This window comes from Hemiscyllium ocellatum, chromosome 12 (assembly GCF_020745735.1).
Source record: "Hemiscyllium ocellatum isolate sHemOce1 chromosome 12, sHemOce1.pat.X.cur, whole genome shotgun sequence".
In the NCBI taxonomy this organism is placed as follows: Eukaryota; Metazoa; Chordata; class Chondrichthyes; order Orectolobiformes; family Hemiscylliidae; genus Hemiscyllium; species Hemiscyllium ocellatum.
The window spans coordinates 101276862-101337809 of record NC_083412.1 but is presented as its reverse complement, the minus strand read 5'-3'; the positions used below and the strand labels follow the sequence as shown (position 1 = coordinate 101337809).

General features: G+C 51.0%; 2 protein-coding genes across 2 annotated transcripts; both read left to right on the top strand.

Moving 5' to 3' along the window:
- Positions 1 to 11036: 11036 nt before the first annotated feature.
- Positions 11037 to 35673, top strand: pwp2h (PWP2 small subunit processome component). Its single transcript, XM_060833240.1, has 21 exons — positions 11037 to 11141; positions 13166 to 13278; positions 14930 to 15024; positions 15219 to 15318; positions 15449 to 15592; positions 15992 to 16127; positions 16361 to 16569; positions 17012 to 17155; positions 17439 to 17509; positions 21068 to 21204; positions 21919 to 22067; positions 23263 to 23410; positions 24589 to 24739; positions 26401 to 26581; positions 26840 to 26987; positions 27927 to 28035; positions 30532 to 30597; positions 31554 to 31772; positions 32704 to 32854; positions 33893 to 33967; positions 34957 to 35673. Exons 1-21 carry the CDS (start codon positions 11124 to 11126, stop codon positions 35099 to 35101), a joined length of 2709 nt encoding a protein of 902 aa, XP_060689223.1. The 5' UTR covers positions 11037 to 11123; the 3' UTR covers positions 35102 to 35673.
- An 8340-nt stretch (positions 35674 to 44013) lies between these two features.
- On the top strand, positions 44014 to 57654 carry gatd3 (glutamine amidotransferase class 1 domain containing 3). Its single transcript, XM_060833873.1, has 7 exons — positions 44014 to 44114; positions 47145 to 47197; positions 50083 to 50193; positions 52156 to 52275; positions 56378 to 56470; positions 56774 to 56930; positions 57166 to 57654. The coding sequence occupies exons 1-7, from the start codon at positions 44034 to 44036 to the stop codon at positions 57292 to 57294; spliced, it is 744 nt and encodes a 247-aa protein (XP_060689856.1). The 5' UTR covers positions 44014 to 44033; the 3' UTR covers positions 57295 to 57654.
- Positions 57655 to 60948: the final 3294 nt, after the last annotated feature.

Sequence of the window (60948 nt, the reverse complement as noted above, 5' to 3'; positions counted from 1 at the left end):
CCAAGTCCCAGGTACCAACCCAAGCTGCACGTTCACCCACCTTATTCCGGATGTTCCTGGCATTGAGGTAGACACACTTCACTTGCGACCTTGAAACCTCATTTCTGACCTCACTACTCTCAACCTCCTGGACACTGGAACTACAATCCAGTTCCCATCCCCCTGCTGAATTATTTTAAATCATCCTGAAGAGGATTAGCAAATTTCCCCCAAGATGTTGGTACCTCTCTGGTTCAGGTGTAGACCACCCTGTTTGTAGAGGTCTCACCTACCCCAGAATGAGCCCCAATTATCCAGGTATCTGAAACCCTCCTTCCTGCACCTCCCTGTAGCCATGTGTTGAACTTCTCTCTCTCCCTATTCCTTGGAGGGTCGGTGTGGACTTGTCAGGCCGAAGGGCCTGTTTCCATACTGTAGGAATTCTAAAGCAAAGTCCAGGAGAATCGCAGGCAACGATACATACTTACTTTGAATAGATGGTCAGTGAAAAGATGTCGCCTATCCCAACAGCCGCAGATCCACCTGTACCCACGGTCACTACCACAAATGTTAGATCAGCCTTCTTGAGAGTGAACCCATGGAAAGCAACTGTCCCAACCTTACACTCAGATCCTGTGTGGACCGGCTGGTGTGAGTATTTGCAAACATATTTAACCTCTCCTTACTACAAACTGAAGTCCCAACCTGCTTCAACAACACCACCATAATCCCAGTGCCAAAGAAACATCGTGCAACATGCTCTGATCTCCATAATTGTGAAGTGCTGTGAGAGGTTAGTCATGGCCACCATCAATCCAGCCGACCAAATTGTCTACATCCTTTGTAGGTTGCCTACCAGACAACGGGTCCACAGTCAACATTATCTCCCTGGCCACACTCTCACAGCAAACATCAGCTCGCTCGCCTACACACATCCCTGGAACATCTAGATATCAAGGATAGCTATGTCTGGCTCCTACTTATTGACTACACCTCCACCTTCAACACCATAACAAAGCCCTCTCTAAACTCAGACCGAGGTCTCAGCTTCCCCTCTGTAATTAGTTCCTCAACTTCCTGACCCATTGATCCCAGTCAGAAGGAATAGGCTACAACCCGTCCTCCACCATAATCCTCAACACTGGTGCGTTGCAAGCCTGTGTACTCAGCCCCCTACTGTATTCCTTAAACACTCACGATTGTGTAGCCAAATTCCACCCCAACTCCATTTATAAGTTTGCTGACGACATCACTGTTGCTGCTTGGATCTCAAACAACAAGAAGACAGGAAGGACATTGGGTGTTCAGTGGCATGGTATAAAGACAATAGTCTCTCCAACATCAGCAAAATTAAGGAACTGGTCATCGACTTCAGGAAGCGGAGTGGAGGGCACAACCCCATCTGCATCATTGGTGCTAAGATGGAGATGGCTGAGAGCATCAGGTTCCTGGGAGTGATGATCACCAACAATCTGTCTGGTCTACCTATACTCAACACAATGGTCAAAAAAACACAACAACATCTCTACTTCTTCAGGATAAGGAAATTTCAGCATTTTGACAAGGAGTCTGACTAATTTTTACAGATGCACCATACAAAGCCTCCTACCTGCATCCATCACAGTGTGATTTGGCAACTACCCTTCCCAAGACTGCAAGAAACGGCAGAGAGACGTGAACACAGCCCAGTACATCCCACAAACCAGTCTTCCATCCACTGACTGCAATTTTACTTCCCACTGCCTCTGGAAAGTAACCAACATCATCCAAGACCCTCCCCCATCCCGGTTATGCTCACTTCCAACCTCTCCTATCAGGCAGAAAATATAAATGTTTGTTTACACATACAAACAGATTCAGGAACAGCTTCCCCGCTGTTATCAGATTTTTAAATGGACCTGTCAAATGTTAATTCTGATCACTCTGTAACACTGCACTCTGTTCTGTTACTGTGCTGTACTTTATTTGGAACGATCTGCCTGTATAGCACAGAAAACAACACTTCTCACTATATCTCAGTACACGTGACAACAACAAATCAATCTCATCGCTGACATACAATGTGATGATGATGAGTGGAAAGCCAGAGGTGTGGGAAGCTTTTAAAAACCAGCAGAGGATATTTTAAAAAGCAATAAGGGGGGAGAAGAAATATGAGGGTAAACTAGTGAGTAATATAAAAGAAAGTTGCAAGAGCTTTCTCGGGTATGTAAAAGGTAAGAGTGGACGTTGGACTGCTTGAAAATGAGGCTGGATGTGTAGTAATGGGGAACAAATAAATGGCAGAGGAACTGAGCCGGTACTTTACATCAGTTTTAACAGTGGAAGACATCAGCAGCATGGCAGAACTTCAAGGTAGTCAGGGGCCAGAGGTGAGTGTCATGTCCGTCAAGAAGGAGAAGATCCTGGGCAAAGTGAAAACTCTGAAGGTGGATAAATCACCCAGAACAGATGGACTATACCCCAGAGTTCGGAAGGAGATACCTGAGCAGCTTGTACACGCATTGCTGATGATCCTTCAGGGATCACTGGAGTCAGGGAAGGTCCCAGAGGACTGGACGATGGCTCATGTAATAACCCTGTTTAAGAAAGGGAAGGAGACAGAAGACAGGAAACTACAGGTTGGTTAGGCTGACCTCGGTCATTGGTAAGATTTTAGAGACTATTATTAAAGATGAGATTGCGGAGTAGGTGAACTACACGGTAAAATAGGGCTGAGTCAGCACAGCTTCATCAAGGGGAGGTCACACCTGACAAATCTGATGGATTCTTTGAGGAGGTGATGAGCAGGTTAGACAAAGGGGATCCAATCAACGTGATCTGTTTGGATTTCCAGAAGGTCTTTGACAAGGTGCTGCACAGGAGCCTGCTCAATAAGACAAGAGCCCACGGTGTTAGGGGCAAGGTCCTGGCCTGGATCGAGGATTGGCTGGCTGGCAGAAGGCAGAGAGTGGGGTTACATAGTAATGATCGGGACGAAGGAACTGAGAGCTTTGTTGGTAAGTTTGCGATGACACAATGACAGGTGGAGGGACAGGCAGTGTTGAGGAAGTGGGAGACTGCAGAAGGACGTGGACAGGCTGGGAGAGCGGGCAAAGGAGTGGCAGATGGAATACAATGTGGGAAATGGGAGGTTATGCAGCTTGGTGGGAAGATTAGAGGCTTGGACTAATTTCTAAATGAGAAAAGGCTTCAGAAATCTGAAGCACTAAAGAACTTGGGATTTTCTTAAGATTAGCATGCAGGTTCAGTTGGCAGTTATGAGGCAAATGCAATGTTAGCGTTCATTTCAAGAGGGTGAGAGTACAAGAGCAGAGATGTAACACTGAGGCTGCATAACGCTCTGGTCAGACTGTATTTGGAATGTTGAGTTTTGGGCCCAGTTTCTCAGGAAGGATGTACTGGCCTTGCAGGGGTGGGGGGGTGGGGGGCTGGGGGGGCAAGAGGAAATTTACAAGAATGTGAAACTTGAAAGGGTTCACAAAAGATCAATGTTGTCCCTATAGCAGGGAGACCAGAATTGAATGCAGTATTTCAAAAGTGGCCTAACCAATGTCCTGCACAGTTACAACCTGACCTCCCAACTCCTCTACTCAATGCACTGACCAGTAAAGGCAAGCGTACCGAACACCACCTTCACTATCCCATCTACCGAAGACTCTACTTTTGGAAATGTTTAAGGTAAGATGTGTTTGTGTCACCCCCTGTTCTACCGATGCTCTGTTACAGTCTGCAGTGGAAGATGACCTGTTATAAAATGACAACACCTTGATGCGTTCAATCCTCGTGATAAATGTGAACAGAGTGGTTATAATGCTGATCCAGTAACAATTCAGGCCTCCCCCATACTCTCAGTCAGTACATTCCAGACCCTAACCCATCACTGCACAAAGACACTTTTCCTCATTATGAAATTGGGAAGATCTGGTGGGTTCGGCAGAAATGTAATTCTCAACATCAAAAGCAAACCTTCTGCTCCTCCATCGATGTGTTGAACATTGAGCGGAGAGTCTCACTGGTGAGTGACGAGGGACCTATGGCCATCTCCTGCAGATGTGAATATCTCTGAGTTATTGGGGCAGTGGATAAAGGTGGAGAAGCAATCCAGCCCCTTTCCCCGACACGGGCCACCAAAGGAATGAAGGACACACCAACATCTCCTCCTCATGATGATGAAGATGTGGGAGGTGAGACCACAGACAGAAAAAGTGATCAACCCCAAAGGGGGAGATGCATAACCTCCCACCTCTCCCCCCACTCCCCAGGTATCCCAGGGGGCGTGTGGTGAAACCCAACCCCCAGTCATTAGGAACCAAGAGGGTACCCACCTCACCACAGCTCTGGCCCACTGGGAGCAGAACGTGACAACAACTCCGTCTGATGCAGAAAGAGACGTTCATGGCTTTGACCTCACCCCAATGTCACTAGATCAGGTCAATGCCCCCAGGGAGGAATGAGAAAACTCCCTCAGGCCCAATCGAGGGGTAAAACCTCCCCCCTCTCCTCCAGCTGACGGGGCAGGTGCTGGCCCAGTGATTACACCATGGGTAAACTGATATTTGGATTCTTACCGATCTTTAATGCTGGCAATTTCCAAAACCAATTTGTATGTGCCTCGTGTTAAAGTCACTCGGCGATGTGTTTCCCCACTGGCTTACCTGACCAACGTTTAAGCAGATCTCCTGTTTCTGCAGGAGCGAGGGTTCCTGCACCTCAGCAGCTACAGGAGATGAAAAATGTGTTGCTGGAAAAGCGCAGCACGTCAGGCAGCATCCAAGGAGCAGGAGAATCGACGTTTCGGGGCATAAGCCCTTCTTCAGGAATCTCGAAACGTCAAATTTCCTGTTCCTTGGATGCTGCCTGACCTGCTGCGCTTTTCCAGCAACACATTTTCAGCTCGGATCTCCAGCATCTGCAGACCTCACTTTCTCCTAGCTACAGGAGATGGTCAAACGATGGACCCATGGGCTTTTCATTTGGTTGGGGGGAATTGATAGCCATTCCTCCAGCCTGGGGATTCTGCTGTGAGGAGGCAACTTCACCATCTCCGAGGTTATGGAGGTAGTGGGGAGGTACCACCTTGGAGTGGACATTATGTACAGAAACCCTCACCGGACACAAATTAATGTGTACGCACCAGTGGGAAAGAGAGAGCAGCTGGTGACTCTGCAGCAGCTCCCACTGTCCACCCTGGGGTCACTCTGCAGCAGCTCCCACTGTCCAGCCTGGGGTCACTCTGCAGCAGCTCCCACTGTCCGGCCTGGGGTCACTCTGCACCAGCTCCCACTGTCCGGCCTCGGGGTCACTCTGCACCAGCTCCCACTGTCCGGGTTGGGGTCACTCTGCAGCAGCTCCACTGTCCAGCCTCGGGGTCACTCTGCATCAGCTCCCACTGTCTGGGTTGGGGTCACTCTGCAGCAGCTCCCACTGTCCAGCCTCGGGGTCACTCTGCAGCAGCTCCCACTGTCCAGCCTCAGGGTCACTCTGCAGCAGCTCCCACTGTCCAGCCTGGGGTCACTCTGCAGCAGCTCCCACTGTCCAGCCTCAGGGTCACTCTGCAGCAGCTCCCACTGTCCAGCCTCAGGGTCACTCTGCAGCAGCTCCCACTGTCCAGCCTGGGGTCACTCTGCAGCAGCTCCCACTGTCCAGCCTGGGGTCACTCTGGTCAGAGACTTCGACTGCTTCCTCAATGCAGATGGATGTATGGAGGGGCTCCACGTCCAGATTCATGAGAGAAACGGTTAAGGTCACCAAGCCTCATGACACCTTCAGCCCCTCTGCTGACGGAGTGCAGCGCAGAGCCGGACAGGCCGACCCACTCAAGGATAGGTTTCCTGTTTGTCTTCCAAGTGTTCTCTGTCAGATCCACTGACGGCCAGCTGGTAATCCTCTCTGACCACTGCCTCCTGCTGGCCATCTCCCACTTACAGGTTGACCAGTGGGCTGGCAAGGGATTGTGGAAGCTGAACAATAAACCTATGACCCCAGAAAACACTGAGGAACTCAAAAGGGATGACACAGGTGGGAGAACTGTGAAACACATGGTGAGTCTCCATCACATTGGTGGGAAACGTCAAGAAGTTCTTTATCCTCAAAGGTGTTGAGATAGTGAGAGAGAGAGAGTGAGAGCGAGAGAGACAGAGAGCGAGAGAGAGAGAGAGAGAGGACAAGAGAGAGAGACAGAGAGAGAGAGAGACAGAGAGAGAGACACACACACACAGAGAGAGAGACAGAGACAGAGAGAGAGATGGGGGAAACTGTCCAATCTCCACTAAAGCAAACAAACCCGATTCCACCTTCAGACGATGGGGGTTGATGTCACAGGGGGTAGACATCCAGCAAGTTTTGCTCCTTCCCTCAGTGACCTCCAAGATAATCTCCCAGTCCAGGGTCTGCCTGGTGGAGAGGGGTGAGAGACGCTCACGTTCCTTCTTCCAGAAGCCACAGGCAGAGCTCTCTGAGAACCAACAAAGAGAATGACTGAGTAACATCAATCTCAGTCTGATATCCTGAGGATGGCAGACTGTATGAGATGAAGCCCGCAGAGAGCATGGCCTCCCAGTTGATTCTGTTCTCTATCATCGAGGTCTCAGATGACAACACACAGAAAAGGCTGGACTAGCTGTTAGCTCTGGATGAGCTGAGCAAGGCCCCCAGAGTCCTTTGGGATGAATAAAATTCATGGAAGTGATGGTCTTCCATGCCAGGTTGTGTTCTGCTCTCTGGGACTTGATTGGCCAGGACCTGCTGGAGGTGTATGACAGGATTTTCTCGCTTTTTTTGTTTATATATAAACAGATGAGATTTCATCTGAGGTGGGGAGCAGAGGGATACAGGTGCTTAGGAATTGGGCGATAGGTTTAGACAGTGGATTTGGATTGGCTCAGGTTTGGAGGGCCTGTCCCACCTGCCAATCTCCCTTCCCACCTATCCACTCCACTGTCCCCTCTGACCTATCACCTCCATCCCCACCACCATTCACCTATTGTACTCTTTTCTACCTTCTCCCCAGCCCCACCCCCCCATTTATGTCTCTACACCCTGGAGGCTTTCCGTCTGTATTCCTGATGAAGGGCTTTTGCCCGCAACGTCGGTTTTTCCTGCTCCTCGGATGCTACCTGACCTGCTGTCCTTTTCCAGCACCACTCTGATCTAAACTCTCGTTTTCAGCATCTGCAGTCCTCATTTTTGCCTTGAAGGACTGAAGGGCCTGTTCCTGGGTGTAAATTTTCTTTGTTCTTTGCTCAGGCCAAAGTGGTCATGTTTGAGAAGTGACCTGTATAATGAAAGGGAAGTGGTCAGCTCTCTAGCTGGGCAGTTCATTCCCGCCCCAGTTAGTAGTTCAGTTGTGTGGAAACAGGCTCTCCATCTCTCTCTGCCCTTCTAACTTCAACCTGTAAGCATCTGTTCTATCTTTTCACTTTTTTTAAGAAGGTTTGCTTATTGAGACTGTTGCATATAGTCGGAACAGGATAATTAAGTCTAGTTTGGATAGAGTGAGTTCTGTAGGGGTTCTTTATTCTGTTCTTTGTATTTCATTGTGTAATTTTGTGAATAAATTTCTGTCTATTTTAAAACCTAGCTGGCTTACTCTGGGTAATTTTCAGTGTACATTTACCAAAACAAATTGCAAAGTTATGGTCTGGATTGCCTGCTCCAGAATGTGTTGAGTGGTCTGTACGATAAGAGCCATGTTCGAAGTTTCCTATAAAAGGGACCTGAAGGCCCAGGGTCAGAGTGAAGAAACAATCTTTTAGAACTGAGATGAGGAATATCTTCAGCCAATGAGGAGTGAGTCTGTGGGACTCATTGCCACAGTGGGCTGCAGAGGCCATGTCATTGAGTGTATTTAGGACAGAAATAGATTGCTTGTTAATTATTAAAGGATTAAGGGCTATGGGGAGAAGGCAGGAAAATGGAATTGAGAAACATATTAAATTCCCTACAGTGTGGAAACCAACCCTTTGAAGAGTAACCCACCCAGACCCAATTCCCTCTGACTAATGCACCTAACACTATGGGACAATTTAGCATGGCCAATTCACCTGACCTGCACATCTTTGGACTGTGGGAGGAAACCGGAGCACCCGGAGGAAACCCACGCAGACACAGGGAGAATGTGCAAACTCCACACAGTCAGTCACCTGAGGTTGGGATGGAACTCGGGTCTCTGGTGCTGGGTCTCTAACCACTGAGCCACTGTGCCACCCATGTAGCCACAATCAATTGGTGGAGCAAACTCAATGGGCCAAATGACCTAAAAAACAATGTTGGAGAGCCTGTTAGATCTGAAGGCTGATACATCCCCAAGACCTGATGGTCTACATCCCAGGGTACTGAAGGAGGTGGCTCTAGAAATCGTGGATGCATTTGTGATCGTTTTCCAATGTTCTATAGATTCAGGATCAGTTCCTGCATATTGGAGGGTTGCTAATGTTGTCCCACTTTTTAAGAAAGGAGGGAGAGAGAAAGCAGGGAATTATAAACCAGTTAGTCTGACCTCAGTGGTGGGAAAGATGCTGGAATCTATTATAAAGGATGAAATTACAACACATCCGGATAGTAGTAACAGGATAGGACAGAGTCAGCATGGATTTATGAAGGGGAAATCATGCTTGACTCATCTTCTGGAATTTTTTCAGGATGTAACTCTGAAGATGGACGAGGGAGATCCAGTAGATGTAGTGTACCTGGACTTTCAGAAAGCTTTTGATAAAGTCCCACATAGGAGGTTAGTGAGCAAAATTAGGGCGCATGGTATTGGGGGCAAAGTACTAGATTGGATTGAAAGTTGGTTGGCTGATAGGAAACAAAGGGTAGTGATAAACGGCTCCATTTCGGAATGGCAGGCAGTGACCAGTGGGGTACCGCAGGGATCAGTACTGGGACCGCAGCTTTTTACAATATATGTTAATGATATAGAAGATGGTATTAGTAATAACATTAGCAAATTTGCTGATGATACAAAGCTGGGTGGCAGGGTGAAATGTGAGGAGGATGTTAGGAGATTACAGGGTGACCTGGACAGGTTAGGTGAGTGGGCAGATGCATGGCAGATGCAGTTTAATGTGGATAAATGTATGGTTATCCACTTTGGTGGCAAGAACAGGAAGGCAGATTACTACCTAAAGGGAGTCAAGTTAGGTAAAGGGGCAGTACAACAAGATCTAGGTGTTCTTGTACACCAGTCAAGGAAGGTAAGCAGTTGAAAATGTGTTGCTGGTTAAAGCACAGCAGGTTAGGCAGCATCCAAGGAACAGGAAATTCGATGTTTCGGGCATAAGCCCTTTATCAGGAATGAGGAATCCATTTAATGAAGGTAAGCATGCAGGTACAGCAGGTAGTGAAGAAGGCTAATAGCATGCTGGCCTTCATAACAAGAGGGATTGAGTATAGAAGCAAAGAGATTCTTCTGCAGCTGTACAGGGCCCTGGTGAGACCACACCTGGAGTATTGTGTGCAGTTCTGGTCTCCAAATTTGAGGAAAGACATTTTGGCTATTGAGGGAGTGCAGCGTAGGTTCACGAGGTCAATTCCTGGAATGGAGGGATTACCTTATGCTGACAGACTGGAGCGACTGGGCTTGTATCCCGCTGTGGGTCATTGTTAGGCTTATCCTTTCCTTACCATTATCTACTCCCTCCATCGGTGCCTGCCCTCTCATACAGATCGTTAAGACCCTTTTAATTGGGGTTTGTTCCTGTAAAAGTGGGAAACAGATGTTTATACCTATTGTTTGTACAGGCGTATCTAGTTTAACTGCCTCCCCTCACAGCATCTTAGCTAGTCCCCTGTAATATCTACCATTGTTGTGCAGTCCCGTTTCTTTCTTGCATACATTTTTAGCTAATACAAAAACACAATTATGCATTTCCTCCACATAGTTTCTTGTTGACTCAGCTCTTGGCTGAGACAATTACACACTGGTGTGAGTTCATTTATTTTGTATAAGTAATTATAATTACACAAGTAACACTACTTTACCTATATCCCACAACGACATCTTTCCGATAGGAAGGAGACCAGAATTGCATGCAATAGTCCAACAGTGGCCTAACCAATGTCCTGGTAAAAAATGAGGTCTGCAGATGCTGGAGATCACAGTTGAAAATGTGTTGCTGGTTAAAGCACAGCAGGTCAGGCAGCATCCAAGGAACAGGAAATTCAACGTTTCGGGCATAAGCTCTTCATCACCAATGTCCTGTACAGCCACAACATGACCTCCCAACTCCTGTACTCAATACTCTGACCAATAAAGGAAAGCATACCAAACACCTTCTTCACTATCCTATCTACCTGTGACTCCACTTTCAAGGAGCTATGAACCTGCACTCCAAGGTCTCTTTGTTCAGCTACACTCCCCAGGACCTTACCATGAAGTGTATAAGTCCTGCTAAGATTTGTCTTTCTAAAGTGCACCATGACTTGTGTAACATTAATACATTGTTAAGTGTGCATTGTCAGCTTTTCTTTTTGACACCAAAACAGGAAACACTGGGAAATCTCAGCAGGTCGGGCGGCATCTGACGTTTCGGGTCTAACTGACCCTTTGTCAAAGCTGTGATGGGGGTCAGTTAGACCCGAAACGTCAGATGCCGCCCGACCTGCTGAGATTTCCCAGTGTTTCCTGTTTTGTTTCATGTTCCAGGGTCGGCAGTAAGTTGTTTTTATAGTTTGTGTTAGATTCCTGTCTGACTGGTCAGGGAGGTCAGGCCATGGGGTCAGAGGTCAACCCCTGTGGTATTCAGGGGTTCTGGTTAATGGGGTAGCAGAGTGAATGGGCTGACTGGCCTGAGGGTCACTGGCCTCAAAACCCAACATTAACCTGCCACAGGTTCATGGTTTATTTTACAAATGTATTTTCACAGCGGGGCGGAAATGAACGGGGGCCGAAGGAAGTGCGTCACAGCGGGGCGGAAATGAATGCGGGGCGAAGGAAGTGCGTCACAGCGGGGCAGAAAACGAACAGGGGCAGAAAGAAGTGTGTTACAGCGGGGCGGAAATGAGCGGGACCGAAGGAAGTGCGTCACAGTGGGGCAGAAATGAACGGGACCGAAGGAAGTGCGTCACAGCGGGGCGGAAGTGCACCCGAGGCGACAAGTTCTGCGTGAAGCGGCCACGAGGGAACATCGAGAGAAAAAAAAATGAAATTTAATTTCAGGGTAAGACCCGGGGTCAGGGGTCAGGGGGAGGGGTGGGGAGAGAGTGTGTCTCTGTCTCTGTGTCTGTCTCTCAGGGTGGGGGTGGGGAGTGTGTGTCTGTCTCTGTGGGGGGTGGGGAGTGTGTGTCTGTCTCTCTGGGTGGGGGTGGGGGTGTGTGTGTCTGTCTCTCTGGGTGGGGAGTGTGTGTGTCTCTGTGGGGGGTGGGGAGTGTGTGTGTCTCTGTGGGGGGTGGGGAGTGTGTGTGTGTCTCTGTGGGGGGTGGGGAGTGTGTGTGTGTCTCTGTGGGGGGTGGGGAGTGTGTGTCTGTCTCTCTGGGTGTGGGGGGTGTGTGTCTGTCTCTGGGGGTGGGGGGTGTGTGTGTCTGTCTCTGTGGGGGGTGGGGGGTGTGTGTGTCTGTCTCTGTGGGGGGGTGTGTGTCTGTCTCTGTGGGGGGTGTGTGTCTGTCTCTCTGGGTGGGGAGTGTGTGTCTGTCTCTCTGGGTGTGGGGTGTGTGTCTGTCTCTCTGGGTGTGGGGGGTGTGTGTCTGTCTCTGGGGGTGGGGGGGGTGTGTGTCTGTCTCTGGGGGTGGGGGGGGTGTGTGTCTGTCTCTGTGGGGGGTGGGGGGGTGTGTGTGTCTGTCTCTCTGGGTGGGGAGTGTGTGTCTGTCTCTGTGGGGGGTGTGTGTCTGTCTCTCTGGGTGGGGAGTGTGTGTCTGTCTCTGTGGGGGTGGGGAGGGGTGTACATTCTCCCCGGTGTCAGTGTGGGTTCCCTCTGGATGTTGAGGTCGGGTGGGGGAGGGGGCAATGCAGGGTCACAGGGAGTTTTTGGGGGGAGGGGGTGATTTACAGAGGGTCAGTGTGGACTCGATGGGCTGAATGGCCTGTTTGCACTCTGCAGGAATGCTCTGATTTCCCTCTAGTGGTCACCCTGTCTGTGGGAGGGGGTTTGGGTGAGGGGGTAGGTTCACAGGAGGTGGCCAATCGGCCTGTCATTCCTGTGCTGGTTCGTTGCAGGAGAGACCATCCCCATGTCCCTGGAGGTTCCTTAAGTCTCCATTTGATCAATTACCTCAACCACATCAAACTGGAGCAGGCCGTTCAGCCCCTCAGAGCTGCTGCACCATTCAATAAGATTGTGGCTGATCTGATTGTTCATTAATTTGCTTATTTCTCTCTTAAATATTCAGAGACTCTGCTTCCATTATCTGTTCAGGAACAGACTCCCAATCCTCTCAGTGAAAATGTTTCCTTGTTTTAAACTAGTGACCTATTATTTTTTAGTTGGTCAACTGTAGTTTTAAATTCAAGATGAGTGTGGTGCTGGAAAAGCACAGCAGGTCAGGCAGCATCCGAGGAGCAGGAGAATCAACATTTCAGGCAAAGGCCCTTATCATTCATTCCTGATTCTCCTGCTCCTCGGATGCTGCCTGGTCTGCTGTGCTTTTTCCACACTATCTAATCTTGACTCTAATCTCCAGCACCTACAGTTTCACCTAGTTTTAAATTCACCCACGAGAGGGGACATCCTTTCCGCACCTTCCTGGTCTCTGTGGTGTCAGAGGGACGTCCTTGAGAGGGTGTAGAGGAAATTCACAGAATGATTTAGGGACGAGGGGTTGGGATGGAGAGCTGGTCTACTTGGATGAATGGAGATTGAGGGAAGGTTTGATCGAGATAGACATGGTTCTAACTTGTTATGGATAAGGTGTACAATAAAAAAATTGATTCCCTGAGCTGACAGTACAGGGACTGGGTAAAAACAATGACTGCAGATGCTGGAAACCAGATTCTGGATCAGTGGTGCTGGAAGAACACAACAGTTCAGGAAGCATTCAACGAGCAGCGAAATCGACGTTTCGGGCAAAAGCCCTTCATCAGGAATGGCAGATTGGGAGGAGGTGTGGCTGGGGTAGGGACGTGAAGAGAGAGATATTTATAGAGTGAATGGTAATGGCCTGGAGCTGCTTTATCCCTGCTGTTTCTCCTGGAGGTGTGCAGGGACCCTCCACAGCTCTCTGACTGACCTTTGTGTTTTACTCCCATCAGTTCTCGAACCTACTGGGGACAGTTTATCGCCATGGAAACCTTAGCTTTTCGCCAGATGGAAACTCTGTCATCAGTCCAGTTGGAAATCGCATCACGGTCTTTGATCTGAAGAAGTGAGTTTGGGGAATTGGAGGGCAGTGCACAGGTGACTGGGAGATCCTGCTCAGTCAGCCAATGGAGTTGTATTTCTCTAGCACCTTCACACAACCTATAGGATGTGACAAAGACCTTTCTAACCAGACATGTACTTTGTGAAGTTGAAACATTGCTGTAATGAAGGGGAGGTGACCCAGTAAACTCCCACAAGCTGCAGTGTGTTAGTGCCCCAGGTAACCATAACTGAATCCCAGGTGGAAAACATGACCCAGGATTCAGTACTTAATGGAAAAGAACCTTTTTATTATGAGTAATTAGACTCTAGCTAAATGTATAAAGGTATAAACAGTCATCATGCAACATTCCAAACTGAAACTGTAGTTCCGTTAGAAACTCCCCTTACACGGACCCTCAGATAGATGGACAAAAGGATGATGGACAGAGCAAGGGAGTTCAGTGGTTTCTGAGGTGAGTCTTGTGCTGGTCAGAACGCTGCTTCCCTGCCATCCTGCTCCAGTATCCGGGGACCGAGACTTAAGGGAAGGGGCTGGGAAGAAAAGCCCTAACACCCCAGGGGCTGATGGGAATCTGGGAGTCACTGCCTGGAGTGGCGGGCGAGGCAGAAACCCTCATTGTTGAAGAAGTATTTAGATCTAAGGCATATACGACTGAGTGCTGGGGAATGGGGCGAGAATCGTTAGGTGGTTGTATTTGACTAGTGCTGATGTACTGGACCGAAGGTCCTTTTTCTGTGATACAAATTTCTGTGCCTGGAATGACTTATATGATTTTTATTAAGTACAGAAACCTAGTCCATGCTCTCACAACCTGGGTCTGTGAATCAGGGAAGTTGAGGCATCTTTGTGTATTATTTCAGAATCTTTAACTTTTATGAAATTTCTGTGAATGGTGGGCTTTGATTTCCAGTGAAGGGTAACAGATTGGTTTGTGGAGTAGTGACCAATTATCAAACCAAAACTCCATTTGTACACAGCTCCCCAGCTCCAGTTCGTCTGCAGACCACACTTCACAAACTTGCTTGAACAAGCAGCTATGTAAACAATGCTTGCAATGATGCCGGGTTACTGTCTACCTGCAGCAATTTTTAAAAAATCATCCTTTCTCAATTAGTAAACATTAAAATTAGAAGGACACATTAAAAGCAGCCAGGGTGCCACAGACCAGATAAGGAAGGACCTTGATAATTTGGTCTTCAGCAAACTCAAAGTATTCATCGTTCTATTTTTATGGCTATTAGCAAAGCCAACAGAGAGAGTACCCATAATCTCTCAGTGCTGACCCTCTGACAGTACGGCACTCCCTCAGTACTGACCCTCTGACGGTGCGGCACTCCCTCAGTACTGACCCTCTGACGGTGCGGCACTCCCTCAGTACTGACCCTCTGACGGTACGGCACTCCCTCAGTACTGACCCTCTGACAGTGCAGCACTCCCTCAGTACTGACCCTCTGACAGTGCAGCACTCCCTCAGTACTGAGAAAGTATTTTTGTGCAGTGCCGTAGCCTTGGCTGTGTGTGTGGTGGTGGTGTCTCAGTGCATGTTGAGTGTGGATGTGTGTCTGACAGTGGGGAGGGCTCCATCAGGGTGGGCCTGGTGTTGTGTGTGTTTGATGTGAACCTCCTGTGACCCTGCCCTGGTTTCTTGCAGTAACAAGGCCGAGACGTTGCCTTTTGCTGCTCAGCGGAACATTGTTTGTGTTGGGCAGTCTCCCGATGGTCACCTCGCCATCCTTATCGATGAAGGTAAGAGGATTGTGTACCCTCACACCCTCTTGTAATCCTGTCCACTCCCCATCCTGATTCCCCCCCCCCCCATTTCCCTGACACATACTCTCTGTCCCCATTGCCATTCCCCAGCCTCCCCATCCCCTCCTCCCTGGGCCTGTGTATGATGTGCACTGTAATGCCAGTGGCTGGCTGTCTCTGTGTGTTTGCAGATGGGGATGCGTTGTTGGTCAGTCTGATCAGTAAAGCGGTGCTGCATCGATTTCACTTCCATGCCCGGGTGCACAGTATCAGCTTCTCGCCTGACGGCAGGTAATGGCCAATAATCCCCACGGGCCTCCATTTGATCACAGCTTGGCACGCTGGGTCTGACCCATCCCCCCCCCCCCCCCCCGTCCCTGTGGTCCTGTGTGTAACCTGGTCTCTCGGTCTTTGTTCACAGGAAGTTTGTTGTGAGTAAGAATAATGTTGTTCTGATGTATCACGCTCCTGGCAAGAGCAGACAGTTTAACCCCTTCGTGCTGGACAAGACGTACTTCGGACCCTACGATGAGACAACGTGCTTCGACTGGACTGATGACTCAAAGTAAGAGGAAGCTTCATTGATATAGCACCTTTCACCTCCTTGACAGCAGGTAGTAGAGACTGGGTCATCGCCATGGCTGCGAACTAGTTCCTCCTGGTCCTGTAAAACCCTCTTGTCAATCTGATCACGTAATCACTGTCCACTGGGACACATGTCTCAGCAACGGCCTGGGGGTGTACGCCGAGGAGGATGTGCTGCTGGTGTTTGTGTTCCTGTGAGCAGCGTGTGTGGTGAGGGAGGGTGGGGGTGGGGCACGCGGTGGGAGAGAGCGGGGGAATGGGGAGGGGGAGGGGTGTGCGGTGAGGGGGTGGGGAGTGTGGTGTGGGGGAGGGGCGCGTGGTGGGGGAGGGAGTGATCTCCCTGGGCCCTGATTGACGGTCTGGGCAATGTGTGCTGCAGGTGTTTTGCGGTGGGGAGTGTGGACAGCAGTACCTGGGTATTTGGAGCCGAACGCTGGGTCAATCTCATTTACTACTCACTCGGGGGACACAAAGACACCATCGTTTCCTGCTTTTTTGAAGAGAAGAGTTTGGACGTGAGTAACTCCTGATTGCATTCACCTTACTCCTGCCCCATCCCAGCGGGGTTTGCATTTCCCCCTCCATTGCAAGAGATATTCACTGGCACCCTTTGGGCAGCCCAGCCTGACCCCTGACCCCACACCCCACAGTAGGGTGATGGTGTGAAGGTGCCCCTGACTGCCTGCTGGGTGGTGTATGGGTTTGCTGCAGTTGCTTTCAGTTTGAATGGAGGTATGTTTTGCTGCAGATCTACACGCTGAGTCGAGACGCTACCCTGTGTGTGTGGCAGTGTGATACAGAGCCTGAGGGTCTGCAACGCCAGTTCCCAAAGAGCAAGGACAAAACACAGACTGACCACAGTCAAGAACTCGAAGGGGAGAGTGCAGATATCATTCAGGGAAAAGGAGAATCCGAGCAAGAGAGGATTGGGAAAGTGAAATATTCTCTTGTTGGGAAGTAAGAAATGTTCCGGATACACACGGGTTTGTCATTGACATTCTGACAATGTGTCTGTCATTTGTTTCTGTTGCTCTACATTTGTCTGTGGCAGTCCTAATCCCTCCCTCTCTTCATTCCACCTTTTTGCGTGCTCTCTCTCTCTCATGCACACACACTCCCTCCTCACTGTCTACCTCTCTTTTGTTGTCTGTCTCTCTGCACCCTCTCTCTGTCACTCTCACTGTTTATATTCCCCCTCTTGCTGCCCCCTCTCTCTTTTTCATTGCCTGTCTCTCTCTCTCTTTCTTTTCTCTCACTCGCTGCCCTGTCCCTCTGTCACTGCCCCCCCCCACCTCCAAACGTCTCTCACTGTCCCCCTCTCCTGTCACTGAATGTCCATTCTCTACCCCCCGCTCCCCAATTTAAGACTCGGTATTTTCCAACCCTTTTTGTTTTGAAGGCATTATTTCAATAAAGAGAAGGATTTCAATGACCTGACAGCTGCTGCTTACCACAAGAAAACCCACCTCCTGGTCACGGGGTTTGCTTCGGGAATATTTCACCTCCATGAGCTGCCAGAGTTTAACCTCATCCACTCGCTCAGGTAAACTCCCAGGGTTTCAGGGGATTGCAGTGAGAGGGCAGTAAACTGGGAGGCATTGATTCTTCCAGTCAGTAACTGTGGGTGGGTTAGGGTGGTCTTCAAGGGTCTGGGGGAGAGTGTCAACAGCGTGGGAAAGTACTGAGGGGTTGGTCACTGTCAGGGAGCTGACCATCACTGCTTTATTCCCCCTCACGGGCCTGGGGACTGACATGGTGAGGAATCTGGGGTGGGAGGCAGTGACATTTCTGTGCCTGTTCCAGTTCCTAATTCTTGTTGTTTCCAGTATTTCAGACCAAAGGATCAAGTCCATTTCTGTGAATGTGTCTGGGGACTGGATTGCATTTGGATGTCCAGGTGAGGAAGTGTTTGTGAGGGTTTTGCAGAGACAGAGGGTAATGTGTGGGTTTGCTGATTGTCCCCAGCCGAGGAGAGGCTGCAGGAAGGCAAATGTGAGAAGATTCACTTTAGTGTCACATGGAAAAGTGAATAGTTTCTAACGGTAGAACCTGATGCTGAAAGGGATTTAACTGTCGTACACCGAAACCCAGCTCACTGGAACACCTTCCAATCAGGACACCAAACGGTCTTTATTAGAAGAGCTTTACAGGGATTTGGTGAAATTACATCTTGGGGCAGCACAGTGGTTAGCACTGCTGTCTCACAGCGCCTGAGACCCGGGTTCAATTCCTGCCTCAGGCGACTGACTGTGTGGAGTTTGCACATTCTCCCTGTGTCTGCGTGGGTTTCCTCCGGGTGCTCTGGTTTCCTCCCACAGTCCAAAGGTGTGCAGGTCAGGTGAATTGGCCATGTTAAATTGCCTGTAGTGTTAGATAAGGGGCAAATGTAGGGGTATGGGTGGGTTGCGCTTCGGCGGGTCGGTGTGGACTTGTTGGGCCGAAGGGCCTGTTTCCACACTGAGTAATCTAATTTCATCTTGAATATTATGCCCAATTGCCCCAGACTGAGGGTAGTGTTCACATTGGAGGGTGAAAGTTTTATCGTTTTCTGCATTCTTTCTTCATTTAAATAATATTCAGCTGCTCTATACTTCCTCATGTTTTGCCACATTATCTTCCAGCTGACAAACCCTTGTGTTATCACAGCGACATGCCGTCCCACTGGTCTTTGTGCCGTGGAAATGGTGTGTTCACTTTAGTTATCCTGATGACTATTGTATATTGTGAATAATTGTGGCCCCAGCACAGATCCCTGTTGCACTCCCATTAGTTACAGCTTTCCGTTTTGCAAAAGCCCCGTTAACCCAGCTCTCTGTCTTCTAGTAGTTAGCCAACCCTCTGTCCATGCTAACATCCTCCCTCCTATAGCATGGGCCTTTTTTTAATTGAAGCACTGTTGACGTTTTATTTTTCTTTGTAAGGTTTGCAACAGTATTGAATTCATAAATATGATTAAATGTTAATAAGTGAAACAAAAAGCCATGTTTTATTGGAAAAATTAATTGCAAATGTAACTGCCATTAAGGCAGTTGGTTACATTAAATACTATCTCCTCTGTAAGGAAACTAATTAGTCAGTGCATTTTTCTACAATTGTAAATTAAAGATCAAGCCTTTTTGAAAAGGTCATGTTTTAATTCATGCCACACATTGCCTTCTGCTCACCTTCTCCTCTTATATAAAATGATTACAGTTTTCCAATCCTATGGGACTTTTCCAGAATCTTAAACCATCGATAAATCCCCAGGAACTTAGCGAGTTTTGAGAAAATTTGTAGCTCAAGTTGAGGTTCTGGATATAGGTTTGCTTGTTGAGTTGGAAGGTTCATTTTCAGATGTTTCGTCACCAGACTAGGTAACCTTTTCAGTGAGCCTCCGAATGATGCACTGGTGGCGTGGCCATCTTTCTATTTGTGTTTGGGTTTCCCTTGGTTGGTGCTGTCATTTCCTGTGGTGACATCCCAGTCAACTGGGACAACACATCCATCCTAGAACAAGCCAAACCGACTCATGCACGAGAATTCCTAGCAGCATGGCATTCCAATCGGAATTCTTATCAACAAAAATATTGACTTGGATTACATTTACCACCCCCTGAGAAATAAAACAGGAAAAGACATCAGAGGAAATTATGTCAACACAGGAAATGACATCACTAACCCTAGGAAACTCGAACATATAAATAGCAAGCGGGCTACACCACCTGTGCTTCATTCAGAGGCTCATTGAAGATGTTACCTAGTAAGGTGAAAAAACATCTGAAAGTGAACCTTCCAGCTCAGTGAACTAACCTACATCCAGAACCTCAACCCTGAGCTACAAATCTCCTCAAAACTCACTAATAAAAAATACTCCCAGTGCATCCACTATCTCTGATGCTGCTTCCTTTAATAACCGAGGGTATATCCCATCGACCTGGGGGGTGTATCCCATTAGTTTCTGTCAGCACTTTTTAATCTCAGCTTAGTTATATTTATTTCCTTTCTTTTGCCTTGTTGATTATATGGCCCAACCTAGTTCCCTGTTCCCCGGCCTGGTTCCCCACTCCAGACCCTATTCCCAGCCCAGTTCCCCACTCCAGACCCTATTCCCAGGCCTGGTTCCTCACTCCAGACCTTGTTCCTAGACCCGGTTCCCTACTCCTGACCCTATTCCCAGGCCCAGTTCCCCACTCCACATCCTGTTCCCAGCCCGGTTCCCCATGCCCGGTTCCCCACTCCTGACCCTATTCCCAGGCCCAGTTCCCCACTCCACATCCTGTTCCCAGCCCGGTTCCCCATGCCCGGTTCCCCACTCCTGACCCTATTCCCAGGCCCAGTTCCCCACTCCACATCCTGTTCCCAGCCCGGTTCCCCACTAGGCCCGGTTCCCCACTCCAGGCCCGGTTCCCCACTCCAGACCCTATTCCCAGGCCCGGTTCCCAGCCAGTTGTCACGATGACCCTGATCCACCCCAGAACCCCCCTGCCCATTGCTGTGTGGGTGAGCTTTCATGCTCCCTCTAGAATCCAGTCCCTCTCTGGACCTGTTTCTGCTTCCAACCTGATTTGCCTTTCTCTGCTTCTGAACACACTTTCTTTCGGTTTTAATTGACATCCGGATCAGACAACATTATGGAGCTTGGTCTTTGTGACCGACAGAATTTGCTCAGGATCTTGGCTGAGGTTTGGATAAGACACACTGGTCACCCTCGACAGGGACTTGGAATCTGTTGCTAGGAACTGAAGTTAATGGCCTGAGTGGTGCTGGAAAAGCACAGCAGGTCAGGCTGAGATTCCCCTGCTCCTCGGATGCTGCTGACCGGCTGTGTTATTCCAGCACCATACTCCCGGCAGTGAGCTCCAGTATCTATAGTCCTCACTTTCTCCTGAAAGTAATAGCTTCAGTCTTCCTAGTTTATAATTGAAGAACATTTCTGCTTACCCAGTGTCAGATAAATAGCCTGGCGAGTGGAGGTGGCGCTGAGTTAGGGCTGGCTGCTGTGGGATTGTCTGACTGTGCACTGAGAATGGGACTGGATGGGAGCAGTCGCAGCCAGTTTGCCGATGGTGACGGTGGGCTGGGGGAGGATGGTGTGGTCGCTGTGTCAAAGGCTATCGATATTTTGAGGAAGATAGAGAGTGATCCTTTGCCCTGTCACACTCGCAGGATGTTGTTGGTGACTTTGCTCAGATTTGCTTCAGAACTGGGGCGAGGGTGGAATCCTGATTGGAGGAACTCCAGCAGAAAGTTCTGGGGAAAATGGGAATTACTTTGGGAAGCAACAAGGTGGTGAAAAGTAAAGGATTTAGGGGAAAGGTGAGGATGTGGGATTCAGGGGTGTTAGAGAGGAGTGGTTGGGTGCTGCTGGAAACCTGCTGATGGTTGGGATTGATGATCGAGGGCGTTTGCTGTCGTTGGTCTCTGTTGGATTGAAAGGATAAGGCCACATTTGTTTGTTTGTTTGTGTGTGTTTCAGGTCTGGGGCAGCTCTTGGTTTGGGAGTGGCAGAGTGAGTCTTACGTGTTCAAGCAGCAAGGTCACTTCAACAGCATGGTCACACTGTCATACTCTCCAGACGCTCAGTACATCGTCACGGGGGGAGATGACGGCAAGGTGAGCCCTCCTCCACTCCCCCAGCCTCCTCTCAGAAAGGACTGCACTTAATTCAGAACGTCGGCCTGGGATCACTTTACTGAGTGACTGTTTATCCATGCGCACACTGAAAGCTAATGCAATTTAAAGTAAATTATTAAAATGCTGGGGTTATGAGTGGTCAGCCCATTGTGTTCACACCTGTCAGCAATGGTCTGCCTACATTACACCCATTTCCAGCTTTTGGCCAGAGTTCTGAAGGTTATAGTAATGCAAGTGAATATCTAAATATTGTTTAAATGTTACGAGACTTTGATTGAATCACCCTTTCAGGCAGTGACTCTGCTTGGAGCTAGCAACATCCTCCTCAGCTCTCCCCTTACCCTTCTCCTGTCCCCTGGTTACTGACCCCTCTGCTTATGAAAACAATACCTTCCTATCCACCTTCTCTATGCCCCTCAGAAAAATGTACACCTCCATCAGGACCCCTCTCAACCTTGATGCGCCACGGTGGGGAGGCGGGTGGAGGGGGTGGGGGTGGGGTGGGGGTGGAGTTGGCGGGGGGTGCGGGGGTGGGGGGGGGTGATGGAGAGTGAGGTCCATGCTCTGTCTGTTACTGTTGGCCTGTAGTTATTGATCCCTCCTCTTTGTTAGTTTGTCCGTGTGTTAAATGTCGGTGTGGGAACGGTTCATTGTGAGTGACCTTTGACCTCTGGCCTACCCCCCCCCCCCCAGGTGAAAGTTTGGAACACGAGCAGTGGTTTCTGTATTGTGACCTTCACCGAACACACAAGCGCTGTCACTGCAGTGACCTTTAACTCCACTGGTTTCGTGGTGCTGAGTGCATCTCTGGATGGGACAGTGCGAGCGTTTGACCTTCACAGGTGAGTTCCTTGATGGCAGCAGGTAATGTTCCCCCTGCGCGTGTACACAGCAACGCAGGCTGGGGAATACATCCGAAGGAAAAACAGAAACTCAGCAGGACTGGCAGCATCCGTGGAGAGAAGGGCAGGGTTAGCATTTCAGATCCAGTAACCCATCTTCAGAACTGATGGTGGCTTGGTATTATGCTGAGGAAGGGATGAGGGAGGAGTCAATGATGGGTGGAGATGGAACCCAGAGAGAGAGAGAGAGAGAGAGAACCAGTTTGTCAGAGGTAAAGGTCAGTCTGGGGGAGTGAATAGCTGCTCATGGGGACCGTCAGTGACTGACAGCGGGTTGTCTGTGAAAGCAGCCCATGTGAAGACAGGGCGCAGTGTGCGGGGGTTGGGGTAACAACGTGGGAGAAGGTGCTCAAACTTTAAAATTGTTAAACTCGACACTGAATCCTGAATCCTGTTTGTCTGAACTCTGGCCAAAAGCTGGAAATGGGTGTAATGTAGGCAGACCATTGCTGACAGGTGTGAACACAATGGGCTGACCACTCATAACCCCAGCATTTTAATAATTTACTTTAAATTGCATTAGCTTTCAGTGTGCGCATGGATAAACAGTCACTCAGTAAAGTGATCCCATGCCGACGTTCTGAATTAAGTGCAGTCCTTTCTGAGAGGAGGCTGGGGGAGTGGAGGAGGGCTCACCTTGCCGTCATCTCCCCCCGTGACGATGTACTGAGCGTCTGGAGAGGTGGTGTCCTTCCGGCCTGTGCAGAGCTTTGCTGGAGCTCCACAGCAATCCTGAGGCAGAGATGTTGGCCAGGGAACAGGGGAAGGTGTTAAAGTGCAGGCAGCTGGGAGCTTGGTGATTTTTGTGGACAGCACGTGGGTGTCGCACAGTCTGTGTTTTGTCTGAAATAATACTGGTCATTGCGTGCTGTTGGGGCTGTTTGGAAAGGGGCTGCTATCTTTGGGGGTGGATTTGGAATTGGGGTTGGTGTGTTTGTGGGTGGTTGGGGTTGGTGCGTTTGTGGATATTTGGGATTGGGGGTTGGTGCGTTTGTGGGTATTTGGGATTGGGGGTTGGTGCGTTTGTGGGTATTTGGGATTGGGGGCTGTTAGGGATGGTCTGGTTGATGATGTAGCTGGTGGGACAGTTCGGGGTAGTGTTGCTGAATGAACACTTCCCTTTGTGTTTCCACAGGTATCGAAACTTCCGAACGTTCACATCACCACGACCCACTCAGTTCACCTGTCTGGCTGTGGATATGAGTGGGGAGATTGTGTGCGCTGGCTCACAGGATTCCTTTGAAATATTTGTCTGGTCAATGCAAACTGGCCGTTTACTAGAGGTGAGTTTGCGATTGATTGTTCAACACAAGATCCATGATGTTCTGCTGTCTGTACAGAGAGAAGGCTGGAACAGGTCACTGAGTTTGATCATCAGATGCAATAATATATTGAAGGACAGATGGATGGGCCGAATGGCCTATTGTTCCTGCTGCTCCTGAATGAATTCCGTCTCTTTAGATTAGATTAGATTACTTACAGTGTGGAAACAGGCCCTTCGGCCCAACAAGTACACACTGACCCTCTGAAGAGCAACCCACCCAGACCCATTCCCCTACATTTACCCCTTCACCCAACACTAGAGGCAATGTAGTGTGGCCAATTCACCTAACCTGCACACTTTTGGACTGTGGGAGGAATCCCACGCAGACACGGAGAGAATGTGCAAACTCCACACAGACAGTTGCCCGAGGTGGGAATTGAACCCGGGTCTCCGGCGCTGTGAGGTAGCAGTGCTAACCACTCGCAGGGCCTGACCTATCTCACCCAGACACACAGCAGCTGCAGCCTCTGTCATCTGTCGTCAGTCCTCAGTCTGCCAGTCTCCCCCAACACCACCCTGACCCTTCCAGCAGGATCTAGAAGGAGAGGAGCAGTGAGGGATTTCCAAGTCAGGATGGAGAGTGGCTGCTACTAAGCATCGGTGGTGGAGACAGGGCGGGAGGGAAAATTGGAACTGGCACAGAGAATGTGCTGGAGAAACTCAGCAGGTCTCACAGCATCTATGGAGAGAAAGCAGAGTTAACTTTTCAAAACCAGAATGACTTCTTCAGATGTACAGTGGAGGCCAGGGTTGAGCAGCCTTGTATACCCACTCCCACCACTGCTGACACACAGTCGCAGATGCACCAAGGATCCTCAGGCAGCACCTTCCAAACCCACAACCACTTCCATCTAGAAGGACAAGGGCAGCAGATACATGGGAACACCACCCCCTGCAAGTTCCCCTCCGAGCCCCTCACCATCCTGACTTGGAAATATATCGCTGTTCCTTCAGTGTCTCCCTCCCTGGATGTTTCGGTAAGGAGTGGGAATGTAGGGGTGATGTTGGACACAGAGGGGAGAATGGGGATGGAGGTGTTGCGTGTTTGAGTGCTGTAGCTAGGTGCTGGGTCAGACAGGTCCCCTGTGTTAGTCACTTGGTAAACAGCTTCTTACTGTTTAAACCTTGCCTCCACAGGTGCTGGCAGGGCATGAGGGTCCAGTCAGTAATCTGAGCTTCAGCCCATCACGCACACTCCTGGCTAGTGCGTCATGGGACAAGACGGTGAAATTATGGGATATGTTCGACAGCTGGAGCACCAAAGAGACTTTTGTCCTGAATTCAGATGGTGAGGCAACAATTGTTGTTGTAGCTATTGTGCAGTTTACTCATGGATGGAGAGATAGCTGTCAATATACCAGCCTAACAGGTGTCTGAGACACGAGCCAGTGTACAGATATCTCCCTGAGAGAGGAGGGGGGGATGACTGAGAGGTACCAGTCAGCTTATAGATACCTCCCTGAGTGAGAGGTGGACAGTGTGTCCAAAGAGAGATGTCAGGCCGGGTACTGGCCTCTCTGAGAGGCGGTTGTAAGTGTGAAGTGGGAATATCGCTGACCTATGATTGACAACTCCAGCCTCCAGTGTGTTCTCAGGACAAAAAGGTTGATGGCAGAACAATGAATATAGTTTATTTGGATTTTAGTAAAGCCTTTGACAAGGTTCTGCATGATAGACCAGTTAGGAAGTTTAGGTCCAATGGGATTCAGGGTGAGTTTACCAATTGGCTATAAGATTGGCTCAATGGCCGGAGACAGGGTGATGGTGGAGGGTTGCTTTTCGGACTGAAGGCCTGTGACCAGCGGGCTTCCCCAGGGATCGGTTCCCCTTTTGTTTATCATTTAAGTAAATTATTTCGATGAGAATATAGAAGCCGTGGTTAGTAGGTTTGCAATTGACCGCAAAATCGGTGGCACAGTAGACGGTGAAGAAGGTTATCTAAGATTACCAAAGGATCTTGATCAAATGGGTCAATGGGCTGACAAAATGGCAGATGGGAGCTCCATCTGGAAAAACAAGCAAGGGCTGGGCTTACAGAGTTAACGGGAAGGGCTTCAGTTGTGTAGTACAACAGAGACCTCGGGATGTACATACATAATTCTTTCATGTTTGTGTCACATATAGACAGGTTGACATACTTCCCTTCACTGCTCAGGCCTTTGAGTGCCGGAGTTGGGATGTCATGTTGAGGCTGTAAAAGACATTCCTTCTGGAATACTGTGTCTGGTTCTGGTCGCTCAGTTACAGGAAGGACACCATCAAACTGGAGAGGGCTCAGAAGAGATTTCCCAGCATGCTGCTGGGTTTGGGGGGTTTGAGTTAAAGAGAAAGGCTGGGGACTCTTCTCACTGCAGTGTTGGAGGTTGAGGGGTGCCCTGGTAGAGGTTTATAAAATAATGAGGGGTACAGGTAGAGTTGACGGTAGTTGTCTTTTCCCTGTCCCCTGCCTGTCTGACCGGGCGCCGCCGGTCCCCTGCCTGTCTGACCGGGCGCCGCCGGTCCCCTGCCTGTCTGACCGGGCGCCGCCGGTCCCCTGCCTGTCTGACCGGGCGCCGCCGGTCCCCTGCCTGTCTGACCGGGCGCCGCCGGTCCCCTGCCTGTCTGACCGGGCGCCGCCGGTCCCCTGCCTGTCTGACCGGGCGCCGCCGGTCCCCTGCCTGTCTGACCGGGCGCCGCCGGTCCCCTGCCTGTCTGACCGGGCGCCGCCGGTCCCCTGCCTGTCTGACCGGGCGCCGCCGGTCCCCTGCCTGTCTGACCGGGCGCCGCCGGTCCCCTGCCTGTCTGAGCGGGCGCCGCCGGTCCCCTGCCTGTCTGAGCGGGCGCCGCCTGTCCCCTGCCTGTCTGAGCGGGCGCCGCCTGTCCCCTGCCTGTCTGAGCGGGCGCCGCCTGTCCCCTGCCTGTCTGAGCGGGCGCTGCCTGTTACCTGCCTGTCTGATTGATCTGTTGTAGTGCTGGACGTTGCGTTCCGCCCGGATGGACAGGAGCTGGCTGCTGTCACACTCGATGGTCAGATCACCTTCTGGGATCATCAGAACGCGGTGCAGACCGGCTCCATCGAGGGACGGCACGATCTACAGATGGGCCGCAAGGAGCAGGACAAGATCACAGCCAAGCAAGCAGCCAAGGGCCGGTGAGTGCTGGGGGTGCGGTCCCGGCTCCCTGCTGGGGGTGCGGTCCCGGCTCCCTGCTGGGGGTGCGGTCCCGGCTCCCTGCTGGGGGTGCGGTCCCGGCTCCCTGCTGGGGGTGCGGTCCCGGCTCCCTGCTGGGGGTGCGGGCCGGGCTCCCTGCTGGGGGTGCGGGCCGGGCTCCCTGCTGGGGGTGGAGGTAGGGGCTGAGGGGGTTGCCACTCGGGGGCCGCTGTCTGTTGATATTCTCGCTGTGCTCTCAGGTCCTTCTCCACGATGTGTTATTCAGCTGATGGCCTGTCGGTTCTGGCTGGTGGACATTCCAAGTTTGTCTGCATTTACAACGTGAAAGAGCAGCTCCTGGTGAAGAAGTTTGAGATTTCGTGTAACCTCTCTCTGGATGCAATGGAGGTAAGTATCCTGGGAAACAGCAACATCATCTCTACTTACCATCGTCTAACCCTCCATTAATAGCATTTGAAATGTCATAATGTTCATTCTGTACTGTCCGATCTAACCCTCCTTCCTGGACAGTCCCACTCACACTGACTCTCACTGAGGGATAGTCCCACACACACTGATCCCCCACTGCGATACGGTCCCACACACACACTGACCCTCACTGGGGGACAGTCCCACACACACACACACACACACTGACCCTCACTGGGGGACAGTCCCACGCAAACACAAACTCTCACTGAGGGACAGTCCCCCACACACACTGACCCTCACTGGGGGACAGTCCCACGCAAACACAGACTCTCACTGAGGGACAGTCCCCCACACACACTGACCCTCACTGGGGGACAGTCCCACGCAAACACAGACTCTCACTGAGGGACAGTCCCACACACACACACTGACCTTCACTGGGGGTACAGTCCCCCACACACTGAACCTCACTAGGGGTACAGTCCCCCACACACTGACCCTCACTGGGGGACAGTCCCACACACACACTGACCTTCACTGGGGGACAATCCCACACACACACTGACCCTCACTGGGGGACAGTCCCACACTCACTGACCCTCACTGGGGGACAGTCCCACACTCACTGACCCTTACTGGGGGACAGTCCCACACTCACTGACCCTTACTGGGGGACAGTCCCACACTCACTGACCCTCACTGGGGGACAGTCCCACACACACACTGACCCTCACTGGGGGACAGTCCCACACACACACTGACCCTCACTGGGGGACAGTCCCACACTCACTGACCCTCACTGGGGGACAGTGGCATTAATGTGGTTCTCCAACAGTTGCGGTAGGAGAGTTTGGGCTGTATGGCCTTTTCAGATTGACTGTTTGGTGTATTAACAAATTGATGGTTGTGTTCCAGGAGTTCCTGGATCGCAGGAAGATGACGGAGTTTGGAAGCATGGCATTGATTGACGACGGTGCTGGTGATGAGGATGGAGTGGCTATCAGCTTGCCAGGAGTTAAGAAGGGTAAAGTGTTTGGGAATACAGCTGTAGTGAGGCCCCAGTGTGATATGGTGCAGGTGGAGTTTGGAAATGACAGGAAGGGTGTTGGTGTTTATATCGTTTCCACCCCCCCCCAAAGTGATGAATTAATTAGTTGACTGCATATTGTGATTGGTGAGTGTTTTTCAATGTTATCCTCTCAATATGGGCAATAGTTTCAGCAATGCTGAGCAGATATATTTTGCATTAAAATCCTAGTTGAGGGTCCCCTTGTGGTGCGGCAGTAGTGTCCTTAGCCCTAGACCAGGAGGCCTGGGCTGGAGTCTCACCTGCTTCAGATGTGTGTAATAACATTTCTGAACAGGTTGATTAGAAAAAACAGGTTAAAAGTAAAATCCTGGCTGAACTCCTTAACCACATGGCATAACTACAGCCACCAGCTGTGCTGTTTCTAGACATGAAATTGAATGAGACCAATTACCATCATTTGTTCCGGCTCATTGCTCCTTGCTGGATGTGAGACACATTCAAACACAGGGACCTGTTCTCTGTGTTCAAGCCTTCCCCTATTGGTGAACCTCTTGGGAATCTGAGACTATAGTTTCCCATTTCTTTTTCCATGGCAACACTGTAACCAATCAGCACCCTTTTGCCATGTGTCGTAAACAGTTGTGATTGTGTGGAATTTGGCATTCTTGCATTAGTCCTGATGACTACGGTAACGTTCACAGGAATTGGAAACAGTTCAGAGGCAGTTCACTTGACTAAGTCCGGGCAGGGGGAGGAGGAGGGGGAGGGGGAGGAGGTATTTTAGGTAGAAAGTTTAGTTAATCTGAACCTGGACCCATTAGACTTTCAAAGAACGAGAGGCGATCTGATTGAAACCTCAAACCCTGTAGGGATTGATGAGGTCAGTCCAGAGACCATGTTCCCTCGTGAAGAATCATAAACCAGGAGAGGTCACTGATTAAAACAGAACCATCTGCCGTTGAAAACAGCGAGGATAAAGTGTTTTGTTTGTTTTCTCTGAGGATTGTTAATGTTTGGAACTGTCTTCCCCAGAGACCGATGGGGACTGTGTCATGTTTGACTGACAAGGGAGTTGGGGCTAATGGGGAGGGGTGTGAGGGTCAGGAAATAGAGTTGATGCCAAGGTCAGACTATGATTTTATTGAAGAACCAGGTAACCAGAGTCGTACAGGTATCCAGCACGGAAACAGACCCTTGTTCATGCTGACCTGACTCCCTACATTAACCTCGTGCCTGCACTTGGCCCATATCCTTCCAATCCTTTCCTGTCCATGTATTTGTCCAAAGGCCTTTTACAGGGGTAAATGCTATTGATGTACCCGCCTCAACCACTTCCGCTGGCAGCTCATTCCATCTGCGTACCACCCTCTGTGTAAAACCGTTGCCCCTCAGGTTCCCTTTTATTCTTGCCCCTCTAACCTGAAACTGTTGCCCTCTAATCCTCGATTCCCCAACCCTGGGGAAAAAGACTTGAGTGTATTCACCCTATCCATGCCCCTCTCGATCTTATACCCCTCTGAAAGATCCCCCCCCTCAGCATGAACGAAGGGTCTGTTCCCATGTTGTACAGCTGTATGCTTGAAAGAGACAGGTCCGAGCTTGTTCATCCTGACCCTATAACTCCGTCCCTCGGTCTGGCAGCATCTGTGGAGAGAGAAACAAAGTAAATGTTTTGAGTTATGTGAGTCCTCAGACCTGAGAAGCCAAGGGCCTAGTTCTGCTTTGAGACCATGTCGGTTTATAATCTGAAATAACTGAGAAAGGAGAATCAGGGAGGGGCTCAGATATGGGCTTGTACTTTTAATTTTTCCTTTTTCGGGAGTTTGGTTCAGAGAGGTGGGTATGGTACAACAGCACAGCCCTTGGCAGGAGAGAGCTATCAGCTGTCATTTCAGAGTTCAGTTACCCATGTCGCCCTTATAATCCTCATCCGAATCACTTACCTTGACTTCTCTTGTCCATTCTCCCCTCTCTCCAAGTTCTTGAACGAGGAGCTGGGTAATGGCTGTGATGTATGATTATGGGTGGCACGGTGGCTCAGTGGTTAGCACCGCTGCTTCACAGCACCAGGGTCCCAGGTTCAATTCCAGCCTTGGGTGACTGTCTGTGTGGAGTTTGCACGTTCTCCCCGTGTCTGTGTGGGTTTCCTCCGGGTGCTCCGGTTTCCTCCCACAGTCCAAAGATGTGCAGGTTAGGTGGATTAGCCATGGGCAATGTGGGGTTACAGGGACAGGGGGTGTTTCTGGGTTGGTGTTGATTTGATGCTTCACACTGTAGAGATTCTCTGATCCCCCTGTACCAGTGCCTTTTGTGGTCTGTCTGTGTTGAAGGTAGTTTGATTTTTTGGCTTGGTTATGAGGGTGAAGTGATCAGGGTGAGACTGAGCTTCCCTTAGCTGTGCTGCACATGGATAAATGTGCAGTGTTTTAACACGAAGTGAAGCCAGTGCCAGACTTGCACTAACGCTCTCCTTTCTCTCTGTAACTGTAGGTGACATGAGTTTAAGACACTTTAAGCCGGAGATCCGAGTGATGTGCCTTTCCTTCTCACCAACAGGTACGACGTGTGAGAACAATCTGTACTCACTGACCGGGGCACACTGCGTTCTGCACAGCAGCACTTTGGACTCAATATAAGTCTCTCATTGTTCAGGTCTCCCTGGTAACTGCTTTTCCGGTCAGTTTATTGTAAATGCTCAGCCATTGCTGGGGTTGGTGTTAGACCAACATTTCTGAGCGTCCTGTTCATCCCTCACCATAGACCTGACACTGAGAGATGATGTGGCCAATTGTAAACTGGTTTCTAACACGAGAGTGTTAAGGTCCATCTTCTGTCTAACTCTTGTTGTTCCTTGTAATATCAAAATAATGAAAAGGTAAGCAGTATGAGCCAGGTCACCCTCACGGACTGTCTGTAGTCTCATCAGTTCCCTGAGCTGGGTGGGTCCCTGCACACTGCATCGGACTGTGCTGAACTGAGTGAAGCCATTCTGATATCTGATATTACTGTCGTGAGTGATTCAGAACAAATTGAGGATCTTAAACCATTACAATATGAAGCATAATTCTTTGAGAAGCTGCAGTGTGATCTCCCGGGGGTCTGGTTAAAGGGAATTGAATATGTGAAACAAAATTGATAGTATAGAAATTGTAATAACGATGTGTGAATAGACACATCTGTTCCATCTTTCATTTCCAGGAGTGAGCCAAGTAACTGCTGGGATGATAACAGGGAAAATAAGGTCAGTGTTCCAGTATATCCTGGCAGCATGGGGTCAGATACAGAGTAAAGCTCACTCTACACTGTCCCCATCAAACACTCCCAGGGACAGGGACAGCATGGGGTTAGATACAGAGTAAAGCTCCCTCTACACTGTCCCCATCACACACTCCCAGGGACAGGGACAGCACGGGGTTAGATACAGAGTAAAGCTCTCTCTACACTGTCCCCATCACACACTCCCAGGGACAGCAGAAGGTGTGGGTGATGAGAGTAAATCTCTCTTCCTCCAGGCAGGAGCTGGGCTGCCACCAGTACAGAGGGGCTCCTCCTTTACTCGCTGGATGGTTGTGTGGTCTTTGACCCCTTTGATCTGGATGAGGAGGTTACGCCGAGCAGCGTGAGGCGGGTCCTACGTCAGAAGGAATTTACAGCAGCCATCATGATGGCATTCCGCCTGAACGAGACCAAACTGATCCTGGAGGTTCTGGAGACTGTGCCTCACACAGACAGTGAGTATACAGCCATCTCTGACAGGCAATGACCCTGCGCAGGGATCAGCAACCGCTCACACACTTCCTCAGTACTGACTCTCTGACAGTGCGGCACTCCCTCAGCACTGACCCTCTGACAGTGCGGCACTCCCTCAGCACTGACCCTCTGACGGTGCGGCACTCCCTCAGCACTGACCCTCTGACGGTGCGGCACTCCCTCAGCACTGACCCTCTGACGGTGCGGCACTCCCTCAGCACTGACCCTCTGACGGTGCGGCACTCCCTCAGCACTGACCCTCTGACGGTGCGGCACTCCCTCAGCACTGACCCTCTGACGGTGCGGCACTCCCTCAGCACTGACCCTCTGACGGTGCGGCACTCCCTCAGCACTGACCCTCTGACGGTGCGGCACTCCCTCAGCACTGACCCTCTGACGGTGCGGCACTCCCTCAGCACTGACCCTCTGACGGTGCGGCACTCCCTCAGCACTGACCCTCTGACGGTGCGGCACTCCCTCAGTACTGACCCTCTGACGGTGCGGCACTCCCTCAGCACTGACCCTCTGACGGTGCGGCACTCCCTCAGCACTGACCCTCTGACGGTGCGGCACTCCCTCAGCACTGACCCTCTGACGGTGCGGCACTCCCTCAGCACTGACCCTCTGACGGTGCGGCACTCCCTCAGCACTGACCCTCTGACGGTGCGGCACTCTGTCTGGGATCAGACAGCCCATTGATACGAAGCGCCTTCCTGCCCCAGCTTCTCCGTTACTGTATTCGACCGGCGAGACCTCAGATCTTTATGAGATGTGACTGTGAGCAACTTCATAACCACACAACAAGGTGGCATCAGCCTCACACCCCCTCTGTCTCCCCTTTCTCTTTGGTTTCTCTGCTCTGTGCCTGTCTTACCTCCCATCTCTCTCTCTCTGTCTCTCTCTGTGTTCCAGTTGACCTGGTGTGCTCAACTCTGCCTCTGACCTACGTGGAGAAAGTCCTTCAGTTTGTTGCCTCGGCTCTGGAGACCTCACGGCACCTGGAGTTCTTCCTGACCTGGGCCCAGCGCTTACTCACTCTCCACGGACAGAAGCTGAAGGCCAGGTGAGAGTCAGGCTGTGGGGTAGCCGGGGGGGAGATCAGCTTCATGCTGTACGGGAGAGACATCCTGCCAACTTTCCCCAGGCAGGGGAACGGTGACAGGTCCGGGGCTGGAAGGGACGTCGTGTGAGCTTGGGCTTGTACTCTGAGGTTTAGGAGCCTGAGGGGGGCGGGGGGCTGACTGAGGGATCTGAAATACTGAAGGGGATTGATAAGATCCATGTGGGACAGTCACAAACACACAGTTATAGATAGAGTGCGAGGAGGTAGACTCAGACCTGAGATCAGGAGAGACAATTCCTCTGAGAGGGTTGTGAATCTATGGAACTCATTGCCCCACAGCGTGGTCGGGGCCGAACCAATCAACACACTCCAGACTGGATCCATAGAATCCCTACAGTGTGGAAACAGGCCCTTCGGCCCAACAGGTCCACACCGACCCTCCGAAGGGTAACCTGTGCAGATCCATTCTCCTTCCCCATTGCTCTGCATTTACCCCTGACAGATGCACCTAGCCTAAATCAATATGTTTCTAATGAAAATCGGGATTAAGGGCTATGGGGAGCAGGCAGGCAGGGAAATGGTAACTGGGGGAGTGGGCTTGAAGGGATGAATCCCTTCCTCCCTCCCCTAATTCTGACCTTCCTCTGGCACCTCAAGAATCCCTTTAGATGAAGCGGTTGTGGTAACCCAGTCTGTGCTGGGGCTCACCGATCGAGAGGAGACTGACTGCGTTGGGAGCAGTGAATATGGCAAACATTGAAAGAATTACAAGTAAATTGCTGCTTTGCCTGGAACAGCCTTGATCTTGTGCTCCTCCCCTTACTGCCTGAGACCTGCTGCAGTGCCCCAGCTTACACCCTGCCCTGCACATAGTCCCACATGACAGTGCCCTCTAATAGACTGTGCCTGCTGGGTATCACTGCTTGCAGAGCAGTCTCGGGGATGTGTTCAGGGTAAGTTGCCTGTTACAGTATTGTTGGTTTTACAGTTCCTGGAAATGTGCAGGTTGATGTGGTGGCTGTATGTTTGTTCCCACAGGTCGGTGGTGTTACTGCCAATGATCCAGGCTCTGCAGCGAAGTATCCGACATCACTTTGACACCGTGTCCAAGCTGTAAGTCAATGGCAGGCTCCTGTCCAGACGTTCCTCTATGTTCTTCACACATAGCCCCAAAGCTGCACTCTCTGATATCCCAGTTACAGCCTTTCAACTATCGGGTCAGCAACAAGTCCTCCCCATCCCTTCCCTGAAACCCAGCACACTCTTCCTTTTCAGATAACAATCTGTCATCAATTTAAAACTTTCGATCCACTCCCGCACCCCACACTCTCTCTCAGTACATCCCAGACCCTAACCCCTCGAGTGAACCTCTCCCTGCCCCCACACTCTCTCAGACAGTACATTCCAGACCGTAATCCTTCGAGTGAACCTCCCCCTCCCCCACGCCCTCGGACGGTACATTCCAGACCCTAACCACTGTCTTGGTGAAGTTGATTTCTGTCATGTCTCTGCATCTTCTGATAATTATTTTAAGTTGCTATGTCCCATTCTTGATTCTCCTGACGTGGGGAGCAGTATGTTGCAGGTGTTGACGAACACGTTTTATAAACTGGGCTAATATTTGGGTGGCACAGTGGCACAGTAGTTAGCACTGCTGCCTCACAGCGCTAGAGACCGGGTTCAGTTCCCGCCTCAGGGGACTCTCTGTGTGGAGTTTGCACATTCTCCCCGTGTCAGTGTGGGTTTCCTCTGGGTGCTCTGGTTTCCTCCCACAGGTCAAAGATGTGCAGGTTAGGTGAATTGGCCATGCTAAATTGCCCATGGTGTTGGGTGGGTTGCTTTTCGGAGGGTCGGTATGAATTTGTCGGACCGAAGGGCCTGTTTCCACACTAAGTAATCTAATCTAATCTGTGTGCGTGGGGAGGTATTGGGTATGGGTGCTGGATTGGTGGGTAGTGGGTGAGGCCATGGTGTGACGCTTGATTAGCGTTGTCGGAGATGTGTCTCTCTGTTTCTGAAGTTGCACGTTGTGTTGTATGTTTTGGATTGGGAGATGGTGAGGAAGGAACGACACTGACTGGTGCTGCTTTTGTGTTCTCAAGGTGTGACTGGAATCGCTACAACATAAGGTATGCACTCGCCCTGTCCCAGCAGAAAGGAATGAAACGCCCAGCAGAATTGGCCGAGAGTGATGAAGACAGTGACTCTGAAGGAGACACTGAGAAACTGATGGATGTGAGTGACTAAGCTGAGAACCCCCCGAATGGTGCCTGTTGATTTACAACAATCTCTTGTTGTCCTTCAGCAACATCCATGGGGACATCACATCACAACCTCAAAGTGGCAGCTCCAACAACAGCCCAGTCATCAGGAACCACTCTGTAATATGGCAGTGAGGCAACAGCATATGGGCTATACACTGTGGGATGTATACACTGTGGGATGTATACACTGTGGGATGTATACACTGTGGGATGTATACACTGTGGGATGTATACACTGTGGGATGTATACACTGTGGGATGTTGTATATCTGGACCGGTTAGGTTATGGAATGGTTTCACGCCAGATGGAGTGAAAACCATATTCACGGTGAATGGAAATAGTTCTTTCTCATGGGCTGACTGCTGGGGGAACGTACAAAGCTTCATGCAGTCAGTCTCCTCGTGAGAAGTGTCCCTTCTCCAAAATGTGACTTATTGGATGTGGAAGGAAATGAACATGTTTGATGCTCTGATTGACTAAGACTGCTTCCTCCTGATGTAAATGATGTATAATACATGTTTTAATAAACTCTGGATGTTTGTATTGATGACATTGTGAAGTTTTAAACTTGTGTGAAAAGCTGGTTTTCTGTAGCAGTTCCTAAGAAGCCAGATCAAGGACATTGTGATTTTGTGATGGGGAGATGCTGGTGTTGGACTGGGGTGGACAAAGTTAGAAATCACACACCAGGTTAGAGTCCAACAGGTTTGTTTGGAAGCACTAGCTTTTGGGGCACTGCTCCATCATCAGGTGGTTGTGGAGAATAAGATTGTAAGACACAGAAGTTATAGCAAAGATTCACAATGTGATGTAACTGAAATGATATATTGAAAAAGACCTGGATTGTTTGTTCAGTCTCTCATCTTTTAGAATGACCATGTTGGTTTCAGTTCTTTCACATGTAAATCACAAAACGTATTAAAGTTACATTCTCAGGTGAACTTGAACAATTGGCCCAGGTATTACATTGAAGATGTGAGATTTCCTGTGTGAGGCTGTGTCCCCCGCAATGGTCAGACTGATTCTCATCTAACAAATGGATTTACAGAATCTTACATGGATTCATGTAGTTTTTGAGCAAAATAAAATGTAATTCTGCAAGTACAAATTCACCCCACAAATTTAGAATTGTGTGTGTGTGGTCGCAGGTTATGAGTGTCTGTGAGAGTATGTGTGTGAGTGTAAAGAGGTATAAGGCTGTAAGAGGGTGCATGAGTGTGGGAGTGTATGTGTGAGCGTATGAAAGAGAGCTTGTGTATGAGAGAGGGTCTGTGTGTGTGTGTGTGTGTGTGTGTACCGAGTTTGGTATCCTTGGGGAGGCCTCAACCAAGACCTTGGGTTCATGTCACACTACAGGTGACCCCACTGCACTGTACACGTGCACACAGACAGACGTGCAGACACACACTCCTACAGAGCCCATACACACACGCAGACCCTCTCTCATACACAAGCGCACCCTCTCACAGACCCATACCCCTTCACATTCTCACACATACACAGACTCTCTCTGACACCCATAACCCCAGCCCCCCCCACACACACACCCACCCACCTGCACGCACATAAATTTGTGGGGTGAATCTGTACTTGCAGAATGACATTTTATTTTGCTCAAAAACTGCATGAGTCCATGTAAGATTCTGTAAATCCATATTTTTTAGAATCAGTCTGAACATTGGAGCACAGACAGCCTCCACAGGGCACCTCACACCTTCAATACATTATCTGGACCGGTCACACTGTAAACTTTTGCTATAAATTCTGTGTCTTACGATCTCATTCTCCACAGCCACCTGATGAAGGAGCAGCGCTCCAAAAGCTAGTGCTTCCAAATAAACCTGTTGGATTATAACCTGGTGTTGTGTGATTTTTAACTGTGTTATTTTGGACCTTGTAATGTGTAAAGAGAAAGAGCTGATCAACAATCTCATTGTGAGAGCGCCTTCAGGGGTGAGGCACCATGATCTGACAGGATTTTACATGACGTTTGAGAGTGAAAGAGTGTTAAACTGGAATAAGGGAAGTTATGAAAACTGCTGCAAATGTGTTGCTGGTCAAAGCACAGCAGGTTAGGCAGCATCTCAGGAATAGAGAATTCGACGTTTCGAGCATAAGCCCCTTCCTGATGAAGGGCTTATGCTCGAAACGTCGAATTCTCTATTCCTGAGATGCTGCCTAACCTGCTGTGCTTTGACCAGCAACACATTTGCAGCTGTGATCTCCAGCATCTGCAGACCTCATTTTTTACTCGAAGTTATGAAAACATCATGCACCAAGTAGCTGGGAAAAGAAATGATGGTGCAGAGGCAACGAATGGTCTTGAAGAGCGTATTACGTGACTTGCAGCAACTATACACACCTTCAGAGTGGAAAACGCAAGAAATTAGTCAACCCTGTTTGACAAAAGAAATTCAGGATTATAAAAGATTAGACGACCGTGTTTATACTGTGGCCAGAAATCGGAGGATTGGGCATTTTTTGAGAATGCGGCAAAGACAGACCAAGAAACAGGTGGAGTCAGGTGACTTTATTTTGGGGAATGAGATGTTAAATTATTACTGTGTCTGTTTTAACTGAGAGATCTCTTAAAAGTATCTCTGAGGAGATGAAGGAAATTGACATTATTAAGGAGATTGTGCTGATTAATTAGTGGGTCTGAAATTTGATAAGTTTCCAGGAGCCAGATTGTCTACATCCCAGAGGAAGGTAGCTGTATCAGTGATTTATGTTTCAAACCTCTGTAGATTATGGAATGGAAAACCGATTTTAAATGGCATAAAAACAGGGGCGAGGGGAAAACCAGAACTGTAGCCCTGTTGATTTACATCAGTCTTCAGGTTAAAGCTAGAACCCACTGTTGGGATAGATAAATAAATACTTGGTTAAAGTCAATAAAGGGGACTCAATTAATGTAGTATATATAGGTTTTTGGAAAGTTTTTGATAAAGTCCCCCACAGGAGGATGGTTAGAAAAATTAATGATTTTTGACAGAAAATAAATGGGTCACTCTCATGTTGCAGGTTGAAACTAGTGAGGGACCTGAAGGTCAGTATTTGGGACCAATCCAGGGTTGGAGGGTTTGAGCTATGGGGAGAGGCTGAACAAGCTGGGGCTGTTTTCCCTGGAGCGTCAGAGGCTGAGGGGTGACCTTCTAGAGGTTTACAAAATTATGAGGAGCATGGATAGGGTAAATAGGCAACGTCTTTTCCCTGGGGTCGGGGAGTCCAGAACTAGAGGGCACAAGTTTAGGGTGAGAGGGGAAAGATATAAAAGGGACGTAAGGGGCAACTTTTTCACGTAGAGGGTGGTACGTGTATGGAATGAGCTGCCAGAGGACGTGGTGGAGGCTGGTACAATTGCAACATTTAAAAGGCACCTGAATGGGTAAATGAATACGAAGGGTTTGGAGGGATATGGGCTGGGTGCTGGCAGGTGGGACTAGATTGGGTTGGGATATGTGGTCAGCATGGACGGGTTGGACCGAAGGGTCTGTTTCCATGCTGTACATCTCTATGACTCTAACTGCATATGTCAATGATTCAGAGTTGAGAATTAAATGTAAAATGTCCAAATTTGTGAATGCTACAAAGCGAAGTGGGAATTTTTTTAAGCAAGCTTTTTAAAATTCAATCCTGGGGTGCAGGTGTCGCTGGTTGGTCCAGCATTTATAGCCTGTCCCTAACTGGCTCCTTGAGAAGACAGAGATGAGCTGCCTTGCTGCAGTCCATGTTCTGTAGGTGACCCGCAACGCTGACAGAGAATTTCAGGATTTCGACCCAGTGACAGTGAAAGAAAAGTAATATTTAGTTTTCATTCTTGGGGTTGTTGGAAATCAGTCATCTCCGTTCCAGTACATCTCTGCAGGAGTTCTTCAGACACAAAGCTGATCATTTTGATAATTAAATAAACTTCTCATACAACCCATGAGCCTATTTCCCAGCACAAGGTTTTGGGGGTTTGGTATTGGACGTTTGGAAATGGATAATTTGAATTTGGATATTCAGTATTATTAATTTGGTGAAGAATAGATCACAAATAAATAAATAACGTCAGGTTTCTTATACTTAAAAAAAAAGATAGAATTGGAAGCAGCTAAAATGATTTCAAACGTGTAAGGTGTGTCCCTGATCTCTGCTGAATAAATGTGTATTTTACCTGTAAAGAGTATATTGAGAGCCTCATTTTTGGAAATAGAATAAGTGGAACTGAGATAATTGGTCCCTTAACAACGTCAATCATCTTGTTTTCTGCAAGGTATCACTCTAAACAGCAGAGATTTCCCGGATTCTGATTGATTCCAGTTTTGCTGAGGCTCCTAGATGCCACACTCGGTCAAACACACAACTTTATACAAAGTCCATTTCAAATGTGACATAATCGGAACTCTGGTAGTTGGGAATGGCACAGGAATTATCTGTGGATGGGGTGACTTATTCCTGGGTAATGACTTAACAGGAGTATGATTCATAGCTTCATCCACAGTTGCACAGAGTCTGATTGAGATTAAAGAAATGGAACATTTGCAGGAACAGGTTCCAGGTATTTTTCCGTTATGTGCAGTGACCAGAGCAATGGTTAAACATTGTCTTTCACCAGAGAGCACACTGATACTTCAAGTGGATGGTATGGGAAAACGAAGATAATTCAAATGAAAAAACAATTCTGTTTAATTGAGGCTAAGGAAGCAGCTCCAGAGTTAAATATGAGGGTGGAGTTTCTGAATGGTGTTCTGTTAAAATGGAGTTTACTGAGTAAGTGGAGATGTCCTCACAGACCTGCAGGTGAAGAATGGACATTAAAAAGTGAGACTATCAGAAATTAAAGGATAATAAAGAATGAACCTCAAAAGGGTTATGTTACGACATGGGGTAAACCCTGCCTCATCTAATTTAAATCAGAAAGGATTTATCCATTGCGGTAATGTGTGAAAATTCGAGATGCCAAGAATGACCCCAGAGGTCACAATTTAAAGTAAAAATTAACAACTTTGTTTTTACTTAAAAGTCTAACAGAGAGTCATTAACTAACAACTATTTATACCTCATTTCTCTAACCTATCTTTTACTTTTCCTTCTATAATACTGGTCCAATTAAAACCTCCGATTACCAAGAATTCAAATTTGAAAACCAGCCAGCAGTCCAATCTTCTCTTTGTATCTTCCTCTGTCTTTTCTTCTTCTTAGAGTTTCTATTTCACAGGTTGTTGATTGATAAAGGTACCTTTAAGAGAGTTACTCTGTGGGCAGTCTGCATGTGTTGGTGGCTTGGCAGTTCTCCCCCAACTGTTCATTTTTGTTTGGTTGTATACCCCAAAGCATTGGATCGTTTTATTGGTATTGTCAAAATACCAAATTCAAAGTTGATTGGAGTTTGGTATTTTGGGGCTTAGTTTAAACTGATTGGCCAAATTTGAATTTGTTTTTTGTCTCATAGCAACCTGCTGGACCAAATGTTACATTGTAATTTCTTCAGCACTCTGTGTGCCTGTCTAAGTCCTTGCTCACTCTCAATTCTCTTAAAGGTACAGTACACTTCTACACCTTCATACCAATAAAGTGAATTATTTGATAAATACTCCTGATCGCTGGATGAAGAATCCGTTACGTCACAATGTTAGAAGTATGATTATTAGTAGAAGAAATTGTGTAAATCCCATATAAAGTGTGAACAAAAATGGATTAATGTAATTTTCTTAGGCTTTATTATTTATGTATCATTTCTACATTGTAATGAAATGCATTTGGAAATGGCATTTCATTTTGCCAGGATGAAGATGTGTTAGAAATACACATGTATTTACCAACAATGAGAAACCAGGATATGAAGTCATTTGGGCATTTCTGGATTTATTATGCAGTTATAGCACATAGAACAGTACAGCGCAGAACAGGCCCTTCGGCCCTCAATGTTGCACCAACCTGTGAACTATTCTCAGCTCATCCCCCGACACGATCCCATGATCAGCCATGTGCTTATCCAAGGATTGTTTAAATCTCCCTGATGTGGCTGAGTTAACTACATTGGCAGGTGGGGCATTCCACACCCTTACCACTCTCTGAGTAAAGAACCTGCCTCTGACATCTGTCTTAAATCTATCACCCCTCAATTTGTAGTTATGCCCTCTCGTACACGCTGACATCATCATACTAGGAAAAAGACTTTCACTGTCTACCCTATCTAATCCTCTGATCATCTTGTAGTTTCTTGGTGATGAAAATGGAAGAGGGCATTGGAGGATGGGTTCGTAAATTTGCAGATGACACTAATGTCGGTGGAGTTGTGGACAGTGCAGAAGGATGTTGCAGGTTACAGAGGGACATAGATAAGCTGCAGAGCTGGGCTGAGAGGTGGCAAATGGAGTTTAATGTGGAAAAGTGTGAGGTGATTCACTTTGGAAGAAGCAACAGGAATACAGAGTATTGGGCTGATGGGAAGATTCTTGGTAGTGTAGATGAGCAGAGGGATCTCGGTGTCCCATGTACCTAGATCCCTGAAAGTTGCCACCCAGGTTGAAAGGGTTGTTAGGGCATACAGTGTTTTAGCTTTTATTGGTAGAGGGATTGAGTTTTGGAGCCATGAGGTCATGCTGCAGCTGTACAAAACTCTGGTGCAGCTGCTTGGATGTGGAAGCTTTGGAAAGGGTTCAGAGGAGATTTATTAGGATGTTGCTGGTATGGAGGGAAGGTCTTGTGAGGAAAGGCTGAGGGACTTGAGGCTGTTTTCGTTAGAAGAAGGTTGAGAGGTGACTTCATTGAGACATAAGATAATCAGACTTCGATAGGGTGGACAATGAGAGCCTTTTCCCTCAGATGGTTATGGCTGGAGGGGACATAGCTTTAAATTGAGAGGTGATAGATATAGGTCAGGCAGCATCCAAGGAACAGGAAATTCGACGTTTCGGGCAAAAGCCCTTCATCAGGAATTCCTGATGAAGGGCTTTTGCCCGAAACGTTGAATTTCCTGTTCCTTGGATGCTGCCTGACCTGCTGCGCTTTAACCAGCAACACATTTTCAGCTCTGATCTCCAGCATCTGCAGACCTCACTTTTTACCCGGGTGATAGATATAGGACAGATGTCAGAGGTAGTCTCTTTACTCAGAGTAGTAGGGATGTGGAACGCACTGCCTGCAATAGTAGTAGACTCGCCAACTTTAAGGGCATTGTAATGGTCATTGGATAGACATATGGAAGAGAATGGAATAGTGTAGATGGGCTTCAGATTGGTTCCACAGGTCGGCACAACATCAAAGGCAGAAGGGCCTGTACTGTGCTGGAATGTTTGATGCTCTAAAATACTAAAGAGAAAGTGGTTTACTCACTGTTATGGAAAGATTGACAAAGCTTTTAAGAAGATATAATTCTGGGCTTATAGCTTAATTGTTAGACAAACCAACGTGGAGGAGGCTGGAATCTGTGCTAGATTGCCTAGCAGCAGCCTCTGAATGGAAGTTGTTTTTTCAGGTAAGGTAAACCAGATTCTGGATCAGTGGTGCTGGAAGAGCACAGCAGTTCAGGCAGCATCCAACGAGCAGCGAAATCGACGTTTCGGGCAAAAGCCCTTCATCAGGAATGTTTTTTCAGTACTCACCCAGATTTGGCAGTTGTGGAGAGGCTTACAAGAAAGAACAGTGTTAATGTCTCTGTCGATAATTGGATAATCCTTAAAACAGAAGTAGCTATAATGTTCTTCCTCTCAATGAAATTAATTTTAAAAAATACTGCTAATTGCTAACTGACTCTGAAACCCTGGTCTGAGGATCTCTCGTTGCTCTGCAACTGCCAAAATTTGGATCTCATTGACCATAAATCAAAAGAACTTGAGAAGTCAGTCTATTCTTTCTTCTGCATTCGAACTCTTCACTGACAAGAGGAGATGTGTCCCTTTGCTCCCAAACCCCCATGCTATCTGCAGAGCTGTGCTGTCATTTGTGCACTCATGGGATGTGGGTACGGCTGGCTCAGCCGAATTTTTTTTCTTCATTCACAGGATGAGGGTGTCACTGCCTCGGCCAGCATATACTGCCCAGCCCTAATTCCCCAGGGGGCAGTTAAGAGTCAGCCACACGGCTGTGGGTCTGGAGTCACATGTAGGCCAGACCACGTTATTCGTGACCTGGATGGGCTTTTCCAACAATCGATTCATCAGGAGACTCTTCACCCAGACTTTTATTGAATTCAGATTTTTGTCATTTGCCATAGCAGTGTCCCAGAACATTACCTGGTCCAATGGTCACTCTCTCTGGGTCACTCTCTGGGGTCACTTTCTCCAATGGTCACTCTCTGGGGACAGGGTCTCCAATGGTCACTCTGGGGTCACTCTCTCTGGGTCACTCTCTGAGGACAGTGTCGCCAATGGCCTCTCTCTGGGGACAGGGTCTCCAATGGTCACTCTCTGGGTCACTCTCTCCAATGGTCACTCTGTGGGGACAGTGTCTCCAATGGTCACTCTGGGGTCACTCTCTCTGGGTCACTCTGTGGGGACAGTGTCTCCAATGGTCTCTCTCTGGGGACAGTGTCTCCAATGGTCTCTCTCTGGGTCACTCTCTCCAATGGTCACTCTGGGGTCACTCTCTCTGGGTCACTCTGTGGGGATAGTGTCTCCAATGGTCACTCTCTCCAATGGTCACTCTCTCTGGGTCACTCTGTGGGGACAGTGTCTCCAATGGTCACTCTCCATCCTCTCTCGCCATTGGTTGGTTACTCACTCACTCAGAGCTCCACTCGCATTCACACAGTTTGGGCGCTAGGCCACGCCCCCTCGTCACGGGACCGTCCCAACGGCCACGCCCTAACCCCACGAGCACACCCCTCATTGGCCCGGCCCAGCCCCGCCCCGCTACACGGGCCCCTCCCCAACCCAGAGGACTAGGCCCCGCCCCTTCTCACAGGCCCCGCCCACCCGTTGCCGCCATGTTGCTGTCCTTGCGCGCGCTCGGTGTCCGTTTTTACCGGTTAATGTCGGCCTCGCGGCCGGAGCCTCGGGTCGCAGTGGTCAGTGTCCGGGGGAGGGGGCACTGTCTGAGAGCGGGGGGGGTGTGAGGGTCCGGACCCGGGGGGGGGGGGAGAGAGAGAGAGAGAGAGAGGAATGTGTGGGGGGAGCCTGTGTGTCCCTGTCCCCGTCCCCCTGTCCCTGTCCCTGTCCCCCTGTCCCCGTCCCCCTGTCCCTGTCCCCGTCCCCCTGTCCCTGTCCCCCTGTCCCTGTCCCCGTCCCCCCCTGTCCCCGTCCCCCTGTCCCTGTCCCCCTGTCCCTGTCCCTGTCCCTCTGTCCCTGTCCCTGTCCCTGTCCCTGTCCCCCTGTCCCCGTCCCCCTGTCCCCGTCCCCCTGTCCCTGTCCCCCTGTCCCTGTCCCTGTCCCTGTCCCCCTGTCCCCGTCCCCCTGTCCCTGTCCCTGTCCCTGTCCCCCTGTCCCCGTCCCCCTGTCCCCGTCCCCCTGTCCCCCTGTCCCTGTCCCCTGTCCCCGTCCCCCTGTCCCCGTCCCCCTGTCCCTGTCCCCCTGTCCCTGTCCCTGTCCCCCTGTCCCTGTCCCCCTGTCCCCGTCCCCCTGTCCCCGTCCCCCTGTCCCCGTCCCCCTGTCCCCGTCCCCCTGTCCCTGTCCCTGTCCCCGTCCCACTGTCCCTGTCCCCCTGTCCCTGTCCCTGTCCCCCTGTCCCTGTCCCCCTGTCCCCGTCCCCCTGTCCCTGTCCCCCTGTCCCTGTCCCCCTGTCCCTGTCCCCCTGTCCCCGTCCCCCTGTCCCTGTCCCCCTGTCCCCGTCCCCCTGTCCCTGTCCCCCTGTCCCTGTCCCCCTGTCCCCGTCCCCCTGTCCCCGTCCCCCTGTCCCTGTCCCCCTGTCCCCGTCCCCCTGTCCCCCTGTCCCTGTCCCTGTCCCCGTCCCCCTGTCCCCGTCCCCCTGTCCCTGTCCCCCTGTCCCCGTCCCCCTGTCCCCGTCCCCCTGTCCCTGTCCCCCTGTCCCCGTCCCCCTGTCCCCCTGTCCCTGTCCCTGTCCCCGTCCCCCTGTCCCTGTCCCCCTGTCCCTGTCCCCCTGTCCCCGTCCCCCTGTCCCCGTCCCCCTGTCCCTGTCCCCCTGTCCCTGTCCCCGTCCCCCTGTCCCCGTCCCCCTGTCCCCGTCCCCCTGTCCCTGTCCCCCTGTCCCTGTCCCTGTCCCCCTGTCCCTGTCCCCCTGTCCCTGTCCCTGTCCCCCTGTCCCCGTCCCCCTGTCCCTGTCCCCCTGTCCCTGTCCCTGTCCCCCTGTCCCCGTCCCCCTGTCCCTGTCCCCCTGTCCCTGTCCCTGTCCCCCTGTCCCTGTCCCCCTGTCCCCGTCCCCCTGTCCCCGTCCCCCTGTCCCCGTCCCCCTGTCCCTGTCCCTGTCCCCGTCCCACTGTCCCTGTCCCCCTGTCCCTGTCCCTGTCCCTGTCCCCGTCCCCCTGTCCCTGTCCCTGTCCCCGTCCCCCTGTCCCTGTCCCTGTCCCTGTCCCACTGTCCCCGTCCCACTGTCCCACTGTCCCTGTGTCCCTGTCCCCGTCCCCCTGTCCCTGTCCCTGTCCCTGTCCCTGTCCCCGTCCCCCTGTCCCTGTCCCCCTGTCCCCCTGTCCCTGTCCCCCTGTCCCCCTGTCCCTGTCCCCCTGTCCCCGTCTCCCTGTCCCTGTCCCTGTCCCTGTCCCCGTCCCCCTGTCCCCCTGTCCCTGTCCCTGTCCCCGTCCCCCTGTCCCCGTCCCCCTGTCCCTGTCCCCCTGTCCCTGTCCCCCTGTCCCCCTGTCCCTGTCCCCCTGTCCCCCTGTCCCTGTCCCTGTCCCTGTCCCCGTCCCCCTGTCCCCCTGTCCCTGTCCCTGTCCCCGTCCCCCTGTCCCCGTCCCCCTGTCCCTGTCCCTGTCCCCTGTCCCCGTCCCCCTGTCCCTGTCCCTGTCCCTGTCCCCCCTGTCCCTGTCCCCGTCCCCCTGTCCCTGTCCCTGTCCCTGTCCCCGTCCCCCCTGTCCCTGTCCCCCCTGTCCCTGTCCCCGTCCCCCTGTCCCTGTCCCCCCTGTCCCCCCGTCCCCCCTGTCCGTGTCCCCCTGTCCGTGTCCCCCTGTCCCCCCCGTCCCCGTGTCCCCCCGCGTCCCCCCGCGTCCCCCCGTCTCCCTGTCCCCCCTGTCTCCCTGTCCCCCCTGTCCCCCCGTCCCCCCTGTCCCCCCGTGTCCCCCCTGTCCCCGTGTCCCCCCGTGTCCCCCCGTCCCCCCCCCGTGTCCCCCCTGTCCCCCCTGTCCCCCCTGTCTGAGGGTGAGGGGGGGAGAGAGAGGAAAGTGTGGGGGGAGTCTCTGTCCCCGTGTCCCCCCTGTCCCCCGTGTCCCCCCTGTCCCCCGTGTCCCCCCTGTCCCCGTGTCCCCCGTGTCCCCCTGTCCCTGAGCGGAGTGTGTGGGGGGGGTGGGGGTGTGTGCCCGGGCCCCGGGGGGGTGGGGTGAGTCTCTGTCCCTGTGTCCCTGAGCGGAGTGTTGGGGGGGTGGGGGTGTGTGTGTGCCCGGGCCCCGGGGGGTGGGGGGAGTCTCTGTCCCTGTGTCCCTGAGCGGAGTGTTGGGGGGGGGTGGGGGTGTGTGTGTGCCCGGGGGGTGGGGGGAGTCTCTGTCCCTGTGTCCCTGAGCGGAGTGTGTGTGGGGTGGGGGTGTGTGTGTGCCCGGGCCCCGGGGGGTGGGGGGAGTCTCTGTCCCTGTGTCCCTGAGCGGAGTGTGTGTGGGGTGGGGGGGTGTGTGTGCCCGGGCCCCGGGGGGGTGGGGGGAGTCTCTGTCCCTGAGCGGAGTGTGTGTGGGGTGGGGGGGTGTGTGTGCCCGGGCCCCGGGGGGGTCGGGGGAGTCTCTGTCCCTGTGTCCCTGAGCGGAGTGTGTGTGGGGTGGGGGTGTGTGTGTGCCCGGGCCCCGGGGGGGGTGGGGGTGTGGGGGGAGTCAGTGTCTCTCTGAGCGGAGTGTGTGTGGTGGGGGGGGTGGGGGTTGGGGTGGGGCTGTGGGGGGGGTGGTGTGTGTGTGGGGGGAGTGTGTGTCCCTGTGTCCCTCTGAGCGGAGTGTGTGTTCCTCCTGCAGGTCCTCTCTGGGTGTGGAGTTTTTGATGGATCTGAAATTCACGAGGCTTCAGCGTAAGAACATTTTACACAAAATCAAACACAAACTGCCAGAGATTAACCCCCTTCACCAGCTAACCCCGTCCTCTCCCTCTCCCTCTCCCTGTCCCTGTCCCTGTCCTGGGAGTGTTTGATGGGGACAGTGTAGAGGGAGCTTTACTCTGTATCTAACCCCGTGCTGTCCCTGTCCTGGGAGTGTTTGATGGGGACAGTGTAGAGGGAGCTTTACTCTGTATCTAACCCCGTGCTGTCCTTGTCCTGGGAGTGTTTGATGGGGACAGTGTAGAGTGAGCTTTACTCTGTATCTAACCCCGTGCTGTCCCTGTCCTGGGAGTGTTTGATGGGGACAGTGTAGAGGGAGCTTTACTCTGTATCTAACCCCGTGCTGTCCTTGTCCTGGGAGTGTTTGATGGGGACAGTGTAGAGGGAGCTTTACTCTGTATCTGACCCCATGCTGTCCCTGTCCTGGGAGTGTGTGATGGGGACAGTGTAGAGGGAGCTTTACTCTGTAGCTAACCCCATGTTGTCACTGTCCCTGCGAGGGTTTGATGGTGACAGTTTAGAGGGAGCTTTACTCTGTATCTAACCCTGTGCTGTATTACCTGAGCTCCGTGGTGTTGACTCCAGGTGAATTAATTTGATGTGATTTAGGATTTTGGTTCACCTGAGTTGTGGAGGGGCTGAGTGTAGAGGAAGCTTTACTCTGTATCTGACCCCGTGCTGTTGCTGTCCGTGTCCCTGCCGCTGTCCCTGCCCTGGGAGGATATAATGGGGGACAGTGTAGAGGGCGATTTACTCTGTATCTAACCCCATGTTGTCCCTGTCCTGGGAGTGTTTGATGGGGACAGTGTAGAGGGAGCTTTACTCTGTACCTAACCCTGTGCTGTCCCTGTCCTGGGAGTGTTTGATGGGGACGGTGTAGAGGGAGCTTTACTCTGTATCTAACCCTGTGCTGTCCCTGTCCTCGGAGGGTTTGATGGGGGACAGTGTAGAGAGAGCTTTACTCTGTATCTAACCCCATGCTGTCCCTGTCCCTGGGAGGGTTTGATGGGGGACAGTGTAGAGGGAGCTTTACTCTGTATCTAACCCTGTGCTGTCCCTGTCCTCGGAGGGTTTGATGGGGGACAGTGTAGAGAGAGCTTTACTCTGTATCTAACCCCATGCTGTCCCTGTCCCTGGGAGGGTTTGATGGGGGACAGTGTAGAGGGAGCTTTACTCTGTGTCTATCCCCATGCTGTCCCTGTCCTGGGAGTGTGTGATGGGGACAGTGTAGAGGGAGCTTTACTCTGTATCTAACCCCGTGCTGTCCCTATCCCTGGGAGTGTTTGATGGGGACAGTGTAGAGGGAGCTTTACTCTGTGTCTATCCCCATGCTGTCCCTGTCCTGGGAGTGTGTGATGGGGACAGTGTAGAGGGAGCTTTACCCTGTATCTCACCCCGTGCTGTCCCTGTCCTGGGAGTGTTTGATGGGGGGACAGTGTAGAAGGAGCTTTACTCTGTATCTGACCCCATGCTGTCCCTGTCCTGAGAGTGTGTGAGGGGGACAGTGTAGAGGGAGCTTTACTCTGTGTCTATCCCCATGCTGTCCCTGTCCTGGGAGTGTGTGATGGGGACAGTGTAGAGGGAGCTTTACTCTGTATCTAACCCCGTGCTGTCCCTGACCCTGGGAGTGTTTGATGGGGACAGTGTAGAGGGAGCTTTACTCTGTGTCTATCCCCATGCTGTCCCTGTCCTGGGAGTGTGTGATGGGGACAGTGTAGAGGGAGCTTTACTCTGTATCTAACCCCGTGCTGTCCCTGTCCTGGGAGTGTTTGATGGGGGGGACAGTGTAGAGGGAGCTTTACTCTGTATCTGACCCCATGCTGTCCCTGTCCTGAGAGTGTGTGAGGGGGACAGTGTAGAGGGAGCTTTACTCTGTGTCTATCCCCATGCTGTCCCTGTCCTGGGAGTGTTTGATGGGGGGACAGTGTAGAGGGAGCTTTACTCTGTATCTGACCCCATGCTGTCCCTGTCCTGAGAGTGTGTGAGGGGGACAGTGTAGAGGGAGCTTTACTCTGTGTCTATCCCCATGCTGTCCCTGTCCTGGGAGTGTGTGACGGGGACAGTGTAGAGGGAGCTTTACTCTGTATCTAACCCCGTGCTGTCCCTGTCCTGGGAGTGTTTGATGGGGACAGTGTAGAGGAAGCTTTACTCTGTATCTAACTCTGTGCTGTCCCTGTCCTCGGAGTGTGTGAGGGGGACAGTGTAGAGGGAGCTTTACTCTGTGTCTATCCCCATGCTGTCCCTGTCCTGGGAGTGTGTGATGGGGACAGTGTAGAGGGAGCTTTACTCTGTGTCTATCCCCATGCTGTCCCTGTCCTGGGAGTGTGTGATGGGGACAGTGTAGAGGGAGCTTTACTCTGTATCTAACCCCGTGCTGTCCCTGACCCTGGGAGTGTTTGATGGGGACAGTGTAGAGGGAGCTTTACTCTGTGTCTATCCCCATGCTGTCCCTGTCCTGGGAGTGTGTGATGGGGACAGTGTAGAGGGAGCTTTACTCTGTATCTAACCCCGTGCTGTCCCTGTCCTGGGAGTGTTTGATGGGGGGGACAGTGTAGAGGGAGCTTTACTCTGTATCTGACCCCATGCTGTCCCTGTCCTGAGAGTGTGTGAGGGGGACAGTGTAGAGGGAGCTTTACTCTGTGTCTATCCCCGTGCTGTCCCTGTCCTGGGAGTGTTTGATGGGGGGACAGCGTAGAGGGAGCTTTACTCTGTATCTAACCCCGTGCTGTCCCTGTCCTGCGAGGGTTTGATGGGGGACAGTGTAGAGGGAGCTTTACTCTGTATCTAACCCTGTGCTGTATTACCTGAGCTCCGTGGTGCTGACTCCAGGTGAATGAATCGGACGTGTTGTGATTTAGGATTTTGGTTCACCTGAGTCGTGGAGGGGCTGAGTTCCAGGTTTATGCTCCTGATATCCCGCAGATGCACGTTGTGGACCATGTGAAGGGAGAGCCTGCTGGTGATAGCCGGTGAGTACAGCCTGAACCCTGTGAGTATTGGAACATGCCTGTGTACCTGGGTGTACAGGGGTATCTCTGTACCACCCCTGGGTGCTAAATAACCTGATAGAAGGTGCTATTATCATGGAGGTGGTTGTATAAAGAAATACAATGTGGTGGAGAACTTCAGGACGTCATGCAGCTTCTGTCCAGAGGAGCAGAGCTATCAGTTCAGGCTGATGGCCTGTTATTGGATCAGCAATTCCTGAGAGACAGAACCGTGTCAAACCAGGTAACAGCACATGGTGGTAGGGAAACAACTGTAGAAAATTCTGAAGGAGAAAATTAATATCGACATTGAAAAGCAAGGGTTAATTAAGGATATTCAGCAGAGCTTTGTCAGATGGAGATCATGCCCAACAGATTTTTAGAGTTTTTCAAATATGTAAATGATGGACATTCAGTTGATGTAAAGGTTCTGACGAGGTGCCACATGACAGACTGATTGAGAAGGTAAAATCACATGGGATTCAGGGAATTTTGATGAGATGGATCAGAAACTGACTGAGTAATAGGACACAATGGCTAGTGGTGAAAGGCTGTCTGAGTGACTGGAGGGCGGTGTCCAGAGGTGTTCCACCAGGATCAGCACTGGGACCCTTAGTGTTTATTGTGGACATAAATGGTATTGATGAAAATGTGGGGGGAATGTTAAACAAATTTGCAGATGACCCCAAGATTGGTGGGGTGTTCATAGTGAAGAAGAGGGTTCCAAGTCATAAGATATATTTAGAGTTGAAAAATGTGATGCTGGAAAAACACAGCAGGCCAGGCAGTATCCGAGGAGCAGGAGAATCGACGGTTCGGGCATAAGCTCTCCTTCAGGAAGAAGGGCTTATGCCCGAACCGTCGATTCTCCTGCTCCTCGGATGCTACCTGGCCTGCTGTGTTTTTCCAGCACCACATTTTTCAACTCTGGTCTCCAGCATCTGCAGTCCTGACTTTCTCCTCTAAGATGTATTTAGGTTGGCCAGGTGGGCAGAGCAGTGGCAGATCGTATTTAACCCTGATAAGTGCAAGACTATGAGCTAATAGTCTTATTCCACACCCGAACCAGTTACTGTGTGGTTTTTGTTCTGACATCACCTTGCTTCTTTTGCAAATACTTTACATCTGTTCTTGTTTCCTATTGTTCTCTATTCTTTTTTGAGTGGGAACTGATCCTCTGTTAAAAGTTGAGTCATAGAGATGAACAGCACGAAAACAGACGCTTCGGTCCAACCCGTCCATGCTGACCAGGTATTCTAACCTTCTCTAGTCCCACCTGCCAGCACCCAGCACCTTGCTTCTTTTGCACTTTGGAAGAAGAAACAAGATGAGGGGGTATTTAGTGAATGGCAGGGCACTGGGCAACTTAGAGGAAAAGAGGGATCTGGGGGTAATTATTCACAGTTAACCGAAATTGGCAGAGCAAGCGAATAGGATAGTTAACACATAGGAGAATCGAGGACCAGTGGTCTCAGAATTAAGGGGACCCACTTTCTGACTGAGGTAAGGAGGAATTTCTTATCTTTGGGAGTGGAATTCTTTGGAATTCCTTGTCACAGAGAGTCCTTGTGTATATTTAAGTCTGAGATAGATTTTTAATCAGTCAGGGAATCTGGGATTACGGTTATGTTCGATTCATTGTGTTTTATCTTTCTGCCCCTTAGTAACCCTTGCTTCCCCAATACCCTGTCCGCCTTTGCTGTCTGCCTCCACCCGCCTTACCCATAAACCCTCTCACCCTCTCACCTGCATGCTCTCTACCTGTCTGTAGTTGTCACACTCCCACTTCTGTGGAGATTTTTATTTGAAATCTGTTCAGACCGCTCACTCTCTCTCACTCTCTCTCACTCTCTCTCACTCTCTCTCACTCTCTCTCACTCTCTCTCACTCTCTCTCACTCTCTCTCACTCTCTCTCACTCTCTCTCACTCTCTCTCTCTGTCAGGAATGTTCTGGTGGAATCAGCCCGGATTGCTCGTGGTAAGATCCTGGATCTTGCGCGACTGAATGCCCGGGACCATGATGCTGTTATCTTCCCTGGAGGGTTTGGTGCAGCCAAGAATCTGTGAGTATAACCGTGTGAATGAGCGGGTGACAGGCACGTGATGGGACCTGGCGACAGCAACTTCCATTGGATTCAGTGAGGTCTGTGGGAGACACAAACTGCTCATTAATATCGGCCATCTTCTGCTCAACTGCTGAGTCTGAAGCAATCAGCTTGAGTGAGAGAACCTTTACAGAAAGACAGGCGACAGGGAAATGGCTCTAAATGGGTAGGATATACTGTAGGTGTAACGACAAATGTGTGGCTGCAGGGTGACCAGGCGTGGAAATTCAATATCCAGAGGTTTTCAGTTTTAGAAAATAGAAAAAAAAGGAAAGTGAGGTAGCATTGCTGATTAAAATGGAAACTAATGGGAGTGCTGCACTGTCGGAGGGTCAGTGCTGAGGGAGTGCTGCACTGTCGGAGGGTCAGTACTGAGGGAGTGCTGCACTGTCGGACGGTCAGTACTGAGGGAGTGCTGCACTGTCGGAGGGTCAGTACTGAGGGAGTGCTGCACTGTCGGAGGGTTGGTGCTGAGGGAGTGCAGCACTGTCAGGGGGTCAGTGCTGAGGGAGTGTCACACTGTCAGAGGGTCAGTATTGAGGGGATACCGCACTGCCAGAGGGTCAGTACTGAGAGAGTGTCGCACTGTCAGAGGGTCAGTACTGAGAGAGTGTCGCACTGTCAGAGGGTCAGTACTGAGGGAGTGCCGCGCTGTCAGGGGGTCAGTGCTGAGGGAGTGTCACACTGTCAGAGGGTCAGTATTGAGGGGATACCGCACTGCCAGAGGGTCAGTACTGAGAGAGTGTCGCACTGTCAGAGGGTCAGTACTGAGAGAGTGTCGCACTGTCAGAGGGTCAGTACTGAGGGAGTGCTGCACTGTCGGAGGGTTGGTGCTGAGGGAGTGCTGCACTGTCGGAGGGTCAGTGCTGAGGGAGTGCCGCGCTGTCGGAGGGTCAGTGCTGAGGGAGTGCCGCGCTGTCGGAGGGTCAGTACTGAGGGAGTGCCGCGCTGTCGGAGGGTCAGTACTGAGGGAGTGCCGCGCTGTCGGAGGGTCAGTACTGAGGGAGTGCCGCGCTGTCGGAGGGTCAGTACTGAGGGAGTGCCGCGCTGTCGGAGGGTCAGTACTGAGGGAGTGCCGCGCTGTCGGAGGGTCAGTACTGAGGGAGTGCCGCGCTGTCGGAGGGTCAGTACTGAGGGAGTGCCGCGCTGTCGGAGGGTCAGTACTGAGGGAGTGCCGCGCTGTCGGAGGGTCAGTACTGAGGGAGTGCCGCGCTGTCGGAGGGTCAGTACTGAGGGAGTGCCGCGCTGTCGGAGGGTCAGTACTGAGGGAGTGCCGCGCTGTCGGAGGGTCAGTACTGAGGGAGTGCCGCGCTGTCGGAGGGTCAGTACTGAGGGAGTGCCGCGCTGTCGGAGGGTCAGTACTGAGGGAGTGCCGCGCTGTCGGAGGGTCAGTACTGAGGGAGTGCCGCGCTGTCGGAGGGTCAGTACTGAGGGAGTGCCGCGCTGTCGGAGGGTCAGTACTGAGGGAGTGCCGCGCTGTCGGAGGGTCAGTACTGAGGGAGTGCCGCGCTGTCGGAGGGTCAGTACTGAGGGAGTGCCGCACTGTCAGTGGGTCAGTACTGAGGGAGTCCAGGGTTGTGGGAGGGTCAGTGCTGAGGGAATGCTGTACTGTCAGTGGGTCAGTGCTGAAGGAGTGCAGGATTGTGGGAGGGTCAGTACTGAGGGAGTCCAGGGTTGTGGGAGGGTCAGTGCTGAGGGTGTGCCGCACTGTCGGAGGGTCAGTGCTGAGGGTGTGCCGCACTGTCGGAAGGTCAGTATTGAGGGAGTGCAGGATTGTGGGAGGGTCAGTGCTGAGAGAGTGCAGGGTTGTGGGAGGGTCAGTGCTGAGGGAGCGCTGCACTGTCAGAGGGTCAGTGCTGAGGGAGCGCTGCACTGTCAGAGGGTCAGTGCTGAGGGAGCGCTGCACTGTCAGAGGGTCAGTGCTGAGGGAGCGCTGCACTGTCAGAGGGTCAGTGCTGAGGGAGTCCAGGGTTGTGGGAGGGTCAGTGCTGAGGGAGTGCAGCACTGTCAGCGGGTCAGTGCTGAGGGAGTGTAGAATTATGGGAGGGTCAGTGCTGAGGGAGTGCCGCACTGTCGGAGGGTCAGTGCTGAGGGAGTGCCGCACTGTCGGAGGGTCAGTGCTGAGGGAGTGCCGCACTGTCGGAGGGTCAGTGCTGAGGGAGTGCCGCACTGTCGGAGGGTCAGTGCTGAGGGAGTGCCGCACTGTCGGAGGGTCAGTGCTGAGGGAGTGCCGCACTGTCGGAGGGTCAGTGCTGAGGGAGTGCCGCACTGTCGGAGGGTCAGTGCTGAGGGAGTGCCGCACTGTCGGAGGGTCAGTGCTGAGGGAGTGCCGCACTGTCGGAGGGTCAGTGCTGAGGGAGTGCCGCACTGTCGGAGGGTCAGTGCTGAGGGAGTGCCGCACTGTCGGAGGGTCAGTGCTGAGGGAGTGCCGCACTGTCGGAGGGTCAGTGCTGAGGGAGTGCCGCACTGTCGGAGGGTCAGTGCTGAGGGAGTGCCGCACTGTCGGAGGGTCAGTGCTGAGGGAGTGCCGCACTGTCGGAGGGTCAGTGCTGAGGGAGTGCCGCACTGTCGGAGGGTCAGTGCTGAGGGAGTGCCGCACTGTCGGAGGGTCAGTGCTGAGGGAGTGCCGCACTGTCGGAGGGTCAGTGCTGAGGGAGTGCCGCACTGTCGGAGGGTCAGTGCTGAGGGAGTGCCGCACTGTCGGAGGGTCAGTGCTGAGGGAGTGCCGCACTGTCGGAGGGTCAGTGCTGAGGGAGTGCCGCACTGTCGGAGGGTCAGTGCTGAGGGAGTGCCGCACTGTCGGAGGGTCAGTGCTGAGGGAGTGCCGCACTGTCGGAGGGTCAGTGCTGAGGGAGTGCCGCACTGTCGGAGGGTCAGTGCTGAGGGAGTGCCGCACTGTCGGAGGGTCAGTGCTGAGGGAGTGCCGCACTGTCGGAGGGTCAGTGCTGAGGGAGTGCCGCACTGTCGGAGGGTCAGTGCTGAGGGAGTGCCGCACTGTCGGAGGGTCAGTGCTGAGGGAGTGCCGCACTGTCGGAGGGTCAGTGCTGAGGGAGTGCCGCACTGTCGGAGGGTCAGTGCTGAGGGAGTGCCGCACTGTCGGAGGGTCAGTGCTGAGGGAGTGCCGCACTGTCGGAGGGTCAGTGCTGAGGGAGTGCCGCACTGTCGGAGGGTCAGTGCTGAGGGAGTGCCGCACTGTCGGAGGGTCAGTGCTGAGGGAGTGCCGCACTGTCGGAGGGTCAGTGCTGAGGGAGTGCCGCACTGTCGGAGGGTCAGTGCTGAGGGAGTGCCGCACTGTCGGGAGTGCAGGATTGTGGGAGGGTCAGTGCTGAGAGAGTGCAGGGTTGTGGGAGGGTCAGTACTGAGGGAGTGCAGGGTTGTGGGAGGGTCAGTGCTGAGGGAGTGCCGCACTGTCGGAGGGTCAGGGCTGAGGGAGTGCCGCACTGTCGGAGGATCAGTACTGAGGGTGTGCCGCACTGTCGGGAGTGTAGGATTGTGGGAGGGTCAGTGCTGAGAGAGTGCAGGGTTGTGGGAGGGTCAGTGCTGAGGGAGTGCTGCACTGTCAGAGGGTCAGTGCTGAGGGAGTGTAGAATTGTGGGAGGGTCAGTGCTGAGGGAGTGCCGCACTGTCCGAGGGTCAGTGCTGAGGGAGTGCCGCACTGTCGGAGGGTCAGTACTGAGGGAGTGCCGCACTGTCGGAGGGTCAGTGCTGAGGGAGCGCCGCACTGTCGGAGGGTCAGTACTGAGGGAGCGCCGCACTGTCGGAGGGTCAGTACTGAGGGAGTGCTGCACTGTCAGAGGGTCAGTACTGAGGGAGTGCTGCACTGTCAGAGGGTCAGCGCTGAGGGAGTGCTGCACTGTCAGAGGGTCAGCGCTGAGGGAGTGCTGCACTGTCAGAGGGTCAGCGCTGAGGGAGTGCTGCACTGTCAGAGGGTCAGCGCTGAGGGAGTGCTGCACTGTCGGAATATTGTGAATTTAAATTGTTGGTGCTCCGATTGTGATGGTTACAATGTATATGCCGGTTGTGGCAGTGAGAATAACCTCTTAATTCTGTTGCTTCTCAGCTCCACCTTTGCCACGGATGGGAAGGACTGTAAAGTCATTCCTGATATTGAACGTGTCCTTAATGAGTTCCACAAGGCAAAGAAGCCGATTGGGTAAGGATCACAATGGTTGGTAATGTGAGGTGACAGTGTGAGAGAGCTGGATTAACATCAGTAGAGATACAATCAGTAAGACAGGCTGCTGTGGGGAGAGGGGTAACAGTGCGAGGGAGCTCGATGTTTGAATTTTGCTGTGTTTCCCTCAAACCCAGTCAGATATCGAGTTTAACATTGTTGTCCATTTGAGTGCAATAGTGTGGGTTTAATCTTAGTTCCCGTCTAACCCGGGTTAAAGATGGGCATGAGTGCTCTGCTCCAGTTGTCATGGAGTTGCCCTTTCTCCCTCTGATGTTCCAGGTTGTGTTGCATCGCTCCTGTGCTGGCTGCTAAAGTCCTTCCCGGAGTAGAGGTCACTGTTGGTCATGAAGATGAGGAAGGTGGGAAATGGCCATATTGTGGAACAGCAGCTGCTATCAATGCAATGGGAGGCAAGCACACAGTTCATGATGTCAGCATATCCTTCACTGCAGCTTCCAGGCACTCACGGATTGGTCAGGAGGAAACAGGACACTGGCCGCGGGGGGTGGTGGGGGGGTGGAGGAGAGGGGGCGGAGGTGGTTGTGGATGCTTGTAGCTGGGTGTTGCGGGGCCGGGGGAGACTGGGTGGGGGGAATGGGGGGAGCGGTTGCCTGGTGCTGGGTGCTATCCCTGGGCTTACTCATTTAGTTTCTTTAACGTGCTGTCCGTACTCTGCCCACGTGGATCTTCAGAATCAGGTTGTGACCACTCCGGCCTTCATGTGTGAAACTAAACTACATCACATCTTCGACGGGATAGGCGAGATGGTGCAACAAGTCCTGAAGCTTACAGGGAAATGAGGCCATCGTTCACAATCGGTGTGTGTCAGTGTGTAAGGGTTAGTGTGGGTGTCTGGCTAGGGAAGAGTGTGGCAAAGTCTCTGCGTCTGACTGGTGTTTGATCATTCATATCTGATGGAATTTCCATGTGAGACCATTCGGGACACTTTTACAAGTTGATCTGTCATTGAAAGCACATGATTGGACAGCTTGTAAATCACTCCTACACGTGTGTGTGATAGGTCAGTGTAGCTGCATGAATGTTGCTATACTGATTACCTAGCAATCGGTCAGAGTCGCTTCAGTTTGCGGAAATAATCAGTCGAGGCTGGGTTTCAGAGTTTGTGATTCCAGTTTTATTAAATCTGATGATCATGTAAATCTGAATCTGCTGAATTCATTAAGTCCACGTGAGTCTGGCTGTTCCCAGCAAGAACCTGGGAATCTCAGGAGAGGAGGGAAGGAGTTCTGTTGGTAGGGTTGGGAAGGGCGATTTCTTCAGGTGTCTGAGATTCCCAGGCACAGCCGGATTGTCCATGTTCAGGAACATGATACAGCCTCATCCTGAGCTTATCAGACAGGGTTCCCCAGGTGGGTTGCAAACATCAGCTGACTTCCAGATTCCACATCCCACACTCATTGCCTTGCCCTGGTAAATGTCAGTTTGACAATTCTGTCCTCCTCATTTCCCCTTTCACTCCCAACCAGGTGAAGGTTGGATTCTTTCTTGTTTGAGATGGCTATAGCCTGACATTTGTGTGATAAAAATGTTACTCGCCATTTGTCAGCCTAAGCCCGGATATTGTCCAGATCTTGTTGCATTTGAACATGGATTGCTTCAGTGTCAGAGGAGTATCAAATGGTGCTGAACACTGTGCAATCATTAGTGAGCATCCCCATTTCTGACCTTATAATGGAGGGAAGGTCATTGATGAAGCAGCTGAAGATGGTTGGACCTAGGACATTACCCCATTACCCTGAGAGACTCCTGCAGGGATGTCCTGGAGCTGAGTTGACTGACCTCAAACAACCATGACCATCTTCCTATGTGGCAGGTATGACTCTAACCACCGGAGAGTTTGCCCCCTGGTTTCCCGTTGATTCCAATTTTGCCAGGGCTCTGTGATACCAAACAGTTGATAGGATCAGGATTAGGGCTAATTTTAACCCTAATCCTATCGCAGCCTTGATGTGAAGGGCTGTCCTTCTCTCCTCCCCTCTGGAATTCAGCTCTTTTGTCCAGGTTTAAACCAAGGCTGGAATGAGGCCAGACTCTTGTTATAGAAGTGCCATTAGATGATCCCTTTGTTTTGCTGAGGAACTACACTCCTCCCCAGTTATCTGGCCTTGACCTTTCTCTGGCTGCAGTTCCCTTCTTGTCAAAACACAATTGTGAAAGGTAAACAGAGCACAGCCAAAAGCATGGCACTCGTCCACGGACCTCTTCAACAAGCATGGAGACCTTGACTGAATGCAGCAGGAACGGAGCCAAATAAATTCCAGAAGAGACAGTATAGCAGGGCTTCACAGGCAGCTCCAAAATGCTGAAGATGGCAAAGGGGAAGAAATATCTGCAAATCAACTCCCCAGCTCGGTGAACATAATACTGTGGTGGTGAATGTGAAAAGCATGATATAATTGCACAGCCAACCTACTCCACTCAGTCTCTTAGACGTCTATCTGTCGTCTCCTCATCTTCACCCTCCTCTATTCACAACTTGACCTTTCTGGCAAATGAAAATTCACACTTTGAGGCAATAGCTGTTGAATGGATCCTGCTCATCTCAGCTGAAGTGATTGGAAAGCTCCAATTGGTAGCCCTAAAGCCTTGCACTGTTTTGCAGAACAATAAGCCATAGACCGCTGAACTGATCTTACAACATAACATTAGTTAGGCCCCAGCTGGAGTACGGTGGGCAGTTCTGGTCCCTGCAGGAAGGATGGGATTGCACTGGACGGGGTACAGAGGAGATTCACCAGGATGTTGCTTGGGCTGGGGGGAGTGATTCACTTATGAAAAGAGATTGGAAAGGCAGAGATTACTTCTGTTAGAGCAGAGAAGGCTGATTGAGATGTACAGAACTTGAGTCTAGAGTAGATAAGGAAAGACGTTTTACCTTAGTTGAGAGGTCACTAATAAGGGGGTGCAGTTTTAATACAAAGAGCAGGAGGTTTAGAGAGGATTTGAATTTTTTTTTCCCACGCAGCGATATGTGTTTATCTGGAACTCTGAAAGCATAGTAGCGACAGGAGCCCTCGCTATTTAAGAACTGTCTAGATGAGAACATGGAATGTGAAAGCATACAGGGCTATGGGCTCCATGGTAGGAAATGGAATTAGAATAGATGATCTGTGCAGAAATAGTTGGCTGGAGGGCCTCTGTGTGTGCTATAAAACTCTGACTCAATGACTTAAGATTCAAAATGAGCTAACACATCTTGAAGGCCTTCATGGTGAAGATCATCTTGAAATGGGTGTGAATGTGAGACCACCTAAATATTTGCTCAGCAATTTCCAACTGCCCGCAAGATCAACCTGAAAGACAAGACAGAGGAGCTGGGAAAGAAGGAAATAATCAAGAGTCCTGAGAAACCAAGTCTGTGCATCTGTGTATGGGACCTCCATAAAGCTTTGAGGTCTCTCCATCCCATGCCATGTGTTGGAGAAATTTTGACAGAGCTTGCTTCTCAATTGAAGTGTTAGTGGGTGAAAATGGGATTCTGATGTCGTGACAGACCATCGGCCATGATTGCATTGGCTCTACCATTGCAAACATTTGTCTTTAATAAAAATTGAGAATAGCAAGTTAGTCTGATGATGACCATGTTATTAGCACTGTCTGTTGTAAAAAGCCAGCTGGCTGACCAATGTCATTCTAGGAAGGAAATCTATATGTGACCCAGACCCACAGCCCACATGGCTGGGTCTTCACTGGGTAATAGGAATGACCAATAAATGATAAAAAGAGAAAGAATTACAGATGCTGTAAATCAGAAACAAAAATAGAAATTGCTGGAAAAGCTCAACAGGTCTGGCAGCGTTCTGTGAAGAGAAGTCAGATTTAATGTTTCTGGTCTAGTAACCCTTCCTCAGAATCAATAAATGATCGTTTGCCCAGTAACGCTCACATTTCCATGAACAAATAAAGAAATCCAGCAGTGATCTTGCCTTATTTATCATCAGAACGTAAATGTCTATGGAAACGTCTGTGCACATTGTCTGAAACTCCTGTCCATTCTAATGGCCCGTTCACTGTCTGCATTGTAATGTCCTTATCCACTCTGATGTTCCTCTGCTCCTGACTGTCCTGATGTCACTGTCCACTGTTAATAGCCCGGTCTGTTCTTTGATGCCTTTGATCCACTACTTTCAGTGACAGAGTCATATAGAATGGAAACAGACCCTTCAGTCCTTTTGCCAGTATTTGCCCCCTCTAAACTCTTAGAACATAGAAAAATACAGCGCAGTACATGCCCTTCGGCCCTCTGTTGCGCTGATCCAAGCCCACCTAACCTACACTAGCCCACTATCCTCCATCCTCCATATGCCTATCCAGAAGCATCTGGATATGGTTATGAAATAAAATGTTGTATTTGTACTGGCTTCCACCATTTCCACTGGCACCTCTTTCCATACCCCCATCTTCCTCTGCATGAAAAACTTACCCCTCAAGTC

Excerpts from the sequence above, each read along its gene's own strand:
- pwp2h (XM_060833240.1), top strand. Across the intron at positions 28,036-30,531 it reads CTTGCCAGGAGTTAAGAAGG|GTGACATGAGTTTAAGACAC; the intron begins GTAAAGTGTTTG and ends CTGTAACTGTAG. Across the intron at positions 32,855-33,892 it reads GGACAGAAGCTGAAGGCCAG|GTCGGTGGTGTTACTGCCAA; the intron begins GTGAGAGTCAGG and ends TTGTTCCCACAG.
- gatd3 (XM_060833873.1), top strand. The coding sequence starts at position 44,034 with ATGTTGCTGTCCTTGCGCGCGCTCGGTGTCCGTTTTTACCGGTTAATG. Across the intron at positions 50,194-52,155 it reads GAGCCTGCTGGTGATAGCCG|GAATGTTCTGGTGGAATCAG; the intron begins GTGAGTACAGCC and ends TCTCTCTGTCAG. Across the intron at positions 52,276-56,377 it reads TTTGGTGCAGCCAAGAATCT|CTCCACCTTTGCCACGGATG; the intron begins GTGAGTATAACC and ends GTTGCTTCTCAG.